Below are 72,089 nucleotides of genomic sequence, written 5' to 3' on the forward strand. Positions count from 1 at the left end.
AGCGTTTTGAATGGTTATGGAATTTTGTTTAAGGGAATCACGTAAGGTAATCGATGTAGAAGGGGCAAAATAGGGCTGTTAAATGGGATGAAGGGAGGTGGAAAGTAAGTGTATTTGAAAAAGTGTTCATGGTGGTGTTGTACACTGGGTTGTTTCTTTTTGGGTGAGGCTTGAAAATGTAGTAGTGGTTAGTCTGCATATTTATTCAAAACCAACCACTAACGGTAGAATATCAAGCTACTATTATATATTTCTCCCGCAATACTTCTCTGTCTAATTTTCATTTTATTCATCGCAACATAAATACTATTCTCATTCCATGAATAACATAAAACTGAATTAATGAGTTTTCACACATACTGAGGTAAAATCAATATACAAATATTGTATAGCAACGGGGTGATAAGAGATCAGTGCACGACAACGATGAAATTAGCTCAGGAGTATTCGCTAGGAAAAGTTTAATTTTCCTGAATAGCAGAGAAGCCAACCCAGAATGTAAACAACTCATTTACCAAAAAATCCCCTCAGTTCAGGATTCTAAATACACAGCGACTAAATGTGGCCCTCAGATTTTTTATGTGTCATCTCTTCATGTTAGTGTCTTCTTTTGCATATTTTTTAATTAGATGAGGAAAAAAACTCGCCACCTACCGTTAGTTCTTCCGGTCAATGCTCAAGAATGATAAAAAATGTCATTAAAGGCTGACACGATTAAAATTATTCCACCATTCCCTTCCCTGAGACAAGCAGACACCGAAAAGGTTGTTCGGTTGTCCCATCTGAAGTTGAGACACCTGTCATAAATGGCGCCTGTCACCTGTCACTTATCCTTGAGAGGATATCCTCAAGATTGGCATTTGATACCACTCCACCCCTAGCCCTGGTTATTTTGAATGGTTCCAGGGTAAATTACGGAAGTAAATATGTATTTTGTGGGAGTCAATTGATGGCGTGTCCTTGAAAAGAATGTTTTACAACCCTGACTCTGCTTTAGGAAGAGCAGATTTAATTATCAGATTACAATATCGACGCTCGTTATAGTATGATAACCAGGTGGAAGAGTCGTTGCCATTGTAGCCACAGTCGTTACCACATAGCATTTCAAGTAGGAATCGGGATACCACTAAAATATATCTGCTACACCCGGGAATTGGACCCAGACCCTCTGGGTGTTAAGCAAGTACGTTAGTCACCGCATCAACCCGATCTACCGGTGCTACTTCTGTAAAATCGATCAACTCAAGTTGTATGTATAGATCTTAATCGAGTTGTATTTCTATTTCTTTAACTGGCAGCTCGTAATTTTTTAGTAAATCAACACCATGATTAATAAAAAGAAAAAAGACTATTTCATTTTTATTTAAAATACCTGCATTATATGTAGTAGCAAACATATGAAAAAGAATTCAGGAAGAAAACATCATGGTGCAAGAAAGATGGACATGAAGGCTTTTTAGAATTTTTGAAAGAATTAGTGGAAAGGTTTTATGGTCAATGGTAAAACATGCAATTTCGTGCGTGTCACTTTCGCCCCTCTCATAATGCGCCGAAGAGCGTTGACCGCGGTCATAGTTGGACGTACAATTTTGCACCACGGCATCGTGTCACCTTTTCCAGCACCCGGGCACGCACCTACAGCTATCGGATAATCAGGTGGGCCAACACTTAATCGGCGCATGCAAAATTTGCGTGGGACCCTCATTGACGTCATCGTCGGAGAGCCTTTCGGCCACCCGCGCCCCCCTCCATGCCCCCCATTAATCCAACCCAACCCCACCCCTTGCTCACCTCCCCCTTCCCCCCCTCATGTGACCCCGTAATGGATGATAAGCATCTCGGTTCCCACAGCAGACGTCTAACCGCGGGGTTGGCCCTGCGTGCTCGCCTTCCAGGCTGGCTTCTGGGCGTCGGAGGGACGGGAGCGGAATACGCGCGCGCGGCCCGAAGGAACGGTGCCCACTCCTTGTCGTTGAGGCGTTGCGTCTGGTGCCCACCGAGCATTCTTGACACCTCAGCGGACTAGCCACTCTCCATGGCTGACGTTGCTGTTCACCTTTTCATTCAATCAACTCCAGACTCTTCGATATTTCATTTATATCCGCTGTTAATTTGTTTGGTTTATGTATTTTAACAATGATACTGTGAAGGTTATGGTCTCAGTAAATTGGCACTTAATTTTGTTATTTATGCCTAGGATAAAGCTTCCGTTAATATCTAGTGAGGCCGCATTTTAATAAAAAAGTGATAATGATATTCAGATTTCGCCAATGAATCGCAGTGTAAATTAATCGAAAAGTCCATTCAGTCAAGAAAATAAATATTTTACTCTCGCAGAAATGATTGCGTGATAATGATCATAATTTTTAAAGGATACTTCTATTTATATCATAAATTCCCGTCCATTTTTCACACTTTTCCATTCGATATGTTTTTCTATATTTGTCATCTGGTCAAAGGTTTTTATGCTTGATGACCTTTTGAGCCTTGAGTATCCGTGAACAAACATCAGTAATTATGTTGAATGGTAGATAAGTAAAGAAAGTCCTGAGTAGTGAGCACTTTTTGGGGGTGAATTAGGTTTTACGTAGGAAGGGTAGAAAGGAACTCAGTGCCTGTAGCTGTTTTTTTTCTATTTGTGAGGTGGCCACATTTAATATTAGCACAAAAAAGACAACGTGGTGTAACTCCTCGTACTACCAAAATGGAAAGATGCGTGTCACTGGAATAAAGTGTGTCTACTCGCAGATTAGAACCAGGGTCATCTACGTGGGAAGCCCTTACCTCAAATCATCGGCCCATGACTTCACTTCAGAGCCAGTTTTCGTCAACTGAACGGTACATAATTGCGATATTCCATAACTGGAATTAATTTTTTTTTCAAAACAGGAAATATTTTCCCCCGGTAATACCAAAAATTCCCTATACTTACCCGAATGTTTGGTGGGTATCGTTATAGTCTCTCTTCAGTACTGGAGTTCCCATTTTCTGGTGTTATGTTGGCACGGTGCGTAGCATACCTTCGAGAATTCCCATTTTATTTTTGTGTTATAAAATACAAATAGAGGCCATGAATCATCTGCCATATGAAACTAGTTTTAAATTATACATTTAAAATTAATGAACTTATGTAGAATATCTTGGTTTTGGTTTGAAGAAATCGAGGTTAGATGATGTAACTCTTTTTGGCTGCCATTTAATTGGCCTGTAATTGTAGTCGGTAGGAGCTAAAATTGCAATCAGACCTACCGCAAAGAACAGCTTTTGCGAAGCACATGGCTATGATTATTCTGCCAGGGGCCATAATTTTATTAGTGCTACTCGAATTTAAGTTTGGCCTCAAAGCATTTATGTTTTGTGCTAAAAAGTAACTATATATTTTCCCTAGGTAATGCCTACGACTCATTTTGAGGATTTTGGTTGATTGTTTTTCGAAAAATGTATTTTTTCCATCCTTCCTTTCACTGGCCCCGAATCATCACCGCCCTGGTAACCGAGTGTTCTCTGAGGTCTGCTCACCAATACGGCCTGAGTGTCGTAATCCTATCCGCATCAGAGCACGCAAGCTTACATTGTATTGCGGCTATTCAAATACACTTAATGGAATCAGGGGTATGAATGTGTGGGTCTCAAACAACAGGTGGACTGAATATTTACTTCAAAATTGGCTGTATCTATTCTATGGGTTTCATAAATGTTGAGACTGCGAATACCTCTTCTTGCTCGCGAATAAATATTTAATTTCAAATTACTTAGAAACAATATAATTTGAAAAAACCTCATCTGAGCCAAGAATATAATAGAATGGACTGGCAAACATTTCTAGAGACGAACCTGTAACTCATTTGACGGACATGAGGATCGCATGTGAACCGCGGAAAGAGATTTTATAAGTTCTTAGCTACATACGTATTCTGCAAGTCACCATTTGACATGGGTAGTGGGGCAATAAGGAAGAACAAAATACATTAGTATGACGATATTTTCTACCTATTTACTGGAAACTACCAATAAGTTATGCAGTTGAAACAGGATTGTGTTATTCGGCGATGAGTATTGGCAGAGGTCCCTAATTTTAGGAAAACAGCCGTGAAAAGTAACGAGGCCTGAATTAAGGAAATGCGTACCGAAGTTTTAGAAGAGGCCCATTAATTGTTACACAGGACCTGAGTATGGGCACTCCGCCTCGTCTTAGGTTCCAGTCATTTGTATTGTGGACCCTTTACCAGCCTGTGCCTTGTGCCCAGTCATCGCGATGTAGTTCTAACGGTACTTCCGTTTGCTCACTTCGATATTTCATTTCTTTCCATTCCTTAACTAACTTTCTCTCAACAATTGCTTCTGGTCCCTTTTTCGACGAAGAGCTTAATTTCGATTCCGATTGTTTTTCCATTGATTCCTATTGCTTAATTTTTAGTGTCGTTTTAGATTTCGATTAATTAGTAGATGAGGAACACCTGAGTTCTGTGATTTTCTTGCTCTAATTTATCGTAGAGAAGATTATACCCAATAATAAGCTTACATATGCATATACCATTCATTGATCCGTAGAAACCTTATTAAAGTACCATCGAGATTAGATTACCTAGAGCTGATGTAACGTAATGTAACTAAAATAAATTGGAATGAATTAGATAAATAGCAGTTTGAGACACCTTCTTCAGAGAGAATAGGTGAAAGTGAAAGATTGAGTGAAAGCAGTCGGAAAGAAAATAGAGTCGCGTATTATCGCATTTATAATTAATATGCAAATCATATGAAGGCAGTTAATGAGATCAATAAAATTTAAACATTGGGCTTACGAATACACGATGAAGAATACTTATGCTGCAAGTTGCGGGAAACTTAAGTAATATTTGCCAAGAAGAAAAAAGGCATGAAGGATATTTTCATTTGATCGGAATTTTCATCCCTTCTTTCCACCATGTGCAAATACAAGATTACGACTGATTTAATCCCTTGCAGCCTCAGTAGAAGATGAATTTCCCAAGCAAGACGAGGATAAGGCACTCCGGAACACATAGAAAATTATAAATTACAGATTATTGCTTTACTAACTGGAAAATTACATTGCTGGAGATTTTTCGTTTCTGTTAATGTGGAAGGTTTTTGCCACTGAGTAACTACTAATGAAAAATAGTACTGGCAGAACGCCTTCTTAAGCGTTTCATTAAAACATATGTGGAGTTTTCCTACGGGTAAATTACTTGGGGATTACAAATAAAGAAGGTTGAAGACGATGAAAATATTGCGCTTTAGAAGAATGATCAAATTAGAGTGATGCTCGATAGATATTATTGATTTTACAGCTTGCGAAGAGTAAAGGTAAATGAATTGTGGTAAATTATTGACTAAACTTTTTTCTACTAAAATACTATCAGGATGATTAATATTACGGATGCCTTGGGAAGTAAACATAAAAATATTGGCGTTGAATTGAAAAAATGCCCAACGTTTGCAAATTGAATAAAAGGTCTCATGCTGGTGAAACTTTAATTTTTAATTCCATTGTCACGTGTATAATTAATCGTTACTTTCGGATTGATTTGAATTTTCCCTGGACCAATTGTTGAATAAATTATTTTGAGCATTTGCTAAAATCATTTATGCCTCTAAGGTTTATTGTTGGTCAGTAATCATTTGAGTCCGAATTTATTAAACTAGTGGTTTATTTTTAGCTAGGAAACCCTAAGGGATATTTTTACGCTGTTTTATATCTTAAATAGTTTGTGTCCTACGAATGTCGATGAAAGGTTTCTAAGTCCTGGTGCAAACCGTATAACATTAATGATAGTTGCATCCATGTCCCTTTTTCCACTAAACTGGAAATAAGCATTGATTTTTCTGTGGAATATGAACGAATATTCCGATTTTAAACTGTTCTTTTGGTCAAAATATTTGTTTCGTTGGCATACCTCTGACGTATTATGACGGAACACACGTGTAAAAGAGCATGGGCAACTTCAGATTTAAAGTGAAACAGATAGGCCTACTGTCCGCGTTGGCTTCTTGCGCCTTGAAAAAATATTACATTAGTTTCCGCCACCGAAATTGGTTGGGTTGGAATGGCTTTACAAATATTGCCGTTACTGTAATTTATTTTATGTTACTCGAAAATAGTCTTCACACAGAGAAGAAATATGAGAAAAATGTCATTTAACATTTGAGGGAATCACAAAATGTTTTTGAAAATTAAACTAATCTTATAAAAGTAATCACCGTTTCAATAAAGTATCCGATGTATCCACACACGCTAGCTTCACGGCACAAACTTGTTCAAGGAGGGCACTAAACCTACCACGTGGAATCTTTTAAAAGTATTCATCGTCATCATTGCATTTCGAATCTGACTAAATCCGAAACACATCAGCCGAAAAGCATAAGGATGCTCGCAATTCTATAACGCTATATCTGTAAAATAAACCCCATGAAATACATGAGCCTTGGTGGAAAAAGGCCAGTGGCAAATATGCCGGATAAGAGTAGCCCATTCTTTGGGAACACAGATTTTATCCTTCCATTTGTGCTTTCTCATGTGGGTGAGTTTTTAACCCTGACGTAAGCCAGACTGCTAATGAATGGAATGTTGAAACCAGAACTAGCGCTACTCTCATACTAAGAGATTGCAACACATCTGGTTATTCAAAAATTATTGCAAAGACAGACATAAAAAAAGCGCAAGGTCAAAACTGTTTATCAATTATTCCGCCTTATTCTTTCGTTGGCTTCTGTAATTCACAACACATGAAACCTATCAGAGGTGATTGGATATTCATATTGCTTATGCGAAGAAAAGGAGAAGCAATGAATTTAAATTGAACAAAAGAGCCTTGAATATACCATTAACAAATTGGGCATTGAGCATATATTATTTTAAATTACTTAAACTATTTCAGGAATTATTTCTGTTACAGGATATGATCTTAGTGATTTCTCTGGTTGTGTTGGTATACTTTTTTGCAAAATGAAACGGATTTAAAACTCACGTAAGGAAATCACCTAACGTTCGCTAGTTTCAGGGATCCCTACCAGTTCATCCAAGTAGTAGTAGTAGTAGTTTTGAGGGGAGGCGACCGACAGCTAAGGTCATTTGCGCCATAGGGGATGGACAGGAAAGGATGAAGGGTGGAGAGTAACCCGGCGTCGGCATTAGCCTACTCTTTACGAAAGGCGCCAAGGGGTCCGCAGTTTAACGTCCCATCCGACGGACGGCGTACTCACTCAAAGTGCCCTCCACAAAGCACCTCAAGTAGGGATCGAGATACCTCTGAAAATTATTCAACACCGCCGGGATTTGAACCCGCGCCCTCACGGTGGGAAGCCAGTACGTTAGCCCCCGCACCATCTCGATCCCCAGTTCATCCAAATATTAAGGAATATCTCCTAATCAAGATCAAATCGAATGCTAAAATGAATTCTAATTTGACTTTCAAGCGTGGGTGCGACTTGAAACGAGGTTCAGTCTCGAAGATGCTCGCTAGGACGCGATAGAAATGTCAATCTACGGTATTCTCCGCGAGAAACCTCGCTCGGAAACTACCAAAGAGGACATTACCAGCGAATAGTTGCGAAGGCCTTAAATGAACAACGAGATGCGTCTTCATCGTGGGTGGTTAATTTGTATCTCGAATCAAAAAATTCTAGGTTGGAAGAATCGAGCACGGCGCCGGAAATATCCCCTCTCCTCCCCCCAACGCACCGGAATGAGACACTCGGTCCAATTAGGCATCACTGTTGCGGCAAGCAGGCTACTGATACTCGCGCGTTGCATGCACGGGTGAAATTTCATGGATTTCATTCTCATTCCATCGGTTTATGCAAAAATGTAAGACGCGTGACGCAACGGAAGCGCGTTCGCTCATCCAGGTGGTGAGAGAAAGAATATGTGTGCAATCCATTGTTTCCATCCCCGAACTCCGTCCCAGCGAGCACGCCCCCGAAAGCGCGGGCAGTGTGTAGTCGCCCGCGCCACTAGCAAGATGGAGACGGCCGGGAGGAAAGTCTCTGCCCTCGCGTCAGGGTCTCGACACAGCCTGAAGCTCCTCCTCTGCCACGCTCGGGGCATTCGCTCCGCTTCCTATCTCCCCCTCCCGCGTCATCACAGCTATCTCGATTCTGAAAATTCGAAATTAGTTTACAAATACGGAACTTATTGTTTACCTAAAGTTATTTCCCAAGAAACTGCTGGAGAAGCGGCGAAAGTAACTCTAAACAGAGTCATCTGCTAAATTTTCGTTGGAATGCAACAATTTTAGAGTGTAAAAATCATTCGCCTTGACCGGGGTTCGGACCCGGATCCCTCGATATCCGGCCGAGTGCCTTAGCCAGTTAAGCTACCCGGACGCCCTCTTACACTTCGAGATTTTGGGGGCTTTACAGGCGAAGGTGGAAGGTCAAGGCGAATGATTTTTACACTGATATTGTTGTATTGTAATGAGGATAAACGGATGACTCCGTTAAAAGTTACTGTTGCAGCGTCTCCCGAAGATTCTTGGAATCTTTCAAAGGTGGAACACTCCTAGTGTTGAAAGTTGGCTTTAACCCCGTGGACTGTGGCGCGTCACGCACGACTAAGAATGCCTGTGACATTGTATGCCCAGTATTTCGTCACAATATCTTGTTCCTTCAAAGCCCCAAAATCTCGGAGTGTTCCAGGAAACTTCGGTAGCTTAACTGGCCAATGCAGTCGGCCAGTCATCTAAGGATCCAGGTTCGAATCTTGGCTAAGGTGAATAATTTTTACTCTCTGAAATGGTTGCACTGTAGTGTTATTTTCTTCATTTTTACGGGACAGTAATGTTTTAGAAAAAATGATAGCTGGTTCATATTTGCATGCAACCTTATATTTTTCTACGGGCGCATTTACGTACTTAAACGCACAGTAATACGCGTTTCGGGTACATGTATTTCTTCAATTGGCCCCTACCTCTTTCCGTACGCGACTTTCTTATTTAAAATTGACGTGCATCTTAAAATGTTTTGTTACTCTTTGGATATTTTGTTTCAAAGAAGCATGAAGTTAATATGTTATGTGTTTTGGTCCGAACGTGATCCGCCATGGCTAAAATCAATGACTATCACATTAAGCGTTTATTTATTAACAAGAATTAATGCTCTTTGCTTCTTTGCTGAAGTTGAATATCCAGGGGCAGGGCAATATATGGATTTATTAATTTTCCTAGTATCAGTGAGTCGTACAATAAAAACAGATTATTCTGTCTACTCCTCTTCTACCGGTATCTTAGGCAAAAATATTGTTTCCATTGCCAAAAATAAAGTTATAATATCTTTTACCTGTAGTCACAGTTCACTAAAAATAATCTCTTTTTTCAAATAATATAATTCTCTTTTCTGTTGATATAGTATAATTCACACCGAATTCTTTCTATTCCTCCGTCATAGTTTATAACATTAACAGCCCAACCCTCATTTTTTCTTCGATCATTTTAAAAACCTGCGTAACAATGGCTGATATCCACGTATCCGAAAGCGCGTTTACAGTCATTTCCCACACCGAGTGGAGAATATTCACCCAACGGTCGTCGTTATCGGTGATAGCAGTTGGTTTCCCGGAATAATTATCACTACTATCTTACGTATCTCCCCAATTGCAAAATATGGCGTCTTTCTATAGTCCTTTTTGCTGATATAATCTTCCCTTCGCCTTATGAAAACCCTTCCCTTAAGTTTCATTCCTGCCTTTCTTGATATTTTATCGTTTTTCCCCATCAGTATACATACAGACCTTTTTCCCCTGCCTGGTGCAACGCCGTTTCCGCAAGCATAGATGACTACGTCGCCCGCAAGTCGCAGGACACAGCATCTGTACTTCTCCATTTTAGCGTTCTTCTATCTTGTTGAATTCCTTCTCAAGATGTAGATAGAAAACGGTAATGAGTGATCAGGAGCAAAAGAATATTTAACTTTTAATAAAATGACATCCCTGTTAAAGGCGCAGAATAGTGGAGGGGAAGGTATCATTTTGTGCAGAAGCATCACATTCACATGTTATTGGAATGGTCGGAATAAGAAATCATGGATCGAGCACTGGTGAAGCAAACAGAATTTGAAGAATTACTAATTTTTGCATAAAAGCTAAACATAAAACACATCCCTGCTTCTGTTTGGGCAAAAATATGCCAGTTGGTCCATAAATTTCCCTAAAATCATTGGAAATGCATAGTGAACGGTTTGTGAGCCAATCGTTCTGAAAGTATCTAGGACGTACGACCGAGCGCATGCAGTGTTCGGTCCACCCCGTCCTTAATTTTCTGCTCTCTATGTCTGTAAGCTCCATTTTCTCCCTCTGGCTGCCTATCTTATCGATAAAATAGCTACCTACGAAGCATGGGAGATATGTGTGCCAATGATTGACTCTAATATGGCGTCAGTGGCAGCCGTTGTTGTTTTATTGTGTGATATGCACTTGGATGGTTTTGCAGAGCATGTTCATGCTTCCGGAAGCTGTCTCCGCGGGGCGTCAGAGTATTCAAATAAAATCTACGAGTTGGAAGATCAGTTTGGCAAATTCAAAGACCTGAGGAAAAAGCGCGGCAGTTCTTTAGCGGAGCCGTCCGCTTATGTTCACTGATGTGTAGGCATTTCAGCGAATAAATAAATAACGATGACGGGATCCCTCACATTCAGCCGAGCACTCTAGGCAATTTAACTTCTGAGCCGTCTTCTTACTCTGAATTAATTTGAACTTTAAAGGGGGAAATACTGTGGCGAATTGGTGTACAAGCGACGCAACAAAATAATATCACGTACACAGTCATCTGCGTTGCGCCGCAGTCCATGATGCTCGGAGTCAACGCTTATATCTTAACTGCCGAAGGATCGTGGTTTACTACCCGTCCGGGAACTAATCCAGTAAATTCTACATAAAAATTTTCTCAAATCAATACGACATTATTGTTACTGTTGCAGTTATTTATGGCAAAAACACTGGTTAAAATATTTCAAGTGGCTGCATTTTCCAGTGTTCGTGGAAGTTGGTACAGGTACAATTACGATGATTGTTCAATAAAGAGCGGCTATGTATTTTTTTCATATTACTTGCTGTGTGAAAATTCACTTTTATGTTACATTTTTACCTTATTGTCCTTTATGTTTGTGAAATGAGTGGGGAGCCCCAGTGGGGCGGCTATTGAGTTATGGTGTCACGTTAAAAACACTGTTGAGGAAGGAACCATCACTTTTGTGGTGGAGCCTTACTCAATAGTGTTTAATGGAGTGTAGTTCTGTACGCCATGGAAACATGATCACTTAAGCAGGATGATTGATGTAGATAGGAGGATTTTGAAATGTGGGTGTGGAGAAGAATGGAGAAGGTGAGATGGACCCAGAGGAAAACAAAGGATGAAGTGTTAGGTAGGTTGGGCGAGGAGAGGGGATTGTTGGGAGAAACCATTAGGAGGCGGGAAAATTGGATGAAGGGCGTACTGATCGGCAGTAGGCTTTGGAAGACTGTGATATAGGCAAAAATGATAGGCCAACGAGGAAGTGGCAGAAATTGTACATGGATGCTGGACGGGATAAAGGGAGGAAAAAGGTACACGGAGATGAATAGGGCTGTAGAGTAGGATTTTGGGTAGTGTTTTTTTTAGGAGAACCAAAATATTTAGTTGGTAATGGTGTCCATCCAAACCTACCTTAACCGATGGGTTACCTAATAATAATAATATCAAAGGAGGGATATCGAGGGCTGCATACAGTCCGGTGGTGCCAAGTCCGGGCTGTAGGGCGGGTGCGGCAGCGTTGCCACGCCGTGCTTGGCCAAGAAGTCCGACACGACAAGCGCGGTGTGAGACGGCGCATTGTCGTGATGCAGCCGCCAGATGTTTTTGATCGCTGGCCGGACGCGGGCGACTCGTTTTCGAAGCCTGTCGAGCACTTGGACGTAAAATGCAGCATTTACAGTTTGTCGTTCAGGTACAAATTCGTAGTGGACGACTCCCCTTTTGTCAAAAAAGACAATGAGCATCGCCTTGATCCGAGATTTGCTCATGCGAGCTTTCTTTTGACGGGGTGATGATGGGGTGTGCCACTCCGCACTTTCTCTCTTCGACTCCGGGTCGTACTCAAAGATCCATGTCTCGTCACCCGAAACAACGTTCTCTAAAAAATGTGGATCATTTTTGCAGTGATCCGCAAGTTGTGTCGCGATTTCCAAACGATTGAGTCTTTGATCATCACTGAGCACTTTCGGCACCAACTTTGCACAAATTTTTCGCATCTGTAATTGGTGCTTAATAATCTCGTGCACTATTGTTTTTGGCACATTACACTGCTCTGCTATCATCCGAACACTAAGACGACGATCAGAGTTCAGTACATCGCGAACTTTTCGCACATTTTCGTCGGTGAGTGTCGTTGATGGGCGTCCAGGCCGTGGTTCGTCGTCGACCTCTTCTCTGCCCTCCATGAACATCTTGTGCCACCGAAAGATCATGTTTCTGGACATGGCTGACTCCCCGTAAGCCTGGTTAATCATACCGACAGTTTCGGTAGACGATTTCCCAAGCTTTACCGCAAATTTGATGGAATAACGCTGCTCCAAAAACTTCGGCATCGCGTTCCGTGACGTGGGTCGAGCGTGGAGGTTCGCGTTAACAGAGCTCCTCACTACACCACAGCTCAGAGCCGACTGCCTTTTTCAGCGTCGCTTGCCAACATACCCCCCTCCAATCGCAGCCCGTCAGAGCGGTGCTGGGCGCGCCTGGAGCGGCGGGAAAAAATCAGTACACTTATTTTCCGGACGAACCCTGTATATATGTATATATATACAAAAATATATATGCATATATATACATATATATATACATATATATATATATATATATATATATATATATATATATATATATATATATATATATACACACACACACACACACACATACATACATGCATACATAAAAATCCCATCACGTCCTAGATGTGTTTGGACGAATTAGATGCTAAACTGCTGACTCCTTGGCACTATTTGTTTAGAGTTGGCTTATGCTGATTTCTCTCTTCCCTTTCTCCTTTCCCATCCATCTCTAATGGTGCAAAGGGCCTCAGCTGCCGGTCACCTACCTTAACAGCTGCTAATACTACCAATATTTACTATCTATTGAAATTGATTGCTTGCATTAGTTAATTTTTGGAAAAAGAACAGAAGACCATTGTATCTCACATTTGAAATAAAATATTGCAATTATTCTTTGCAGGTTCATCAAAGAAGAATGCATTCCTGGTATTTATGTAAATTGGTTGGAATATGGGTATTTTGTGTTTTTGTTAATACTATTATAGCAGCACCAAATGTAATACAAGAAAAAACACCTGATTTACTCGAAAGTAGTCTGGTAAGGACCAAATAAATTTTCTTTGCTGGAGCTATTTTGTATTCTTTGTTTGTAATCAAAATTTGTTGCAATAAAGGGAATATTTAGATATTAAATTTTCATTATTTTGCTTTTAGGTACGTGCAAGAAGGCAAGAACCAGCAGGTTTGTTTAATTTTAATTTTCTTTACAGAATAAAATGTCTATATGTTTCAAATATAAATTTTTAATGTAATATTCTGATTCTCATGATGAGTTCAATTTTTATTCAAGTGAGTCAATAATATCATTATGTGATGAAAATCGGTCTTCAGAGATTTATTGTCTCTAAATCTGGAAAGATATAAAAAATGGTTTGAAATATATGAATACATCAAATTGCTGAACAAATTGCTCTTATGATTCTGATTAGTTTTGAAACCATATGTCATTAATTCTTCCCCTGTTTTTGAGATTTAAAGAAAATGAATGCTCATCTCTGAGTAGTTTAAAATAGTGTTATTTTAAGTTTCATTACAAAATTCAGTAACTAAGATAACCTATAGTAATTTTACTAACATCTAAAATTTCCAGAAATCTGTGACTTTGGAACAGAAAATGATCTCAGTACCTGTGATTGGGCCAACAGAAATGGTACACTTTTGCGCTGGGAAGCCGGAGCTGGTGCTTTGTCAAATTGGTTAGGAGGTCCCTCAACTGATGCTAGTGGATCTGATGATGCAGACAAAGGTGATCTCCACTAATATATTTTTCATAAGATCATTCCATTGACTATGTTTTTGTTGTGATGGATGGGCTTGTGTAATTCTTTGACTCTTACATGGTGGAAGCAATAATAATTGCCCATAATAAGGACACTAAGGCCAGATAGGTCAAAGTGTAGGAGCCAGATGAAAGGTAGTTGGCGTTGCATCTGCTCTTCAGGAAGGAAGCTGCAAAGGAATGTTGAACTGTGTTCACCATGTATGTGGTGAACACGATTCACTATGTTTAAATTCATAAATGTTAAAATAGCAGCATTAACTCATACAGTTTCCGGAGTGTGGATAAAGTCTCAAACTATAATTTAATTATGAGAATCATGAAGTTAAATTTAAAATTCAAAACAAATAGGATGAGTAGAAGAGTTCCAAAGCTGAATCTTGAAGGTTTATCCAAAGTAAAATAGTCAGATTATCTATAAATACGTAGTAAACATCTGAATGAGAACAATTGAATGAAAACAGTCAAGAAGCTTGGTGGAATTGAAGAATGGGGTAGAAAGAGTAGCAAGGGAAAGCAGAAAATAAAAGAAGCCATGAATGAGAGATGCTTAGGAGGATGGGTAGAAGAAAAAATGGAAGAATAAACATGAAAATGGGGAGAACAATGTACAGAGAAGTAAACAGTAAACTTAGGCTATAAACCAATGGGATTTAGGGAATTTAGTGGAAAGGTATGGAAAAATTCAAGACACCAGAAAAAGTATAAGTGAAGGAGTTCAAAGAATTATCAGAATGTAGCAATGGAAAAACTGTACTTACATTGGGTCAGAAGAGATTCAGGGAAGCTGGGAAGAATATGTAAATGAGCTTAATGGTAAAGACATTAGGCCAACTGGTATAGAAATAGAAAGGGGATATAATGCAGGTGAGAATAGCCTGGATCTGGGAACGCTAGGTAGTGCAATAGACAAAGTATTAGGGAAGATGAAATCAAGCAAGGCTGTAGGAGTAGATAACATTCCCACAGAATTATTAAGGATCTCAATAAAAATTGAAGGAAGACAATTTTTGGACTTATATTCAGTATTCATGACTAAGAAAATTGGGCCAAAAGATTTTCTAAGGTATCCCATACCCAAAAAAAGTGTAAAGCAGCTGGATGTGAGGACTATTGGATGATAAATTATATTTCACATGCAGCAAAGTTAGTTCTATGAATCATAAATAGAAGGTCACAAAATGTAGGGGAAGATCAGTTTAGGTTCAAAAAGGGGATAGGAATGCTTGATTCCATTGCATTGAAGGGGGCATAAGCAGATCCTAAGAAAATAATCTACATGCGTATGTGCGCTTCATGGATTTTGAGAAGAATTTCACAATGTTGAGTGGACAAAGTTAGTGAGAATATTGAAGAATATGGGAGTGGAGTGGAGAGATTGGTGACTTATCTGTTACTTGTTACTGAATCTGTCACCATATGTAAGGGAAGCAGAGGAAGAATTGGAATGGCAGTGTTTTTAAGAGAGTTAGACAGGGTTTCCTGTTACTGCTTGTACTTTTCAACGCATACACTGAGGAACCATTTTAGGCATGTGATGCGCATATTATAGTGAGGCTTGCAGATGGTCACACATTATTGAGTGAGGCAGACTAGGAATTATAGCTATTATTGAGTGCTTTACAGGAAAATTGCAATAGGTGCAGGATTGAGATAAACATAAATAATTTTAGAAGAAATTGTTCTTTGAAATGGTAGCTTTAGTGGAAGAATTTTATTAGTAGAAAGTGAATTTGCCAGAAGAAGAGAATTGATAATGGCTACACTGAGTGTGACAAAAAGATTGGCCCAGTCTTAAATATGGAGCTTCATCGTTATAAGTTGAGACCTATTCTTTGAGGCAAGTGAATGAGCCCTGGATTGGAGGCTTTTGAGATGTGGGTGTAGTTGATAATCGAGAAAATATGTTGGACTTAGAGAGAGACAAATACCAAAGTTTTAAATGAAGAGGTTACTGGAAAAAATTAAAAGAAGGCAGAGGATGTAAATGGAGCAAATATTGAAAGGTAGTTAATTATATGATGTTCAATATTTTAAAAGCTGTGCAAGGAAGGAGAATGTTTGGGAAAGTGGGGTAGAGGATGGAAAAGAGTGGGTCTTTTAGAGAGTATGAAGGCAGACAGAAGTGATGAAGAAATGAAGGTAAAAGAAAACAAAGTTTCCACAATGCTTAGAAATTAATAGTAATTAGGGGCCATCAAAACTTACTTTCAAAATTGTTAGAATATTTTGATTAAACCTGCTATGCTCTATCTTTAACTTTATCATGTTTTAGATAAGTTCATCAGTGACATGAGATGGATGAAATGAATTGAATTTTTGAAATTATTGGTGAATAGGATTTTAATTTATGATAATTTATCATGATCCAAAAATGTTAGAATATTTTTCTGCCAATTCATTCAAATATTTATTGCTCTCAATTGCAAAATCGTTATCAATTGTGCTATTTCGCCCACTCTTTACTCTTTAATATTTAATGTAACAATTTATCAGCTCTCAAGGATTAAGATTTGTCAACATCAAGAATTTAAATACAAATGTTAACAATGTGATTTTCTGGATATTTAGTTAATTTGCTCTAACAGTAGGGTATTTCAAAGCCCTTTTGTGAGGAATACAAATTCATGTAACTGAATAATTCACTATAACATTATGTTCTTTGCAGCCAACCATACAAAAACATTTAAAAAATTGCAACAATTTCAGAGAGAAAAAATCATTCGACTTCACTTTAACGGATGACTCCATTAAAAGTTACTGTTGCGGCATCTCCCGCAATTTCTTTGGAAATTAAAATAAATATTTATAAGAACATGATAAAATCATTTGAGTGCATTGATATTATAGTCCATATCTTCCGATCTCATTTGCCACTAAGTGAACTGGGCAGTTTAAAAATGTAATTTTAACTTTAGCCAGCAAATCTCCCATGCATAGCAATTTAGTTCCATTTGGAAAATTTGAAAGTAGCACATTATGATTTTATTATAATAAATGAGTACATATCCATTTTTCCTTGGAGAGGAAGATGATTAGAATCAATATAGCCAGGTATAATAATATGACCTTGTTTCCAATATTTTCAAAGGTAATCCACATCAATTTATTATTTACAGGTGGCTATATTTATTGTGAGATGTCACAAATAGTTCCATCTCCAGAAGGAAGGGCTGCGCAAAGTGCCTTCATAGAAAGTCCCATGCAAGAAACAACAGGACCAGAAGGGAAATGTGTTTCTTTCAGGTGGGTGTGGATGAAAGTAAAAGAATATAGGGAAAAATTCTATCTTTTTTGAGTTCCAATGGGTTTTCACTAATCTTTCTCACCAATTCTAGAAGTTATATTATCTGATTTAACTTTTGGAATTGTTTCATTGTGAAAGAAGAAAAAACATTACATGATACTATGTTGTAAATTACAATTACTTTTGTCCTATGATTTATCAATATCTGGTATCAATACATTTATTTTATTTATTTATTTGAAAATAGCTAGGAATAATGCAGCAGTAATTTAAAAGTAGTAGATGTAAAAATAAATAAATAAGAATGTGCATATACAAAAAGCAACACATCTTAACAATTAATAACAAAAGAAGGTCATTATTTTCTCATCTAATTATGGAGAGATGTAAAAGAGCAAGTTCAGTAAATGTGTTGGAGGAAAGTAAAAAAGGATTAATGGTATCAGGTGTGAGTTCACTAGAACAGGAGAGGTGAAAGAAAATAGGGTGTTTAATTAGTGATAATCTGGGAGTGGGCAACAAGGAGCAATTAGTGTGTGCAGGTAGGTCATAGAGGTAGTCTGAAGTTAATGAGGGAGAGCAGTTAGGGGCAGACAATAAGAGAGTCGATAGTGTTGTTAAAGAACTTGAAATCTGATTTTACCATTTGATTGGGAAGTTTAGAGGTCGAAAGTGAAGACAAAATTACATCTTTGGATGCATTATGGACATCAGGGAACTGGTATTTTACTATTTCTGTAAAGAAATTAATTATGCTGTTGACTGTAGCCTGGAGGGTAGATATTGACATTCACCAGATAGGGGAGCAATGAGTGGGGAGCAGAAGGTCAATCATAGAAAAATATATGTGCAATGCTGTTAGATCACTTATTTCCATGAAGCAGCAGAGGAGGATCTTAACACAGGATAGAGCTTAATTTTTGATTGCCTGAATATGCCATTGAAATTAAATTTAGAGTAGTAGTAGTGGTAGTGGTAGTAGTAGTATTTAGGGGAGGTGACTGACAGCTGAGGTCAATTTGCACCATAGGGGATGGACAGGAAAGGATGAAGGGTGGAGAGAAAAGGATTTAATAGTATATTTGAAGCTAGCAGGGGATACATTTTAACAAAGTAGACATAACACTGCATTTACTTAGATTTAATTGAAGCTTCCAAGTGTTACACCATTCAGAAATATGATTTAAGGCATCCTGTAATTCATAAGAGTCTGAAGCATTATGAATTTGCTAAAATACTTTACAGTTATTGGCATAAAGAAGGGTGTGAGCTTATGGGGGAACAGTACGGGAGACATTTTCCTTAACTGCAACTAACCAGAGAGTCCAGGTTTGATTCCGGGTAATTCCTTTGGACTTACTCAGCTTTACCAGGTCTTTCTGGAAAACCAAAGATGACACAGGGGCGTTATGAAGTGGTAAATATCATAGATCATTGCACTTGGAAGGAGATGGCCGCTACTTTTAACTATCAAATGAAGAGTAGATCAGAGAGTAATATAATGCCATCCATAAATGGGTAGCCTCAAAATCAGTTCTTTTCTGTGACTCGAGAATCTTTCAGTATCTTCAAGAAATTTTGTATTCCTCTCACGCCACACAGTTGGAAACATTGCAAGGAAAAATAGAGACATTCTAAAGAATAAATATGAATTAATGGGCATTAATTCCTTTTATCATTTCTGAGCCCTAACAACTCTCTTTCATTGAGGGTCACCCACTATATTTAACTGGATGGGCAAAGAGACTCATAGTTCATAGCAAATATAAAATTCTATGAGATATCCATTATTGTACACATTTAAAATTCTCAATTGAAAAGGTGCCATACCTATACCATTAATTATACCAATTGTGCATATTTAATTTGATTTTGTGAGGATTGGGTTGGTGCGGTGGCTCAAGTACTACCCCTTCCCACCCCAAGGGCCTGGGTTCGAATCCTGATGGTGGTGGTTAATATTTTTCAGTATTATCACAATCCCAAATTGACATGCCATATGGATAGCCCTTTATGTGAATGGGTCATCTGTTGGCTGGGGCGTTAAACTGCAGGCCCCTTGGTGCCTTTTGATAAGAGTAGGCTAATGCTGATGCCGGGTTTCTCTCCACCCTTCTCTAATTCCCTAAAGCTTCCTACCCATACCCAGGTTGCTCACCTATCCTTTTTGGTACAAATGACCTCTGGTGTCTACCAATACTACCACTGCTTCAATTTTGCTAATGGAACCCCAATGGATGCCTTGGTTCATTCATTTTGTACTGTACCACTGGCTTTTAGAGAGAATTATGGTCCTTTTGAAGAACCAATGGGATAACCATTGGACTACCAGGTCCAAGGACTATGGAAATTCTCTAGAGTTCACCAAATACAAACCCTGATATCATTTGAAATTCGCATGCTTGGGATAAAAGGGGGACCCATTCCTTTCCCTCTGCCATGGGTGGTTTACAGAAAGATATTGAACTCAAAATATAATGCAGAGTATGAAGCTAAGGGTGTTCTAAAGGATTGAACCTTAGCCCTCCAGCCATTTGTGTAGTCCTTTGCACCCTGATCAACCATGTCCCTTGAAAGGATTATGGGAAATCAATACACATATTTTTCACAAAGTTGATACAAATGCACATATTTTTGGTAGTTTACTGGTTTGGTTGGTTGCTGGTTGTGGGTAGACAAAGGCTTCAATGGTCCAAAGATAATTCCCTTGCCCCTCCTGCAAAACTTTACCGAACATACAACACTAAAATAGGCCCCTCTTCAATTCAGCATCCTTCTGCCCTTCATTCTGTGCAACATACTTATTCCACTCCTAACTCTTCCTCATTTGCCTAATTATCATGTAGCATATGGATCAATTTAAGATGTTGGCGATGTACTGGATTTTATTCAATAAAGCAATCTAAATAAATGGGGCAATAAAACATCAGTTATTTAATATATAGCTAATTGAATTCCTGTTATCCAGAGTTTACGGGAACAACTTCCTCCTTGGTGGATTATACTCCACTGAGGGTTTGCATAGGACATTGTTGTGATTTTTCTAGTTGTTATTTCTTGTTCAAAAATCGCGTGTAAAGGACAAAATGGTAGTTTGTATTATAAGTTGAATAAATTAATTCCTTTACAACTCTTGTATGCTTGATGAAGGAAGACCTTTAGCTTTTCTACAGAAATAGTTTTCATAGGATATAGGTTTCATTACAGCATAGCATATTCTTTTCCATCCCTAAATTTCTTGTTGAAAGTTATTTAAATCTACACCAATGAATATTTGATTCTAAAATTGCCGACCTGGTCACCTTGTTTAATGTAAATTTGGGAGGTTCCTAACTTGTAAAACTTGGATGTATATACCTGATTAACCTGTGAAAAACCCAATGAGAAGCTATGAGTGGTAAATTAGTATACCTACTTTCTCACCAGTTCACAATGATGCATAAAATAATGTTAATTCATACCTCCTTCACTTATTCACTTTAAGGCTGCTGCTTGCTCTTCACTACTAGCTAAATTAGTATAAATCTTTGAAACATGCTCTCCTGCTTACAGTTATTCAATGGATGGTTTAAGTGCTGCAGGCCTCCGTGTACTTTTACATCCTGTTGTTGAAGAAGGTGGTGTGGAAATGTATGATAGAGTCCTATGGGGAACAAAGGACTCCACTCAGGGAAAATGGATGGAAGCTGAGGTTTTATACACCTATAACCAAGCTCACCAAGTAAGTGGGTTGAATTGTGGTATAATAATTAAGTGATCAAGTAACTGAAGTAATTATGAATGTGTATGATCTGAAAACTGATAATTCACCTCAAATAAAAAGTGAACAGCACCATACTTAGGGTAAAATATTATAGAGGGAGAGTTAAAAGTCCAGTTAAATGGAATCTGGAAAAGTTTAAGATATTTTGCATATTTTTGAGGCAGAGTCAAAATCATTAATACCTCATCTGCCCTGAGATTTATCTGATACAACTCTCCACTCAGTTTTCTTATTTTATCATACCTTCGCATAGCTTTTGGCCAATACATATGTTTGTATCTACTTATCATTATTTATTAGTATTATTAGCTGTTGAGGATGTTGGAAAATAAACTGACAGTTATAGCTCTAATAACAACTAAGCATAACTGCTTTTTTAAGCAAGCATATGCAAAATCTCTGATGGCCATCACTTCAGGTAGGAGAGGGAGTGAGAGCTTGTTCCTAATGTCCAACATTACCAAAAAATACAAAATTATCAGAAATTTTGGTAGCATGATTAGAATTAATAACAACCAAAATCTCAACAAGCACATGATAGAAGATATTGGATTATTGAATTAAGAATTATAGCACATTAATAAGTTTAAGAAAATCTAAATTGAATGTAGAACATTCCCCATTTTATTTTAAAGAATGGTCACTCAAGTAGGTTGGAGGGGTTTCAATTTCATTGAGGGGCCTGTTCAAACACCTCACTTTTAGAGGGCCTTTGTGGTTTCCAAGCTCTCTCAAACTCTGCTCTGAGAACTCAGTGGTAGATCGTGTTATTGCTAAAGACCCCACTATATCACTTGATCCTTGTATAGTAAATGGGTTTAGAATCATGAGAGCTTATTCAGTAGATGCTTGGGGCTTGTTTCTCAAATTGATGTTCCACTGAGGATATTCTCTCACACCGATATGCCATCACATGAGTTTATATGATTTTCCAGTTCTCCATGTCATACATTTAAAGCCTCAATTCTTGGCTTCAAAGATGTCTTATACTCTTTAAAGTAAACTTAATGCTCGAAAGATAAATTTCCAATATAGCAATGGTTTTCTTAAATTTGGGTATCTCAATGACATTTATTAGAGTTTTTACTTTTACTCATCCCTCCTCCTGAACGATTGCTAGGAAGCATGCAGTTAGTTAAATGATGTTGGCAAATGACTACCCATAAGGAGCTCTCCACTCTCTCTCAAATTCTCAAATTTAAATAAACTTTAGATTTTAGGTAAATGATGTGAGCAAGATTATTTTGTTCTTAAACATTATCAATAATGGCATATATAACATGTTGAATGTTAATGAGGAAGAAACAAACCTCTTTGTTTTTTCCTCATTAACTATTTATGATATGTTAGTCAATTTTTGTCAATTATCCAAAAATACACTAATTTCATTGATCATCGGGTTGTGATAGCAGGTAGTTTTTGGTAATATTCATCACCAGCATTACTTGTCAGCCTAGCTACAGAGACTGGCCCCTGGTAATAACTAGCATATAATAATATACACAGTGCCTATGAAGGTGTACCACCTTGTGTAACATCATTACTACAACATAATATAACTTGGGTATTACTTTGGCACATTTTAACACAAACCCAGTATGCAATATCTTTTCAGCAAATGAAAGAATGAAGGGTTCCTCATGTACCAACATTTTAATGACATAGAGTTTGCACAATTTTCCAGCAATACTTATCCATCTATATTCACAATTTTCAAACAAATACCTTGTCATCTGTTTTTACTGAATAGAATACATTATTTTATTCTGAGTGAATTAATGCACTAACCAACTTCTTGATAATGAGGGTTGAGCCGTTTAAAATGTTATGAGTTTAAACTAAACTTGTAATTGAGTTTGCATTTCATTATGGGTCCTTTATTCCAGTTTGTTTCACCAAAATAAGAACAAGATATATTATTGACCATCAGTTCATAACTCATAGCTTCTTTTCATTGTTGTATCAATGGAATTATGTTTTTTCCTACTTTTCAAAATGTCAGAAACAATTAGAAATTAAGTCATTATCTTCAATATGAATTACAGTAGAAATAAGGTTGAATTTAAAACTTCAGTTATGTTTATTTTATGATTTCAGGTAGTGTTTGAATCTATTGCTAAGGAACAAACAGAATCATTTAGAAAATACAGAGGATTTGTAGCCGTGGACAATGTTGCTTTGAAACCAGGGCTGGACTGCCGAGGTCACTGTACCTTTGAAGGAGGATTTTGTGGCTGGACAAATGATGAAGATGATGACTTTAACTGGGCCTTGGTAAGTTTTTGGAGTACTTTTCAATTATTTTAGCATCAGGTAGCCACAATTCACTTGCGAGTATATTTTTGTGCGCTTTTTCATTATTAATACTGGTAGTTTATCATTTACGTTTTGGATGGAAACAAACTGTCATTTTCTGTCAAATTGCCTAGATTTCTTAGCTTTGTTAACAACACAGGACTTAACTAAACACACCCTGATAAACCAAACTACAATAAACTGTCCTTTAGTTCTGTATGCTTTCCATCTCCATTCATTCCATCCAAAAGGCCTATTCCTTTACTCGTGCTGCCTTCCCTGCCCGACCTTCTTCCCTCTATCAAAGTTTTCTACATTTCCACCCCAATTAAAATGATCTGCATTCACCTTTCTGATCAACTTTGGATTTATCCTAGCAATTCTTTCTCTTCTCCAACCATACCTTGTACTTTTTTGTCTGCTTTCCTTTCTTTCTAGTTAACCTTTTCCATCCTAATCCACATCTCAAAAGCCTCCAGTTGCACCTATCACCTTGCTTCAAATGATCATGTTTCCTCATTGAGCAAAACAGTGTTCCACATCAAAGTTTTTACTGATCTTTTTTTATATTCTTACCCAATGTCCCTGTCATTAACTCCATCCTCCTTAAGGAAGCCTTTTTGCAATTCTTCTTCTTACATCCATGCTATTTTAACCATCATGGTCAAAAACACCTTCAAGCTAGATCTGATTCAAACTGATCCACTTGCTTTCATTCTTACTCTCCTATTTTAATAACTGTGTGTGTGGGTGGGTGGGTATGTCTAATTGATCTTTATATTTTAATGGAAAATAATTGAACAAATATTGCTTTTAATATGATTGAGTTAACTTCCTGAAGTCCTTTGGTTCACACCTTAGTTTAACTGCTACAATTCCAGGAATTCAAGCTCTGGTTAAAGAGGGCTAATTAATTAGGGAGAGATATGGCTCACAGGGCCCATTTGTGAATAGTTTCAATGTCTTGTTTGATCTGTAGTTATTATCAATAAAAAACTGTCCAAATGCAGTGTGTAGACTCCATGAACTTAAAATATATGCATAGGGAGTTTTCTTTAATAGCTTTAGAGGAGTAGATATTTCAGTAGCTACATATAATTTACCAATTGAGATAATACCTCCTAATTTTCATTGTGGCGATAAAATAGTCAACCTAATGACTGTCACATTCCACAGAGTTCTGAATACATTTGCAATCCTATTTATAAATGATTTATATATAGTAGATATTTATTGGCATGCAATAAGAAGACCATAAAACAAAGATCACCAATGTGAAAATTGATCTGCCAGGAGAGAAAATTTAATCCAACTCATGATTAGCACAATAGCAGATGGGAAAATATCCTGCTATATATAATAATCCTGCAATATAAAATGCTCTGTTCATCACATGGGAGGATCATATCGATCTCAATGCCAAATTATTTCTTTTCTGATAACTCTGATCCCTAAGAAATTATTCAAAGTAGGAACCAAAAACCACTAGGTTCTAAAAAATAATTCAGAAATAATTTAATCAATGCACCTTTGTCTAAATAGTCCCTAACTCTTGTTGAATTAAAGAGTTAAAGGTAATGAAGTTGGACATGTAGTGAAACCATTATAAATTTATGTAGTAATGGCCACTTTGTCCACTCTTAACAATATGGAACTCTTTAAATCACAACTACCTATCATTCTTTAAAAATGTTTATCAATAAATCTACCACTGCAAAAAGATTGATGTACTTTCCCCATCCTAGAAAGAAGCATGTTTGCTACCACTAAATCAATTAGCCAGTTGAGTCATATTAAAAGCACTAAATTCTTAGAAAATAGTGCATAATAATATCTCAAACCTCAACCCTATGCAAGGAAATTGATTCAGCCTTGAAATTATTTTTTTGTGAAGGCTGCAGTTTACATAAGTAGTCACCATGTGAAACTTCTTAAGGTAGTGAGGTTTTCCTATTCATATCTGATGTATTTGAATGAGTTTCACAATTCTTCTGATAGATGAAAACATATACTTATCACATTTTAGATGGTGATTTAATATTTATATAACATGGTGAACCTAATATTAGGCAATTTCACCCTAGAGTGCTCGCTCTGTGGTGCCAAACTATGGTTCCATACAATGCATCCCCCTGATATTTAGAGGTGCACAGGATGAAGAGCTTTGAAACTCCTACCTCTCCAAGTGGTAGCTCTGATGGGTTGCTGGTTCCTTTTTGTGATGAGAGTGTTTTCCCTCCATGTGTGCCTGTTGGCACAGCCCCTTCATCATGTAGGGTGGTTCCTCTAGGTGGTGCAGTTGGTAATCCATCTCCCACATTTGATCCACCAGTATCTCCTTGCAGCATTAGGAATGTATTATGACCCATTTCAATGTTTGACATAGGTTTCTTCTCTAATGAGAGATTTCATGAAGCAGCAAAGGTTGGTTTTGACTCACTGATATCAATTTGCTACAGATTTTGCATTTCTCAGTGAACTCATCTATGTCACTGGACTTGCCAAACCAGTAAAATAGTACCATTTTAATTAAAGAAAACCAAGCCATCTTCAACATGAAGGTTCCCCCCTACGTTAATGCAATATCAAGGTTTCAAAAGCAAATTTATTTTTTGCCAATCATCCCTCCTTGCAGTAGAAGCCTGTTAGACCTAGCTCATCATCATTGAGTATCTCTCTCCTCTTGTCCCCTTTTTCACAGAGACATTGATGTAAACCAATAATATGGACAGTTTTTGTCAACTGATGACCATCGCTTTTCTTACTTTCAAGTAAGATCTCAACAGAAAACCTGCAATATGCTATGTCCTTACCTGACACATGATACACATTCAATGAGTTAAAAGGAGATTGAGTCTCAGATCTGTAATCATGAGAACTTCTAACTAATCTAATCGTCGTGCATGACTACAAATGCCTGTGACATCGTATGCACGGTATTTCGTTGCAACATCTTGTTCCTTTAAAGCCCCCAAAATTTCATAGTTTAATAGGATGCCGCGATAGCTTAACTGGCTAAAGTACTCGACCGGACATTGAGGAATCAGGGTTTGAATCCCGGTCAAGGCGAATGATTTTTGCCCTCTGAAATTCTTGCATTTTAATGTTAATGGTTTTTAATTTATCTGCATGTTCATTGTAAATCAATATATAAATTTATGGAACTTTGCTGTTGCAAAATGGGTTTTAGCTTTTCCTTATCAGTCTATGAATAGCCAGTTTTATCCAAAGTCACTTACAAACCAGGATGGGAATGGTTGCTGGTTACTGGTTGTTGCACACCCTATCCTAAACTGCCCTCTTGAACAGACAACATCCCGGCCTTGATAGAGATGCATCATATTAATTTGTTATGTTCTTACAGGTAGTACAATCAAACATTGCTATGATTGGTATGGATGCTCCACTATTTTTTAATTTATTGAAGGACCTTGAGGGACATGGTAGCCATTGCCAAATTATGTCAGATTTTAGTAATTCCCATAGGGGTTATTGCAGCAATTTTTGCAATGCAGTTTCAAACTGAATTAAATATTCCAAGGTGCTCCATAATTCCCTTTTGTTTGTTGGGCATTTCAAATTTATTAGTTTAACTTATAGTCTATCTGGGTCAGTTTTTGTCCTCTGCTTTGAAAATACATAGTCCCATTCTAAAATTCAATCACAATTTACTGTAACTTCACAAAGTTAAATTTAATGGTTAAATCTCTGGTCCCTTCAGCAAATGAAATGAAACCATTTTCAGTTTATGCTTACGTTCTTCCCATTTATCAATTGGATTCAACAATTCCATTCCATTATTGTTATCATTTGACTCTATGGAGCATATGCACAGCTTGAGGGTGTAAGGGATGTAGTATGATGCTATGGTACTTGCTTCCAACCCCAAGGGCCTGAGTTTAAATGCTGGCGGTGGGTGGATTTTTCAGTGATATCTCAATCCCTATTTGAGGTGCTTTGTGGAAAGCACTTTAAGTGAGTACGCCATCCTTTGGATGGGCTGGGAAACTGCAGGACCCTTGGTACCTTTCATTAAGAGTAGGCTAATGCCAATGCTGGATTTCTCTCCACCCTTCATCCATCTCTGAATATCCTACCCATACCAAAATACCCACCTATCCCTTCTGGTGCAAATGACCTCTGTTTGTTGGTCACATCCCCTAATAACTACTACTACTGGAGGAATTAATAGGATACTGATGATAAACCTGTGTCCTAAACATTCACCAAACAGAAAATTCTAACCCTACGTACCACAACATTTTTTTCAGAAAGTCACACTGACTACATTTTTATCAAATGCAGAGCATTCATCTTGGCTATGGTTTGATGCAATTTACTGCACTTGAATTTATTTCATGCTTCTGAGGACTAATTCCTACTTTTCTTTTGATAAGCTCCAATGCTAGTACCTTCCTGCCAACATTTACTACTTTTACTTCTGAGGGTTTCGTAATCACTTGAGCTTTTTCCTTTGAATTCTAAGGCAGCTCTTTTTGGTATCGGCTTAGCCTGCCTTTAGCTCCGTTATGTTTATGTTAGGTATACAGTAGTAAATTGGCATAGTTAAAATAGTTAATAATTGACATTAATATAGTTACAGTTAATGTACCTAATTGGCATAGTTAATTCTTACATTAATTAAAAAGTTAGAGCAAAACTATTTTATCAAATCATCTAGTGGTCTTTAAGAAGCTAAAAATATTACTAGGACTCCAAAATAAGCTGACATAAATTTCTTAGTGAGCTGAAAAATAGCCATCACCAATAATAAATATGTGTTTGCTAACAATTCACATTCTTTAAGATAAAGGTTCAAATTTAATAATACTTTCAAATGATTTAAGAGCCTAATATTTTAATTGTCCTCATATATTGATACAAAGTATATTTTTCTAAATAACTTGGACTTTAGATAGATATGATGATTTTACGCCCTGTGAATCTCAAAGAAAATTAAATAATCTGGATCCTAGATCTTGTGTGTGAATTAAATTAGGTAAGCAATAGAACTCTAGTCAAAATTCTCCAGCTTTTTTTGCTTAAGTAACAAATTGTATATTTTGCAATACCAACCCTCCCAGATAAACTTTTTGTTGAAGTACCAACTTTTATCAATATAGAATTTAAGGATGGAGTTGACCAAATCTGAGTTAATGAAGGGCAGTTACGATGTTTGATACATTATATTCCTTTCAACTTTCCCATGTTGACATGTTTTTCTCCCGAGGTTTTCTCCCAAGGCTTTATTTGGGCATAGAAGCACGACTGCTTGTTTTACTTTTTTTCCAAAACCTATATTAACAATTTAATCACTATAAAATAGGATTTGTGACTCAAAAAAGGCTACCCTTACACTTTTACATTCTGCAAAATTTAAATGCACTTTCAACACAAAAACCTGTTTCATTTGTATTCCTAATTCTGGGAAGCCAGATTATTTCATGAAATGCTAAGTCAGAACACCTTTAATGAGTAGTTATTATTATTATTATAAATAATCTGCTGGCTAGGTTTTTAATGGATACTGGTCCTATGTAATACAGTACTTCTAATGTACTTTACACAAAATATCCTTAAAACTAATTGCACAATGACTCATTCATTTGTTCTGCATACTTTCTATCACCCTTAATTTCATCCAAAATGGCTATTCTTTTCCTCCCCCTACCTTACTTACCTAGCACTCTCCCCTCTGTTACTGAGCGAAGCATACCATTGCCTCTCAGTTTCCACTGTGCCCTCTTGTCCGGTCTGTGTCAATTTTTTCACAACTGTCGTCAACTTTCCCCTACCATGCCAAGAAAATCATCGATGATTTTCCTTTGCATCCATTTTATTATTTCTTTTCTCCTCCATCCTCACATCTCAAAGGCTTCCAATCTACCAGATTCTCTAAACATATAAAACTACTCTCATTAAATTTTTCACTAGTTGTTTCTTTACATATTGACTCAAGGTTTCTGTCACAAGCTCTAGCCTCTCAATGAGGATTTCTGTCCAATGCATCTGTTTTTTTAAATGTCCTTATATCATTCTGCCCACCTCCATCCAAAGCACTTCCCAAGTAGGTGAACTTTGATGAGTGATATTTGATCAAAAAAATTTGTCTAGATTAGTTATACCCATATGGTCAAATGCATACACATATTATACAATGCCAATATAAGTAACCAAAATTACAAAATGAATGTTTTCATGCTTTCATATCTCAAATCATAAAGTAATGAATGTGTACAACTTTGAGTTATACAATAAAAACTTGAGAAAAGACAATGTCAAATTTTTTGATTGGATTTCAGGGAAGAGGTAGCAGAAACCCCTCCACAGGCCCAGCAACTGATAGATCAAGCTTTATGCATGGGGGAATGGAAGGTGGCTATGCATACATAGATTCATCATTTCCTCGGAAACCAGGGGATAGAGCTCGCCTCTCCAGTACAGAGTTGGAGCCTACAGGTGAATGGCTTAAATAATCACTATAATAATTATTTCAACATTTTTTAACATTCAACAACTGTGATTATATTTATTTGCATGGCTAAAGTTTTTCAACCAGGGTGCTTCAATTCTGCAAAGATGTTGCTTTACTGAGTACCATATTATTATTAATGTCAACATGTCACGTACAGGTATGAAGTACATCGGATACATTTTAGTTGTGTGTTCGAGTTGCAAAGTTAAATTCACCCAGGTTAAGGAATTAGAAACTTGAGCACATTGTATCTGATTCTGACTAACAAAACAATGGGTGAAGGATGGAATGCCCAGCAGATTTGAAAACTTAACTTGCAGTAAAATATGAACTCTATTTTCTCTCACACTCTCTCTTCTATTCTCTTGCATTAGCAAGCAACTTTGTAGTTGCCCTGGAGGGACATGTCAATGATGTATAAGCTGACTTATTTTGGCTTACATATTCTGTATCACAGGGTTTAATGATGTGATGCAATCATCTGTGAGTTTGAGCTCTTATTAACCTCATTTAATTTTTCAGGGGAGTTTAAATGGTGCTGTATTGAATTTACAAAGGGACTTAATGTTAGCAGCATGGTATTTTCTTCTATAATTTATTGATTGCATAATATCGTGAGAGAGAGAGATAGATGCAGGGTCAATCTTTTTCGCAGTTTGAGTTTTCACCCCTGTTGCTTAAGAATAAAGGAATCCAGAGTTAAAGAATCAGGGAGAGTAAGTGATGGAATCAGATTTAATTTGTAAACTATTTGAAATCGCCAAACCTGTATGAATTTCACTTCACAACTGGAAAATGGAATTATAATTAATCATAATTAAGAAAATCTAAAGTTTTTAGATCATATGCCAGATATTTGGAGGGCTTCATGTCGTTAAAATAAGGACATCAAACTTAAATAAGAGTATTTGTTGAAAATTCTTCATTATATAGGCAGCTATTTTTTGGAACACAGTTTAAAAAATTGGCTTGATCCAAACTCCACAGAAGCTACTATCATGAACTTGCAAGTGCTTAAATTTTTCATTGGTATTTTATTTTCTAAGAAGAATAATTATCAGTTTTTCTCAAGATTTTAAATATTTCTGTCAAATAAATATACCTTGATACTTTTAGATCCTGATAGCCCACTGTGTTTAAGATTCTGGACTCACTTATATGGAAATGGAATAGGAACATTGAGTATCATAATTGGAGATGAGAGGGAAGAGAAGGAGAGGGAAATTTGGAGCCTCTCTGGTGAAGCTGGCAATGCATGGTACCAGGCTGAAGTTCCTGTATCCTCACTGAACCCTTTTAAGGTGTGGTATTGAATACGTTCTTCATTAATTATATATGCAGCATATAACAAGCAAATATTAATGAGATGCTCAGCTTCAAGAATCATAAGATTAATACTTCTGATTACACCCCACTATTTCAGTCATGCTGATTTCAAAGGGAATAGTTTTTTCTCACCACTTCTAGGGTAAAGTTATGAAGAAGCCATTGTGATTTAAATTGAATAGGGGTGGTAGAGAAGGTGATACCAGTCAAAAGGAAATAATACCAGCTGACGTTTTCTGCTCATAATATGAGTGAAATGGAATTGCAATCCTGCAAATCTTAAAACTAACCCACAGTAGAAATACCCATGGAAGCATGGGTACAATAGCAAAGACGGGATCCATTTACTTGCAGTTTCATCTAGTTCAATTTCATTTCATACTTTGGAACAGAGTAGTATCAAAATAAATCAAAGACATGTTCATATTAATACAAATAATTGCCATAGAGTGATTCCTTGAAATAATTCAACTAACTTAAGAGCACAATTTCCTGTTCTACCAAAGGGTACTTTTCAAGTTCAAATCTGAAACTCATGTAGGACTTTGAAGAACCCGGCCAACATCATCCCCTCAGTACTAGCAGATACAATGTGTTTATTATCAACGGGCAGTATTATTTTCTCTGTTTTGACTGAAAAGATTTCATTACCAGATGAAATATGGTATGAGTAAGGTAGGGAATGGTAGGTAAGAAAGGTACGATGGAACCTTATCATCTTGTATAGCCCATTATGAAAAGCTAAGGGGAGAGGCATTTGCTTCATCATTCAGTGCAACTAGAGGGAAGACTTCAGAAAAATTCATTTTGGTTAACCACAGTCCTCTGATGAGTTGACCACAATCCAACAGTGATATTACTGGCATAACTTGCATTGAGGCCAGAACTCTCATGGGATTTGGAATAAAAATAATCTTTTCAACAATATACCTCCACTTGACAGTTACCTGAGGAGGTAATGACAGTGAATATGTTCTGTTGTGAAGGAGCTCAGCATTAGCCTTGTGGTGAAGAAGTGCTGGAGGGCATATTTTTATGACACCATTTAAAAAATGCAAGCTATTTAATACTAAGCAGCAGTATCAAATATTTATCAAAAGCTATGTACATCCTACTTATCTGACTCCATATTAATGAGATAACTCAATCTGTACCACAGTGACAACAGCTGGGAGGCTGAGGTAACATGGGAGTGAGCATAAAGGATTTCACTTCATACGGTAATAATAAATGCAGAATGGAATGAAAAAATTCAGCTTTGCTATTTACACTTAACGTGATATTAACTAATTAAAATTAAGCGGAATTAAAAAAAGCTGCATTTCTTTTCTTTCCGTATTGGATAAGTTCCACAAATAAAACAGTTTCGGGCGTGAATTGGAGGAAAAACTTCACACTGAAATTGAAAATAAACAACTTGGCTTTTCCATATAGAAACAAAAACCAAGTTGTTTAAGTTCCACAAATTTTATAAAATGCAAATTTAGATGGATGGTTAGGTTCTCCTGCCATCACAGCATGACTGCAAGTATTCTGTGTCCCATGTTGCCAAAACACCACTGCCAGGATTCAACCCTCATTGGATCCAGCAACCTGGGCCCCCTGATGATTCTTTTGATAGCACTGCATTAAATGTAAAAAAGTGGCACCTTAAGTGAGGTGAGAACCATTACAGGGGAAGCAGGGAGGACCAGGGAGATCCTCCCTGTTTTGGGGCTGCTTTGGGGATTGCAAATCTGTTGGTGATGGCTGACAAGTGCTCCTCATTGGAGATTAGACATCTGTTCCTCTTTCTATGTTGCTAGACTTTTTCATCCTAAGGTACTTCCCAGAAGTTTAGGCACCCAAAAAATCAAAGAGCTTTGGTTAAGCTGAGGACACTCAGAGGTGTCACCCTGAATCTAAACCCACCCAATGGCTTTACACTCTGGGCTACTGCATTTATTTCTAGAAATAGTATGTCTTTCATTTCAATACCATTAGTTTTAAAATTTCCATGTATTCTTTTATTTTGATATTTTCTAATATGGCTGGTAGTTAAATAGTAACATGCAAATTTGCAAGCTCTTTGATTCTATGACGAAAATTCTCATATATATATATATGTTTGTGTGCATGTGTGTAGAATGTGGCTTTTCCAATAATTATATGGAGATCATTTGATTATCTCGATTGAATAAGCAGTTGTAAAGATATTTGAAACATGTGCGAGAAGTCATATACCCATCCAAAACTTTTTTTCACAAACTTTCCCTACCTTTGCCATGCAGTGAATGTTACTTTTGAAAGCAGAAATATTTATTATATATTTAAATCATTAGCAAAAAATAATTTTTCAGGGAAAATATATTTTGAAAAATAGTTCATATTTTTAAGAATATTTTTAATATAAGAATTTTCTGTTTTCTTCATCTATAGATTATATTGTCAGGAGAGGTAGGCAAGAATAACTTGGGAAATATTGCAGTAGATGACCTATCTTTCACTCATGGCAGTTGCCCAAGTAAGTGATATTATTATTTAATCCAATTGTTATTTCCAAAATGGCCAAAAGTTAATTTATGGATGTATTCATTAACAAATCATTTATTATGTGTTGCTTGAATGACATTATGAAGGGAGAAAGAAAGTGATCGGAATTGAAGAAAGGTTAAAAGTGTCTAACGTCAGGTTGTGTTTTGTCAAGAAAGGCAGGGAAATGTACCATAAGAATATTTTTAATTTAAGAGTTTTTTATATACTTCATCTATAGATTATATTATCAGGAGAGTTTGGCAAGAATAACTTGCTTGCTTGCTTAATATAGCTTGTGTTCATCCAAAATCTACCTTAACTGGGAGAATATCAGTATATCAATTTGTGTTGCTTAACAAGGAGCCCATGTGATCCTGAGAAAGCTATTTATGGACAATGCAAGGACTTTATATGTACGAGGGTCATCCGGAAAGTAGTACCCGTTCGTGAAATAAAGACACAAAAGTAAATATTAACAAACATAAAAAATTTTATTTGAAAGAGGATACTTTAAACTACTTCTCAACATAATCTCCAAGCAAATTAAGGCATTTGTCATAACGTGTGACAAGTTTCTGTATTCCTGCTGCATAGTCCTTCGCCGCCAGCTCATTGAGATACGCGAGGGACCCATCTTGCACAAATTTTTGCATAATGCAGATGGTGTTTAACAATTTCATGAACAATTGTTCGAGAAACATTGGGAAAATGCTCACAGATGTCATCAATTGTGACGCGCCGATCGTTCCTCACGAATTCGTCAACTGAGCTCACCAGTTGGTCTGTAATGACCGATGGTCTCCCCGAACGCTCATCGTCGTGTGTGTTCCCCCTCCCCATGTTGAAGTTGCGACACCACCGCCGAACAGACGACTCGTCCATTACATTGTCTCCATACACCTCCTTTAATTGGCGATGAATATCACATGGGCGAACGTTTCTTGCATTGAGGAATTTAATCACTGCCCTCACTTCACAACTGGCGGCGTTCTCAATTTTTTTAAACATTGTAAACAATCACAGAAACAACACAGGCAATGCTAGCGTCACGCAACTTGGCTCAGAGAAGGCAGACAAGCCACTGAAGCTATCTGACCTCGTCCAGCGGCTACTCGCGTCGTCAGCACTTCATGCGGCACGAACGGGTACTACTTTCCGGATGACCCTCGTAGTTCATAAATTTTTTTCATGTGTCTGCGTAGTTCCTTTAATGTCAATATATATCTTCCACAGAAGAAGGTGATTTGATTATGCTACGAAAAATTTTGGAATAGTTGTTTTATGTTACTATATATATATATATATATATATATATATATATATATATATATATATATATATATATATATATATATATATATATAAACAAATATATATATACATATATACACACACACCCATATATAGTAACATGAAACAACCATTCCAAAACTTCTTGGTAGCATATATATATATATATATATATATATATGTGTGTGTGTGTGTGTGTGTGTGTGTGTGTGTGTGTGTGTGTGTGTGTGTGTGTGTGTGTGTGTGTGTGTGTGTGTGTGTGTGTGTGTGTGTGTGTGTGTGTGTGTGTGTGTGTGTGTGTGTGTGTGTGTGTGTGTGTGTGTGTGTGTGTGTGTGTGTGTGTGTGTGTGTGTGTGTGTGTGTGTGTGTGTGTGTGTGTGTGTGTGTGTGTGTGTGTGTGTGTGTGTGTGTGTGTGTGTGTGTGTGTGTGTGTGTGTGTGTGTGATATAGAAGCACTCATGAGAGCAATATAACGGCACAATAGGACACAAAATAAAACAGGTAGCACGGACCACATAGAGTACACTCACATTGAAGATTGTTTGATCTTTTGGCCTTCTAAGAGGCCTTCTTCAAATAATACTCTTTTTATCATGAGTTGAAGCCGGCTGGAATTTATCATATGCGGGATTGGCATTTATGTGCCTGGAAGGGTTACTTTGTCATTTCCAGAAGGTTTCAGCAGAAATTGAGGGTATCAGTGAGAATGTTGATGTGGTTGATTTTTGGTGTAGGAGAGAATGATATGCCTTTACTAAGGACGGAAATTTCATTGTCAGGTATTTGAATGGTTTAGAATGTCATGGGAATTGTTGGGAGGAGGGGGGTGTTGGGACTGTTCGGTGGTGGCTGGCGTCTGGGAAAAACTGGAGGGCCTTTGGGAGGAGGGGGGAGGTTGTAAATGCTGCGGAGGTCTGGCTTGTATTGAAAGAGTGGGGGTGATTTAGGAGGAGGTGGAGGGAAAGGGTGAAAGTGTGGAAGTTTGAGACCTTATAAGAAGGATATACAAAGATTTGACATTTTTTAAGGAGAGATTGACGTTTTTGTTGGAGGGAACATCGGGCAGATAAAACTATGGCATTGAGCTGTGGAATTAGGTAAGCAGCAGCCAAGGAGATAATTTTAACGAGGGAAAATAAGTTTGATTTGTGTTGTTCACGAATGCATTGATATTGCTTAAAGAAAAGGTGGGTGTATTTTTTTGGTAAGAAAATACGTTAAGCTAGGGGTGGATATCAGGAAGAGTAGCAGATAATGGCAGGTCTTACTTGAAGAAGGCCTCGGAGAAGGCTGAAAGCTCAATCAATCTACAATGTGAGTGTCCTCTATGTGTTATGTGCTACCTGTTTTATTTTGTGTTCTATTGTGCCGTGTGTTTCTTTTTGTGTTATCCAAACAATATTTTGGGACAAATATAGTCTCATAATGAATATGACAAAGGTTATTTGATTCAGCCTTTGAATGCAATGAAATGTACAATTATTTCACTTTGGTACAGCTTGAGGTAAGGGAAGCTGTCTCTGAATGTTGGAACATTCACAGTCCTCTATAGTATTCTCAATCATTCTATATTCAGATTTAAATTCTAATGAATGGTGGCAAAAGTATTAAATGAGTGTACAGATTCAGCTTTATTACATTGCCTTGCTCGTTTATTTGACAGCTACACCTCAAGTGGCCGCACCAATACTTGGTGACTGCTCCTTTGAAGTGGATGAATGTGGTTGGAGCAATGTGGGCTCAAGAGAGCGGTATGATGATCTGGATTGGGAACGTATCTCTGGCCAGGGAGTTAGAGCACCATCACAGGATCACACTCAAGGCAATGAAAAAGGTAATTTGATGTTAAAATTGATTGATTGCATTGATTCAGTTCTTATTTTGTAGCTAATTTACTTTGGACAGTAATGGCATAAGAAATGCCATAAATATTTATGGTTAATGGCAAATGTTCCTGAATTTATTCACCAAATTCTTGTTATTGCAAGTATTATGTGAATGGATATTTATGCAGATACTTATACTTATATATATATGTGTGTGTGTGTGTGTGTGTGTGTGTGTGTGTTTGTGTGTGTGTGTGTGTTTGTGTGTGTGTGTGTGTGCATGAACACACACAAATATATATCCATATTGCAAATTTTCTTGCACAAAATTACTGGTATCTAGCAGCACCTCACCATATAACCTTTCAGTAGCTGTTAGGGTATGGTGTAGATGTAGTCATATTGCCAAAATTAGGTGACAGTATACTTAACATTGATGTGACTAACACTTCGGAGATTATAACAAACACAGGCAACACCTAGGGCAATAGCAACCACAAAGCCATTTTAATAAAAATTAAAAATAAATATGTGATAGTGACAAAGGAAAAGTAGAGAGTATATCTATCCGGTAAGGGAAATTTCATTGGCTCGAATAGAAAATAGAACTCCAACTGCAGCCTTTCAGGTTTGAAACTCACAGCAATGACCCTGTACTCATTTGGGAAAGTTTTTAAATATTATACACGTATGAAATGGGATGGAAAAGTGTATTCTAAATAGATGAAGAAATGATAATAAGGAACTCTGATAACTGAAACTATGAGCTAAGAAAAGTTCATCCAAATTTTAGAATCATTTAATAAACTAGTGATAACATTCTTATGAAGAAATTTTATGGTGAATATGAATGTCAAGCAAAATTGACAAAGATTTCACACAGAGTGGTAAACCTTCTACAAAGTCCATGTTGTGTCGTACCACTTAAGATTAATGAGGCATGCTAAAGTTATACCTTCTTCATTAAATATGAAAGAAGTTCACACATTAAATAGGGTACTGTGAACCTTGTATCTTGCTCTCATTAAAAATGTATCAAACTGTTTCTGTTTAAGTTAGTTTTTTTGCTATTTAAATATGATTGTTCCTACTGAGAAAAAAGTTTTATTCAATTAAATTATTAAATACTATGTTGTTATTATTAAGAATAAAATTTTGTCCCTTAAATATCAGATGAGTTTCAAAATAATGTTTAACATATTTCAAAAATTTAAAGTGATTATTTCTGTATTTATCCTAATGTTATTTATTCAATAAATGCAGGATTTTTCATGGCTCTTGCAAAAAATAATGTTCAGAGACCTGGTAGTCGAGCATGGATTATGTCAAGAGAGTTTAAAGGAGGCTTGGGACCACAATGCATATCCTTCTGGTGAGAAACTTTGAAAATGCACAACTATTAATGAGCCGTTGTGCATGGTTATTTTTCAGACCTCTTTTTCCAAAAAGCTTGCTCTTACATGAAATGCTCATGCACAATGGTGGATATAATAATGTTAACATTAATTGAAATATTATTACAAAGGTATTAATACTGACATGCAATTTTTTTAATATTATAGAACAATAAAATCAAAATATTTGAAACAGTTTTACTAATTCCAAATCATCTCATTTTGCACTTTTATTTCAAGAAATATCCAAGCCTTTTATATCATAGTTGGTGAATAGCATGTTGAATTAACACGAAGATGTTAGAATATTAATAAGTCATTGAGGAATATGAAATATTTTTTGATTAATTTTTTCATATCCGTAGGAGTGGTAAAATGGGAAAAAAATTAAAAATATGAAGTATGATATGTGAGACGATGGCTAGGAAAACATATGATCTGTTATTGCTTTTTGTTTTCGTAAATTACCTTACTTACTTCCTATTGTAAAATTTAAATGTTTTTGTCCTTCTTATGTAACTTAATAACACACTTATACCTTATATCCACAGGTATATTCTTAATGAGCCTTTCATTGACAATACTGGGCCCAGTTTAGGAGTATTAGGTATTCATGTGAAAACTCAGGATAAAATGGGAAATGTGAATGTGACATCAATATGGAAGTTATACAATCATCAAGGACCAGAATGGAGGTCTGGCCAAGCCATGATTCAAGAGACAATGGATTATTCTGTATGTAGAACCTGTCATAAATGAGAATATTCCCTATGTCAAGCAAAAATTTCAAATTTTTTTATTGTTAATATTTCCTTAATTATCCTTAAATTAAAGTTTTATGCATGGTACCCAGGAATGCTTATATAAGCATTATTTTTGCTTTTATGTCCTAATATTAACATATTAAAATTCTCCTCATTCAGATCATTATTGAAGGGACATGGGGTTCCAGTAGAGCAAATGGCTTCATTGGTTTTGATGACATCACATTCTATGGTGGTGCTTGTTCAAGTAAGTCCTGCTAAATATATACTCCACATATTCATAAATATTGTGAGCTCTAAAGAATATTTTTCTTTTAATATTTTTTATTAAATGCTGCACTTACAATATCATGCAGCATGTTTCCCTTAAATCTTAGTCAGTTGATTGTCATGTCTACAGTTATAAAATGCACTTTGAAATCGAGGTAGGTGTTTGGCAATTAAATAATCAGCCTTGTTTGCACTTACTAACAAAAATCGGCTCTTTTCATGATATTATATATCAATGATCCCTGTGACACCGTTGAAATATATAATGCCAATATTATGGAATTTTCATTTTGAGTACACACTTACTTGGACCTGACTACTGTATTGGCTGATATACCACAAGAAAATAAAGAATAGGATATCACCCAGTTAGATATTACTTCAACCAAAACATCAATATGTTCATATCATTCTAGCAAAACCAGCAGCTGCCACTGTGCGAACTGGTGATTGCCGTTTTGAGAGAGACATTTGTGCATGGCAAAATGAAACTCTTGAAAAAAGCTCACCATCATGGAGACTTGCCACAGTTTCAAGAAGACCTGCCAATCTTCCTGACAAAACATTTGGAGCTCCTGGTAAACTACTTGTACAACTTATTCAAGCCATTTATTGCATCACCATATGTAGTAGTGTTAACTCTGTAAATGGTGGAGGAGGAGAGAGCATTGCCTCCATGAGATCACTATAGACAAGTTATCTCTTTTGCATAGCAAAACAGGATGGCTGTTGTCTTTTTACTTGAATGTCCATGTTATGGATGAAAAATATCTTTACTAATTGGAGTATGGTTGGACTGTCTCGTTTAATTATTTTTTTCTTCAGAAATATTTGTAATGGGAAATTGATTTGTATCTAGTTATCATAGCAGAAGCATGTTTTGGTAAGAGGTGTTTCAGTAGCTTAACATAATCAGTGGTATTATTACAAAGAATACAAAAATAATAGATTTGACACCTCATAATGATGTACCAAAGAATAACTACCAAACAAGTTATAAATCAAACCCCAAAAGTGTTAAGCAAATTCTTCATCACTTGTTTCAGAGTATTCGCTTGCATTTATCCCCAGTCCTATCATTCCTGGTTTTCTTCTACTAACGAATAGCATAAATTCCTTGGTCTGAAGACTATTTCATCAATTTTTCTCACAAGATAAATGTAATCCTGGGTGAAGTTTGCATTTGATAATGAAAAAGCATAATATTGAATTAAATAATATATACAGAATAAAATGATGGGTATCAACTATGAAATTTAAAAAAATGTCCTGATGACAGAGAGTACCGTATTTTTTCCCATCGATAATGAGCACCTTATGTGTAATGTGCACCCAGAACTTAGTAGTTATCATGAATTTGTTTAGCTACCGCGCGCCCAGGGTTCCAGGGCGCGTCCAGGGTTCATAGTTATCTTGAATGTGTATAGATGCCGCGCATCTGTATGTACATACATATGTGCGCGTAAAAATTATGCGGAGTGTGTGTAAAAATATATATCGTATTGGATGTCGGTGTATAAAAATATGTCTATGCTTGGATTTTTTCAAATTTCACTACATATCGCGCATCTTCATTTTTTTGATCATCTGAGCATTTTTTTAGAGATAACGCACGCGTTATGGATGGGAAAATACAGTATTTATGTGCAGTCATTATGAGATATTTTTTGAAAAACGATTTTTGTCACTTTTACCTACCTGTTTTTACTTAAGACTTTCATTGAATTTTATACAAAATAATAGCCGACTTGTTAGAGTGACACGTCTCCACCTGAAATGAATTCGTAGTCACTTTACATGGTGAGACACATTTTCGGTGGCACAACACCGCCTGGCAGAGTCTGTCCACTCTACCTGAGTGAACGGTTTGTAAACGCTCTGGGCAGTGAGACTAATTTTTGTTTGTTTGGCACCACTGACTGAGGGACTTCACAGACAGTGAGCAGCTCATTACTAACTACCCCCTCTACACCTAAATGTTACTTAATCATTGGTTTACCGGGGCCCATCTATTAATCCATTGGGCCCATTGGATTCCCTGATGAGCTGAGGACACAACAGTACGCCAAGACAGAGGGAGCAAATTTATTGCAGAAATGCACATTTTCATTTGTTGTTTTTAACTCTCTCATTGCTGTGAACGCACCTAGTATGTTCGCAGAGTAGACTGCTGTGATCTTTTCACTCTCCCTGTGGTGCACTATCATACTTTGAAATTTTATAAAAAATATTTTCGTCAAAATAAATTAATAAAAATTTTCCATTAAATAAACAGTGACTAGATTATTTTTATTATTTCAATGTTTTTATCAATTAGATTATTTCATTATTTTGGGAGTAATAAAGTTTTGGAAATACAATACCCTCCATTTTTGCTGCATGTGAGAAGTAGGATTCGGGAAATTGAACTGTAGTGAAAGGATTAAGGTTCTTTAGCTTCTGTGTGCTCATAGAATATACTAATGCAGCTGAAAGTTATGAAGTTAGCTAGGCCATTACTGTTTGCATCTAACATTTCATTTAAATCTAAAAGTATCATCTATTAATCCCAAGGTTAATGGTACAGCAATTCAATTGACTAGCTGTACCATTAACCTTGGGGTTAACTATGCATGTAAAAGTGCAATGTCAAGTGAATGTTTAAAAAAGATATCTAATCAATTTGTGATCTCATTACTATTGTTACTCCGTGGTAAATTCTCTTTTTAAATATTGAGTTCAGTTTTCCAATAAAATATATTATAATTTTTTTAGGTTTACAGAAATATACTTTTTTGCCATATTTCTGAAGTTGGTGCATCCATGATATACGAGGGTCATCTGGAAAGTAGTACCCGTTCGTGAAATAAAGACACAAAAGTAAATATTAACAAACATAAAAAATTTTATTTGAAAGAGGATACTTTAAACTACTTCTCAACATAATCTCCAAGCAAATTAAGGCATTTGTCATAACGTGTGACAAGTTTCTGTATTCCTGCTGCATAGTCCTTCGCCGCCAGCTCATTGAGATACGCGAGGGACCCATCTTGCACAAATTTTTGCATAATGCAGATGGTGTTTAACAATTTCATGAACAATTGTTCGAGAAACATTGGGAAAATGCTCACAGATGTCATCAATTGTGACGCGCCGATCGTTCCTCACGAATTCGTCAACTGAGCTCACCAGTTGGTCTGTAATGACAGACGGTCTCCCCGAACGCTCATCGTCGTGTGTGTTCCCCCTCCCCATGTTGAAGTTGCGACACCACCGCCGAACAGACGACTCGTCCATTACATTGTCTCCATACACCTCCTTTAATTGGCGATGAATATCACATGGGCGAACGTTTCTTGCATTGAGGAATTTAATCACTGCCCTCACTTCACAACTGGCGGCGTTCTCAATTTTTTTAAACATTGTAAACAATCACAGAAACAACACAGGCAATGCTAGCGTCACGCAACTTGGCTCAGAGAAGGCAGACAAGCCACTGAAGCTATCTGACCTCGTCCAGCGGCTACTCGCGTCGTCAGCACTTCATGCGGCACGAACGGGTACTACTTTCCGGATGACCCTCGTATGTTGGCTACTTATTTAACATATAAATAATTTAAACTGAAATTTTGAAAACACCAAAAGACTAATCAAATCTAAAATTAAATTCTTGATTTTTTTCTTTCAGAGGGATACATATATTTTGATCTCTTCAACCAAAATGCTGGCAGCAACATGGTTCGTCTCATATCTCCTCAAATAGTAGCCACTGAGGATCCACACCTATGCTTCTCCTTCTGGTTTGCAGCATTTGGCATTGGTGAAGCAGCAGAGTTGAGAATAGTTCGTCAGGATAATAGTACCAATTCTAATTCCGAAGGAGAGGAATCTGAAAAGGTCAGCAGAGTGTACTTCTTCCAAAAATATAAATGACAAGCTTGCAAACAGTGGAAAAATTAATAATAAAATCATAAATTGCTACAAAGCTGCATCTAGAAGAAAATCATTATTGTTGTCCCTTCCTTATATAGCAAAGCCCAAGGATATACCTACTCTGACAAAAACAGGTTGAGACCCAAACTTGATTCATCACCTTAAGTTTGAATATTTGAAAACATAGGACTCTAATTGGGACCTGAAGAGACTTTAGAGTGCAAAGATTCTCACTTCTTCTAACAAAAGTAGAGTTATTAACGAGTACTTCTCTTGTTCCCCTTCAGTAACATGTAATTATGGAAATAATTATTTACATCTGAGAGAAAGTTTCAATTGAATCAGTTCATTATGAATGCCATTTTTGTCAATATTTATAACATTATGCTCGTTCATACAAGGTAAATTTTCAGCTGATATTAGTGAATATGCACTGATTAAATATTTCAATACTTTTTTTGAATCATATTTCAATTTTTCACCTATAATTCTGTGATAATCTATTTTTAAGATTTGGCTGCTGATGGCTAAAGATATGGATACTTCACGGCCAATGTGGACACCTGCCCAAGTAGAAGTTGACTCCAGCACCGATTTTCATCTCATGCTGGAGGGCCAAGCAACAAATGGAGGTTTTGCAATTGATGATGTGGCATTTACACCTGGCTCATGTTCAAGTACGCATAGTTTTTAAATTGTTTATACTTTTTAAAATTGCACTACACACAAAATTTCTTCTTTTGCAATACTTGTATTATTTCATTCCAAGTACTTCAATTATGAAATAGTTCTCCTAATATTGTTCTGAAGGTCAAATAAAACAGTTGCTCATTGATGATGCACATGATGTTTGCTTGCCACCCATTTTTACTTTGTACTCCACACAAAAACTTTCTTATCAATTGTCTGAGCACCAACTGCCTTGCTGCATAAGACACGGCTACTGAAGCCATGGAAACTTAGACTTGATTATGTGTAAATTATTTCATCACAATATTGCCTTATATGTAAATATATGTTTTTTTAGAGATGGCAAAATCCATTTTTTAATAGGCGAATATCACATAGCATCACATTATTCAATTGATTTCAAATTATTTTTATCACAAAACAGGGTGTACAGGCATGCTTGATTGGCAACACGTTCACTCCATCTTCAAAATTTACTTTAGGAGATAATGATATCATATTCATTCACTTCAATATGTTTTGAAAACTTGACTTTAGGAAAACCTCTGGACAGTTGCTCCTGCCAGTTCTAAGTGTGTGTTGTGATTCAACTTTTGTGTGCAAAAGGATCATCAGCTACCCAAATTCATCAGAAGTTCTGCCTAGTTTATAGACCTGCAGTAATAAGTGATAGAAATGGTGTAAAGACTTTAAAAATGGCTGCACAAATGTGAGAGAGGTGTGGTTGGCCCAGACTGATGAAATTGTTCAACAAGTGGAAGAACTGTGATCTGATCAATGATTGGTGATTAGTAACCTGGCTGATAAATTTCCTCTTTTTGGATACACTACTAACAACATGGTAGTAATGGGAAAGCTATAGTACTGCAAATTTGCTAGTTGGGTAGCAAAAATGACCACCACAATCAGCAAAGAAGGCTGAGTGGATGAACAATTTAGAGCACTCTCAACAAGATTGATCACCCACCCTATAATTGCAACCTTATAACTAGTCTTTCTTCTTCTGGCTCTTGAAACAGTGGCTTGGTGAACAATGGATGATGAGGAATTCAAGACCGATGTTGCCAAATGGTTCAATTTTCAGGAAACAAACTACCAAGGGTCTATCCCAAAAAATTATCGCTACCTTTGTCCCCTTTTTGGACTCAAAAGGCATTATCCAAAAAGAGTTTTTCACAAGGACAGACATGATCATTAAGTTTCTTGTGAAGGCCCCTGAAATGCAGGAGAAAATTTTGCAATGCATCAGGGAAACCTCTGCCAGCTGGATACTGTGCCATGAGAATGCACCATTCTGCACCTCCTTCTTCATGACAGAATGCCTAGTTGGCAAGGTGGTAATGCTGCCTTGCCACCCACACATGGCAAAGTGGACTTCTTCTTGTTACTAAGAATAAAAAGGAGCTTAAAAGGCAAACATTTGGAATGCTGGTCTTTTGGCATTCAAAGAGGCAGCGACAAGGTGCCTAAACAACGTACCCATTCATGCCTTTGAGTAAGCGTAACTCGACTGGCAGAGATACTGGCAGAGGCTCTGACAGAAGCACTGGCATTGGTGTGTCTATTCACAAGGATAATATTTTTGAACATTTTAGTCATTTTTATTCTGAGCTGCAATCATTTTTTTCTGATTTATTTATCTTATTTTCAAAACATCATATATTCTGAGGTATTGAAGAATGTGGTGCAGCATTGCATAGTGTCCTTAGAAGTGAACCGTGATTATGTAGAAGAGTATAATAGATTTGTAGGAAACCAAAACCATCAACAAAAACTTCTGAATAATATATTATTTCATAACCAAATGGACTTTACTATTTGAACATGACTCGTTAAGTCCATTTTTGTCACCAAAAATGAAATCTTGCATAAAATTAAAAGCTACGAGAGATAGCTTCAGAAAAAATGTATTCATGGTAGTTCACATACATTTTAATATTTCAATAAGTATTGTTATAAGATTTTTTCAAAACAAATTTCCAGTCATATTTGAGTGCTTTTGTATATATTAGTTAAACAATACTGTTAACAATATATTGAGTTGAAATTTGAATTGAATCAAAGTTAAGTAATTCATAATTTTATGTAAATGCCATTAAAGAAATGTAACTTATGCAGTAATACTCTTCATTACAGCACGTCCAGCCAAAGCTGTAATCGTGGAGGAAGAACAACCATAATGCTCAGAGGAGTGGAAATTGAATTAAAATGTTTTGATATTTGCTAATTTATTCAAGATCTAAACTTGTAGCCATAGTAAATAATAAAATAAATAATAATTATTAGATACTGAGAATTTCATTGAGTACCACAGAATTTTTGGAACTATAAAATGTAAACCAGGTGTGTTTTTACGAGATTGTAAAAAAATCAGTGGCAGGCATGGGCAAACGAAAAAATTTTGTAAAAACGACTGGCTTGGAGAACGATTGAAATTCTTCACTGCAATGTATGCAAAAAATTATTTTTGCATCAACATATATTGTATTTACATTCCTTTTTAAAAATATTGATTTGCTTCAGTATTGGTTTAATAAATCTCAATATGATATTTATAATAAGCTGGGGACACTAAAATCTATTCACTTGTATTCCCGGAAAATGTATAAGTCATCCATTTTAGGCATTGCATTTGGCCCCTGGGATGCCTAAACGAAAAACCATGGTGATGTTTTTTATTTAAGCTCAATTATATGTTACAGTAACGATATTCGAAATTTCGTAGTCGAATGTTCAGTGAAGAAAATGGTTGGGGGAATCCAAAAATCAGTATTTCATTCATGTATGTTAAATTTTTTGGATGCTCGAGAAAAACAGAGTAATATTTTCGAAGAAATAATTTCTTTCGGGATCAGCTGAAACTTCAAGACTCGGGGACGCTCCTCTTGAAAGTCTTGTTGGTTTCCTTGCGGCCAAAGTCGGTTGACAGCAATGATTTATTAACAGCATATTTTATTTAAAAATTACTTGACATTTGTTACGCAATGTATAAGTTAGGGAAAACTTTCCTCAACTTAATTTAACACTTTCAAATGCTGAAGCCGTATACTTTTTATAGTGACCGGTACGTTTACGGTAAAGTAAGTTAACGTATGGATGTAGGTGACATGGTAGCAATAAAACTTTTTTTTAAAGAAATATCTAGTTCGAGCACTAAAGGACCATAGGAAGGTATTTCACTCGCTTTAGAAGACGTAAACCTGGGTTAATATTAGACACCCGCCCCAGTAAAATGATGTCCTAAATATAGACACGCGAAAAACTCCTGGTAATAAATTTTCAAGAATATTTAAAGATATAATGAGATATAATCAATATAATTTTTAAAGAATTGCATATTTTAAGGAAGGTGTCCGTGTACGCAGGATTGTTCGCCCAACTATTATTTTAAAAAAAATCCCCAAGAGCAGTTGCTTCATTCATACTCACCATATTCAACAAAAGTCATATGATGCTCAATGACATTCCCCCTTGAAAAAATTCGCAAAACCTTGGGTGAATATACGGAAAAAGCTCACAAAGAGTATGATTAAAAATATTTTGAAAACCTGGATTTTATTATTATTTTTTTACATTTTTTGGATGCTCGAGAAAAACGGAATAATCCATTCGGATAAATAAATCCTTTCGGGATCAGTTGGAAATGCAAGACTTGGGAACGCTGATCTTGATAGTCTTGGTGGTTTCCTTGCGGCTGAAGTCAGGGTTGGCTCCCTTCTTTACCATCTCCACGAAGTGACGACTGGCAGAGGAGTTGGCCACACAGTGGACCGGCACCTATAAAGAGAAAAGAGAGATTAACTCGGGCCGTTCGATAGTGCTTCCAGGTGGCAGGAAGGAAATACCGGGAAACTTACGCTCTTTTCGACCTTCCCGCTGGCACGGCAGTTCTGCGCACATGTAGGCAACGGCCGCATGGAGAAACACGTCTGACTACCCTGCTCGATGATCTTCGTTCGGTGATGGGTGCAGCCGGAGTTGGAGCCGGAAGTCTTGGTGGAGCGGGATTGGGACCCCTTGGAGGAGGATTTGGAGGATCGGGAAGAAGAATATCCGGCATTGTGGTCGTCTTCACTGATAACGTCATGAGGAGTGACGGTCTGCTCGAAGCATGGGGCAGAGGCAGCTCGGCGCTGCATCTCCTTGGCTCCTCCCTGGCAGGATTGGTCGGGAACGGCGTAGGATGCGGCGAACATCTTGGGCTCCGCAAGGATGCAGTTCTTCGGGGAGGTGAAGTCAGTGGCGGGTTCGCTGTCGTACGTTCCGCAAAGACCGATTACGTCGCCGCGGTAGGTGGAGCCAGCCTGCGAATCATCACACAGGTGAGCGGAATGCCGGACGAATGTAGGAAAGGAAAGTAAGTTGGACTGAGAGAACTGAAAAGCGAGCGAGTCCCGAAAATGGATTTCGTACCTCGATCCAAGCGGCTTCTCCGTTGTAAATGATGGACAATTCGTGCTGTGGAGCCTCCAAGATCACCTCTCCACTCGGGATGGCGTACCAGAAAGCGAGAATTTCGCCGTCGGAGTCGGTGACCTGGTTAATCTTTCGCTGGGATACGCTGCGCTGCTTCTGGTTGAAGTACACGGTTCCGTCAGCGTCTCCGCTCTCGGAAGAGTGTTTTGATTGGGAGGATCCGGAGGGTTTCAAATCAAAGACGTCATCTCCAAGGATTACCTTCAGTTCCTAAAGAAGGGAATGAGTGCATGAATGAGGCGGGTTTCTTTCGGAGGCAATCGAACGTTGTAACGAGAGAGTGAGAGAAGTGGGTTGGTGGTCGCACCTTCTGGTGGGAGCTGTAATCTCGGGCGAGGATGGTGACCTCGTCGGTGGGATCGGAGCTGCTGCTGGAGCTGGAGGAATCTCCTTCTTCTTCTGGTTGAGGGGTCATCATGACGTGCCAGCATTTCCCGAGGTTAATGGGGTAGGTCTTGTTGTCGAAGGTTGTGACGGACACGCGATTCAAGCCGCAAGGGGCTGAGGCCAAGAGAGGAGAGGAGAGGAATAAACAGATGCTTCAAAGTTGCCGACGAAAGAAATGAATAGAGGTTTCTTCAAAGTTTCAACTTACCGGACCACTGTCCGTGGAGGGCGGTGGTGAGGAATCGGTCGGTGGCGGGCCAGTTGGGATGCTTTACGACCAGAGGTCTCACCCATTGGTTGACGCGCACAAGGTTGAAGTCGGCTTCGAGTGTTGGGGCAGAAACGGAAACGTTGACGGCCTTCAAGTCAGGCTCAAAGTTCATCTCGAAAGAGTATTTTCCTTCTTTGTTGTGCACGTTGACGGTGTTCTCATCGAGGTACGGATAGCCGAAATATCTTGCCAAGGAGTATGCCTTATAGGTGATGTTTTTGAAGGCGGATGGAAGCTGGAAAGAGATTGAGAGCCCAATTGTTATCAGGATAGCTTGTTAGTTTGAAGGGGAATTAATTGAAGTGGACGAGAGCCAACCTTCTCAGTGTGGATGTTGACGCTGCAACTATCCAAGAACTCAGCCTGTGCTGTGAGGTTGCGGCATGCGGGCTCGAGGTAGATTCCGGACTGAGCCTGGGCCAAGCATTTTTGGGCCATTGGCAGGTGTCGGATATACTCTTTCCGTTCCTGGCTCTGTTCAGCCTTGGCCTGAGAAGAGGAAATATTTCAATTTTTACGACTTGTCTTGCTTCGATAAGGTAAAAATATAAATGAGTACGTGACGAAGCTCACCGAGATGCTGATTTGCGATGCCCCGGATCCACACTTTTCGCCGAAACTGATCTCAGCGTTGACGTATGAGGTGGGGTTGCTTCTGAGAGCCTTTGCGAAGCTCATGAGTGGGACGTTGGGCCACTTCCCTTTAGCGGCGGCGCATACCTGAGGAAATGGAGAATGATGAGTGTGAGCGAAGGAGACAAGCCACCGGAGGAGTCAATTGCGCGAGGAGGAAATTACCTCGTAAGATTTGGAGTTGCCGTATGTCGGAGACTTGTAGAAATAGAAGAGGTTCCGCGTGGTATCGTCAACCTCACTGGAGGCACAAGCTGCGGTGGCCACGTAGGCTATGTTTTTGCTGCCATCGAATTCAATGGCGATGTCGATGACGCGTGCGGTACTATCTGAAATTGCGGAAATACATTATGCCGTAAGAACGTGAGGAAGTCATGTACCCAAATCGAGAGATTCGATGAACACCGTCATACTTCGGATTCCAGAAGAGACCCTCATGAGGAATTCCTGCTGCCTCTTTCCGCTGATTGGCTTGGAGGTGGACGGGTTTGCCATTCCGCTGCTGAGCGATCCGGCTCCGCTACCGCTGTACGACGACTTCATTCCCTTTCCGCTGGATGACTTGCCCTTGGGGCTGTGACTCTCGTTGGATTGCGAATCCGATTCGTTGGAATCGTAACCGGATGAGGAGGACGAGGAGTCATCGGAGTCGTCATCTGTGGAAGGTTAGGAAATAGCTTGAGGGTTGCGACCGAAAACGAGAGGAAAGGCGCGCTGAGCGAGGGTTAATGCGTCTGAAGGAAGACGCATCGATAAAACAAGGGAAACTTACCGTAGGAGGCGGTGAGGGTGACGGATTTGCTACTGCTCCTCTGAGGGTCGAAGATGACGTTGATGTTGTTGTACTTGATGGTCCGTTCGGCCCACGGGTAGAGCAAGAAAGACATGGCGTCGTGGCGTTGAGCCTTTTCGAAGAGCCATTCCCAGTCCAAATAGGTCTGCTCCGTGGTGTACTTGACGCGGAAAGCGAATCCAGTGCTGTCCTTGCCGACGGTGGACTCGAACTGTTATTGACGAAAAGAGGGTTGTGAGAAACAGCGTGAGTAGTAATGATTTGGAGACACTTGACCTGACAGATCACCGGTCCTTACTTGCATAGGCTCGCGCACGTGGATGGTCTTGTACGAGCTTCCCTGGCTGACAGGGGTGAGGTCGAGAATGTTGTGCTTAGCCGTGTACGGGATGTTGCTATAGTGGAAGATTTGGGAGTCGCGACTGGTGGTGAGCGGCTTGAGGGTGACCGAGGCCTGGGAGTTCTCGCTGTCGTAGTCGAAAGAGGCCTTGATCGGCAAGTTGATCTGGATGTTCTTCTCAAGACCGGCGATGTAGCGAGTGTGCGTCAGAGGAGCAACGAAGCTGATCTTGGCGGTCATGCGCGTGGAGTACCTGTTGGCGAAGAAGAGTGTAATTAGTGCCCGTTCGAATCCTTCCGGCCATTCGTAGAAGATAAGCTGACACTCAATCCGAAGAATGAGACTTACACCAAATGAAGGCTGGCGGTGGAGTTGACGGTCTCGGGGCACCTGACGGATCCTCGGGAGCCACTGGCCATGTCAGGGTGAGTCTTGGCTTGGACTTCGCCCCTGAGGGAAATGTAGGTAGGTACTTTGATGGAGTAGACGAACGGTAGACCGGTTTCAGTGGGGAACGCCAAGGTCATGGCGAACTGGTTGTACAGCTTGTTGTAGTTAAAGCGGTGTCCGGAGCGAAGGCTGGAGGCGGCGGATTTCAAAACTGGTGAAAGAGGAGGTTATTTGAGACGATGACAAAAGGAAGGCGCTCTAGGGATCCGCCATTCGGAATACTTACGGGATGGGAGGCTGTTGATGGTGTCATTGTCGTAGGTGAAAAACCTGGTGGCTCCCATGTAGCGAACGAGGAGGTTTCCTTCGGGCTGTTGGTAATCGGTCTGCTCGATATTGAGCATCTCTGCGATCTTCTCCGTGGTGAATGGGCTGTGGCTGCCGCTTCCGCTGCCGGACGACGCCTTTCCGCTGCTGCCCGACTTTCCGGAGTGCTTTCCACTGCTGGACGAGTCGGAGTCTTCGAACTGGTCGCTGATGGCATCGGCGAGGTCGTTGAAACTGGAAGTCATCGCACTCAGCTGTAAAGGGGAAACGTTCGATTACGCAAAATCCTCTGAGGGATGAGGTCTCGATGGCGTAGACGTTTTGATGTTTGACTTACGGTCATGGTCTGCAATTTCCACCCGCCGATGTTGTAGCGGTTGGAGAAGAACATGCTGGATGGAGTGAGTCCGTCGGAGCTTCCAATCCAACTGAGTTCTGTTCTGTATGCCAGTCCCAATTCCTTTACCATGTAGCTCCGGAGGTATTGGTGGGAGTAGTGCATTCCGAGGGGCTTGGGATTGAGCAGGTTGACGGCAGCCTGGGCGTTCATTTTACTGAAATCCAGAGAACACGCTGTACCTGACACATCCTGGAGATCGCATAACCCGCAGCGATATGTAAACTTACAATTCGTGGTGATGAGGGCCTTGGAGAACCGAGGCGGATTGGATGGCAGATTTAACCACGGAGGTGACCTGGAGGCTAATATCCCGGTTGGTGAATTCGGCCATCCTCTGGAGCATGAAGGCGGGAGGGGCGGTCCTCATGAGGACGATGACGGCGGCGCAACGCACTTCGTGGGCTTCTCCTAGGTTTTGGTATACGTTGAAAAGTACTCGGCGAGCGACCTGAGGGAATACCTTGGCAAGCTTGTTGAGTGAGGTGACCATTAGAGTCCTCTGGAACGTAGACATGGACTCTTGGCCTTCGAGGTATGGCTCAAAGACGCTGAGGATCTTGGGGTGGCCGAGATTTCCCAGGGCTCGGATGTACACCTGGATTTTGTGGCTGTCTCCATCCTTGACGGCGGAGCGAAGCTGCTTAGCCATGTACGGAATGTACTTTTCGGTGATGGCCTTGGGGTTGATGGGAGAGAGTCGCCCGAAAGCGTGCACGGGGAAGAGGTTGTGGGCCGTGGCGTTGTTCACCTGAGCCTTGCGTGCGAGGTTGGCGAAGGAAAGAATGGCGGTGGAATTCAAGAAAGCCTGCTTGGTGACTTCGGGGCTCGTGGCCAGGGCCTATAAGATGAAATGAACGATTAGAAGCACTGGCCCCAGGGCACTCGGGAGGGTGTTGATCATGTGCATTGAAAACTCACGAAGAGAGTGTGGAGGAATTCTGCAGTTGGGGTCCTGGTGCTGGTGGCAACAGTGGCGATGATCTCTGCGGCCTCCTCATAGGTGATCTTCTTGGATTTGATCCAATCCTTGATGGTGGTGAGGCAGGGTCCGGTCGCGGCGGCGGCGGCTGCATCACGGAAAACGGTCCTGTGTTCAGAAACGGTTACCGGTTAGATTGCTGCAGCCTCGAACAAGGGACGAATTCACACACGACGGACTATATATGAATGACGCGGGAATGCACCAATGAAGCGAGTGAAAAAGCTATGCTCGCTTCTCCGGTAAACACGAGCAGGTGGGGATTGGCGATCACGGCTGCGTGACGACTCACCATGGATTTTCTCCGGAGGACTTGATGGGCGCGTAGATCTGAGAAGTTGCCTTCTGGAGCTGCTCGACACTCATTGTGCGGACGAGGCGGACGACGATGGCGAACTTGGAAAGAGTAGCCTTCTGAGGAATGCTGCTAGGAGTCTGGAGCTCGGATGCGATCTGAGAGCAGAGCTTCTTGACTGCGGAGACGGGTTCGATGTCTTTTGAGGTCGGGATTGCACTTCCTTGATACCCGACGAAGTAGGGGAGAAGCGGGATCTTAGGGGCCTTGTTCATTCCGGGTCTCGGATTATGCTCTTCGCTGGAGCTGGAGCTAGAACTGGAGCTACTGGAGCCGCTGCTGAAGCTACCTTCGTCGCTGCTGGAGCTGGAACTGTCGCTCGAACCACTGCTGCCGCTGTCAGAGCTGTTGCTCTCGGAGCTTGAGTTGCTGCTCTCGGAACTGCTGCTGCTACCGCTGCTGCTTGAGCCGCTGCTGCTGTTCTCGCTGTCGCTGTCGCTCTCACTGCTGCTGCTACCCTGTCCATTGCTCACGCTGTCGTCGCTGTCGTCCTCGCTGCTGCTGCTGCTGCTCCCGCTGCTGGCGTTCTTGTTCTTTTGGGATGCGGATCGACGAAATCGGTTAGGGATCTGGCGCTTCTGTCCGGGCCTGTCGACTTCTTCGGTGCTGTCACTGCTGCTGCTGCCGCTCTCTTGGCTGTTACTCTGACTGTCCGAACTGTCGTTATCGCTACTGGAGTTGCTCTCGCTCGATGAATCGGTGGAATTTCTGCCACTTCCTTTTCCATATCCCTTTCCGTAGCTCCTTCCAGATCCACTGCTGGATCCGGAGCCATGATCAGAAGAGAATGGGTCATTGTAGTCGTAGACCAAATCCTTGACGTTGTGAGGATTGGGCACGGATGGAGGGGATCCGGAGCTCGACCGCCTAGAAACCAGGGTTACATTCATGCGACTGGCCACCATGCCATTCTGGGCGTTGTACATGGCCGGGCTGAGGACGACCTTGTTCCAGGAAACGGAAGACTGGATGGTGTACTCTTTCAGAGATCCGGATACCACAATTCTGCTGACGGCCGAGCGCTGTAAAAGGAAGCTTTACTTAGTTAAGATTGCAAGACTCATCGGTGAGGTGACCTCCCGACAGACGCGGTTTGATACTCACGGAAAAGAAATGTCCCATCTGGTTGTCGGCTGGTTCCCAATCGGTAAGACCGGTGAAACCGTAGTGGTAAGCGACCCTCTTGTCGCAATTACTGAAGTTTTTCGTCTTTACGATGTCGTAGAATCGGCCGTCTCCGCGGAGCTCGGGCATGGGCACGAGTTCCGGAGTGACTTGCGTGGCGTACAAGGGCAGAGGAGAGATGTCGTACATGACCTCGCACTCACCGGTCACGGTGTCCTGAAGAGAAAAGAATCATTTCGTTATATGCTCGTGTCCAGGAGTTGCGTGGTTTCCCAAAGGACGACCTACTCACCTCCATGGCGCGGAAAACGCTTTCGCTGGGCCTCTTGGGTGCCTGACTTCCATGCGGCCACTTGATTTCGTTCTCACCGCGGGTGTCGACCTGCAGTTGACTCACCACACTCTTGATGAGGTTCACCTCTGGGTTGGACAGATCTTTGCTCACCACCAGCCCATCCACCTGTGAAAGCGGGAGGATTGGATGTGCGTAAGAGAGTGTCGCATATCGTCGGGAGATGGTACGGAACGACCGTTACTTACAACTCCGTTCTTGAACTTAATCTGGAACGGCTTGCTGGAGAGCGGGAGCGACCTGTAGTTGAGCTCCTTCTCCGGGATCCTAGACGCCCATCCTCCGGGAAGCGAGGCTTGCACCGGAGAGTACTGGGCATCTGAGATCTGTGGGGAAAGACGGCTTGTATTATGCCCCGGTGTCAAGGGGTGGTAATTTTCGAGACCCGTCTTTTTTCCGAGACGTGCATACTCACCCTGGCGACGACGGCACTAGAACTCTGGGGCTGGAGAGTGAGAGTCGCCCGACTCATCACGCCGACGTATTTGTCGGCCACCTGATGAAGGGCAGCAAGTGTCCTGCCCTTGATCTGGTACTTGTACTCATACCCAGGTTTCCAGGCTGCGGGGAGAGAGCACGTAGACTATTACCCCAGGACAATGCACTCGAATATTCGCAAATCTAAATTGCGCCCAAAAAAAGAAACGGTAAATTCAGATTGGAGTAAGTACTCACCATTTTCGGCCGTTGACAGCCCAACTGCAACGGAAAAAGAAATATGTGGTTTTAGCTTCTAACCAATGTAATTTAATTTCTTATTTTCATTTAAACATGAGTGACACCGTACGGTAACTTAGGTTACCAACAATTTTTCTGATCCCAGTGCACAAGTGCACCCTTAAGGGATTAGCTACAGGGACTCATCGGGTGATTCAATAGCAATGATAATTTAACTGAGTCTTTTCGTTCCATCATTTGGTTTGCATTTTTATAATTTCACTTCCTGGGTAACTAACGCGATAGCACAAATTTCTCATTCACTTTCTTTCGAACATGGAGAATTATCAATCGTTCTTATTTGAGTTAATTTACTTCACACAAACTTAAATAGGACCTGACACTCAATACAATGATCAATGCAGAATTCGTTGCACTGCAAATATGCATATCAAATTATTGCTTATCAATTTCATGATTAATGAGAGTGCAAAGTTTTTTAAACTTGACATAGTGTTGGTTTCCAGGCTATCGAGTGCGAATATTCGATACTCACCAACGAGGAAGATGATCAGAGGAGACCACATCTTGTCCCGAAGTGACGTCCAGCCTCCGTGAACATTCTTATATACCTTGCTCCAACCGAGAGACGAGCGATATCTATTCTGCATCTCAGCAAAAATTGTAATCGGCGAGTTGGCCTTTGACATTGGGAGACACGCGCCCCACTGTACACGCGCCGGATTATATTTATCATAGAATAGAAAGGCGCACGGAAAAATATGTAGGCTTGGCTGTCAGTGGGTTTAGTATTTTTATTTGTTTTAATTAAATGTTTATCTTTATGCCTACGTCAGTCAAGTTGAGATGAAATCTTGTAAAATATAGCCAGTAGTTTTGTGTTGAAAAGAATAAAATATGTCAAGTTCCGAATTTTATTTATGAATACGCACCAAGTTCATAATAGGCATGCCGTGCAACACAATTGAAGTCTACGCCACATAGTTTTCTCTAAAATAGTTTATCTTATTTCAAAAACAGTTATTTAATTTAATATCATGCGTTGACAGAATTTGTTTAAAAATAAGTAATTGTATTTGGTTTAAGAAGATACTATTTTTAAAGAATTGTCGAACTCTTTTTAGTGCTGACTATATTCCCTTGGTCATCATGTGACATTGAAGAAAATTATGTTATAGTTAAATTTGAATCATATATAAAGGAGGACCTCCTATAATTAAGGTCTAGTCATTTAAATGATCGTATTTATACATCACTTATGTATTTGATTGAGAAATTATATGGTCAATTTACGTCTCCTTTGGATTGGGTTTATTAATTCTGGCGAAGATTTTACTGTTTCGTGTTGCCCAGTAAACGACCCTTGCAATCGACGGACGCAGACCTGGACTGCTTTATGGAAAAAGAGAGATTTTTTATTATTTTGTGGGATCGCCGAATGCAATGGGGAATCTGCAAAACGACACTAGCGATCGACGGGAGGAAGACCTCTAACGCTTAACTGATAGCGCGCTGGTTGAGCATTTAGACAGCCATTTCCCCATTTCGTGTAACCTCGAAAATTCACTGCCTAGCAATTGACGGAAGCCGAGAAGTCTCAGATGCTAAGTGGATGGTATTGAGCTTTTGGACGGAATGTTGATGAAATTAGACCACTTCAAAATGACAGGTAGGATGATAAGATGATTGGTTTGATAACTAAACTTATCCTTCTTGAAGACGAAAAACTTTATCCTGCCACATATCCATGAAATTTTTAAATCCACATTATTAGGGTAACACTCAAGCGACAAATTGCATCGTTACATAAAAAGAATATCTGCTTCACACATAATTTTGCCCTTTCTTCTTAAAAGAGAATAGTTCTTGCCCAACAGCGTCCACAAAAGCATCAGGCATAAATTGAATTAAAGAAATGCCTATTTCTACGTGCCCAGTGATTGGTAAATTTTTTGTTCCGTCTAAAATGATTTTAAGGGAAACAGGTTTTCAGATTTTTTGGTTATTTATTAAATGATCTCAGCTGTCGGTCGCCTTCCCTAAAAGCTACTACTTTCAAAAGTGTGATTTCAAAGAAGTTTCAAAGAGGCACGCGCTATGTCGATCAAATAATAGGATCACAAATCAAGAGGAATCTAGCATAAAATGAGAAAGTAATTACCTGTTTCATAGATGTTGAAAATACGTCAAATAGACTGGATTAGGAAAAAATAATAAGTATGCTGATGAAATCAGGAATGTAATGGAGAGACAGGAGGATATCCCGGAACCTGTAAAGGCCTCAGACTGCTCAGATGCGAGTGGTATAAAGAGAGACCGGACGGGCAGTGTTAGGAAGGGAAGCTGTTTATTTTATCCTGGGGCCCTTGCAGGGTATGGTATGTGGACTAAATGACGAAAGAGACCTGGAATCAATGAAGGTGATAATTAAATTCGGTAGACAATTCTTAAAATCAGTTATGTTGATCGTGGCCAAGTTATAGTTTGACTATTAGCCAAGGTTTCGCTAGTATTGCTGAGTGCATTGCAAATTTTGTGCGATTTCTATGGATTGAGAGAACATATAATTATGACGAAGGTATAGCGGTGTTCCAGACAAAAAAAGCTAAGGTAAGCATTAAAGTAGCAGGGGAAAAACAGGAGTGGGTAGAGCAGTTTACGTATCTCGGAAGTGTTTTAGACTGAAATGGTCAATGTAGTAAGTATGCACGTAGAAGGATGGCACTTGGCAAAGATGCTTTCACAAGGAGGAGGGAGTTGGTGACCGGGAAGTTGAATAAAGGTGTTAGGTTATGGTTGTTAAAACTTTCATAGGGAGTATAGGTTTTTACGGCGCGGAAAACCCGTCACTGAAGCTGGATGATAGAGTGTGATTTGAAAGTTTTGATTTGTGGGTGAGGAGATGATGAAAAAGTTGTAATGGACCAAAAGTAAACAAATGAAGAAGTGTTTGTTATAATGGGCGAGGACAGGGGATTGTTGGAAGAAATCATAAAGAGGCAGGAAAATTGGATGAAAGTCGTATTGATCGCCAGTGGGGAGCATAAGGCTGTGATAGAGGGGAGAATATTAGGCTAACGAGGAAGAGAAATGTATAGCATAGGGGAGTTGGATGGGATGAAGGGAGGAAGGAAGTATACAGAGATGACGAGGGGAATGTTGTAGAACAGCGTGTTGGGATGTGTTTTGATAGGAGAAACAAAAATGTATTTGCTAGTTTGATCCAAAATCTACACTCCTTTTGGAATTTTTGTAATTTATTTTTCCTTACAAAACTGAACTTTGTCATGATCCAATGATCTTAAGGTCTCAATCTCAGAAATTACTAACATTTAATAATCAATTAAAATAAATTGAAATTATGTGGAGATATGCCCAAAAGTTTCATTTTTAACGCTAAGTCTACTTTTTCGAGTTGTCAAACTGATGATCATAATGACGGTGACTTTGAAGATTGAACATGTTTTCATCAGAGGCATGCTGTGTAATAGTGACAGCTATGAGATCACAGCTGCTGGACCCTGGTTCTCACGGCTTTCCCTGGTTGAAATTGACTCCCGGTTCGTTTACCCCCCCGCGATACCTACGCCGGGCAATATGGCGACGCGGTATATATTATGCAAGACGCACGGCCCAGGAGGGCTTGTAGGCGAGGTTGGCCGCCGTGGGAACCGTGGTCCAGGTCACTGTATGAGCCTTCTTTCGTTTATTACAGTATTCATATACACTTCGATTAGTATCTCGTTTAATAAAAATATTACACCTCTCCCTTTTTGGAGGGAATACAGCGCAGCTGTATTTTTTACATACGTATTTATCTGAGCATTAAAAATTGAAAAATGTCTCAGTAAATCGAAAATCAATTTCAGCCCTTCAAAGGCCGCAAAGCACTCGCTGGCGTTGATCGATGATAGGGGGGGATCGGAAAAGGTTGTGAGATATTCCAATTCGTAATCACTACCCCCCCCCTGCCACGGGGTTGCTTCTGTAAATACTTCTATGGTTTATGTGGCTCTTGATAGGGCTACCTCCCGGTTAAACATTTCACTTTCTTGTAATATACTCCACCATTTAATATTTCGATGATAAACGTGCGTTACCAGGAAGGTTGGGAGTCTTAACACCCATACGACCCATGACAGAAAACCTGCTGCATTGGGTATATCGACGGCCCTTAACGTTGGGATTAAAGGGATGATGGTGTAGACCCGACACCTGGAGGCGGGGGTCAACTGCACAGATAATTCACTAGTATTAATTAACACGCCCAAACATTTCAATTGATGAGTGGATGTAGCGGCGGATTTGCCCAATTTGATCTGAATTCCGACTGTATCACTTAAATAATTTATAACTGTAAAGACACAGAATTTCTTGCTGTAATATAGTGATCAGTCGTCTTAGTAGCAGATAATCTTAATTTTGAACTTTTCTTAGATGAACTGGGCACAGTCATCTGCCCATCGCTGTAAGACGGCTGGTGACATTGCATACCGTGTAAATGCATAGGTTTTGTTATCATATCAAATACCGTAAAAATTTCACTGCTTATTTCACTGCTCACTTGTAGTACGTAGAAAGCGCTTTGGAGGTCTAGTTTAGCCAACCACGCGTCACGTGGGATTGTGACGATGGCTCGGCCCTGCCCGAGTAAGGAGAATCTAGGAGTTCGCATACATTTTGTCCAGGGCGATAAATCGTAAACGAGTCTTGCGCCCCCCCATCTGATTTGGGAATGAGAAAGCACTTGTAGGCACATTTGCATTTCCAGGGTATGATAATACCGGCTGTTAACAATGCTTATGTCATATTCTCGGAGACTGGCGTTACATATGACAAAAATGGGGCGTCCCTAGGTTTAGGGAGTGATGCATCTATTTTTTATATGTGTGTGTTCACTAGCCTGAGATATTCTTGAGGGAGGATTGTTTGCACATTGGGTAGTTTGTCGGGCTCTAAATGTGTGTTGCTGAAAATGTCATCTAGGTCCTCCGGTAAGGCCGCTTCCACTTCGCGCTCGTCTTCCTGGATGTCCGCCGTGACGCTCTGGGTTGGCCTTGAGTTGGGGGGTATGCCAGCGTTGCGCCTCCGAGTCGTTGTCGTCCTCCTCGAGCTGGGTGTTCTGGTTCTCGCTTGTGCCCGAGTTGTTGTCCTTGTTATCATCATCCGATCCGCTACTGCAACCCTCCGCCGGGAGTTCCTCGGTGGGGTCGGGCTCCGCCGAGTCGCACCACCTGAGCAGAGCCTCTTCATCCATGGTGAGACGGCGCTCGCCGACGTGCAGGACGGGGCGTTCAGGAGTATGTTGGCCACCGCACCCGGGATGATCCCCCGCCCCTGCCGGGGTTTTGCCGAAAGGGCTGCGTTGGGGCTTCCTGTTGTCGGGTTGGTCTGGGTGGCCGCGGGGGTGGTTGGTAGTTAGGAGGCAGCCGCAACATTTCCGCCGGTACCGATTAGGTGAGGCAAGCGCCTGTAGCCAGCCGAATGTGGCTACTGTTAACAGCAGCCTCTCGGCAATTTCTCGGCAACCGTCCGCGGCGTAAAGACCCATAAGACTAAACGATACTTTGACATCGAGTCAGGGCTCTGAGGTTATATTCCTTGTGAAAAACTAAACGTTTTGCCTGAATTATACTGCAGTACCTGCCTTCTGGCCGATCGATTCGAATATCCAACTCGTGTATTTCTTTTAGTGTGACAAAAGCAAAGTGGCTCGAGGGATTATTGGAATCGTTTTCATATTCCTACTTTTAATATCTGTTGTGAAATCTTGAAAGGAAAAACTTACAGCTTAAGTAATTACTCTACTCCTTTGTTGATGTAAGGCTACCAGATTGAAAAATATACTATGGCGTCAGAAATTCAATGGAAATTACATTTTGAAAATGGGATGGGATATTATGACGATGTTTGCGTTTAATATCTTTTCGAATATGAATGTTTGATTTTAAGCAAATCTCCATGATATTATTTAAAATTGAAAAACGCATGCTGTAAAAATTTTCTTGAATGTTCTAAATTAAAATCTGGATTTCCTTTATTCAAGCTCCTCTTTTTATACCTGAGAATTTACAACCTCATACTGTGTATATTAATATAAGCGTTCCAGATCAGCTGTGCGAATTAGCCACCAATGTTTTCGGTGGAGATATCTCACAAGAATTAAATTAATTAAGAGACCAGTTTTTCATTAAAGGTTTCAAGTGAAGTCGAAATAAATTTCCAATCCATCATCAATCCTAAATAAGGTTTCCAATGAATTCAATGTTTTAGGCTCTCATGCTATCAAATAATTTAAAATCACTCAATGCATAAAATACGTATTTTGCACAAGGAAGACTCTTTAATACCAATTCCAGTTTTGACGCATTTTGCAGATTTTTATGCATAAAATCCAATTCATAAGTTTCATACTCTTATTACGAGGGAGGTGTGCTATGGAAAGACACTTAAGGATTCAAAATGGCAAGAAAGGTTAAAAGAAAGAGAGGGGCAAGTATCGGTTTAATGGGTGGCCGCGCGTGGAAAGGGGTGAGTTACCTTTGCCCGCAAAAGGAAATAACTGCGATTTTACCATATAATTCAATTAAGAATGAAGAAAAACACGTTGTTGAAGTTAATCTAATTGATTTATAGTAAACATATCGCAATGATACAGTCCATATACTTCTCTAGCACCTATTGCGTAAAACATGTTGGGTTTAGAGATTCCGCAAAAGTGCTAGGTGGCAGAGGAGTCGAAACTAAAACATACGAGGAAATAACACCATCATACAGTTCTCTGAAAATAAACTCTCTCTAATCATATACTTTTAACCTTTTTTTATCTAAGTAGAATATTTTTACATCGGTAGATGCAAACAGCAAAAGCATCGAGAGGAATAATCATTATATATTTTTGTATAAACATATATATATATAGTTCTACATATACATTAATGCCCTGCAAGCCACCAAAAAGGTGTGTGGCAGGGGGTGCAGCACCAGGAGGAAAGGGTAAGGGATGAGGGGGTTAGGGTTTCTCAAATGGATCGGGAAAGGCAAGGGGAACCTGAAAAAAATATATAAATATAATCGTATAACCATGCGCAGTCGCTACCTTGTAGGCTAATACTTATTATGTCGAGCCGACCCCTGGGGGATTTCGATTACAAGCATTCTGGTCTCTTATTGTTCTTGGTAAAAATGACCCTTTTAAACCTGTCTATCTTGCATTAAATCTCTCTAATCTTATATTCGTGATCCCTCCGCCTGTAATACGTTGGGGTTCGTATTATGTTCTTGATGTCATCGGAAAATGACCCATCCTTAAATGTTTTAATAAGTTTTTTCTATATTGTAAACGCCGCTGTGTAAGGGAATCCCAGCCTAAATTTTCTAGCAAAGTAGTTACGCTACTGCGTTGGTCATAGCAATTTTTGACAAATCTAGCCCCCCTCCGCTGAACTCGATCCAATTCTGAAATCAAATTTGTCTCTTAAGGACCCTAAATACTGGCAGCATACTCTAGGTGGGGCCTGACCTGGCAAGAAAACATCGTTCCTTCACTTTTTCGTCACATTTACCCAGCACTCTTTTTACAAATCCCAATTTTTTATTAGCACGACCGCATATTTCCCGTATGTGCTTTCCCCAGGACAGATCGTGAGTAATTGTTACACCCAAGTATTTAAAGGAATCTACCCTCGCGATTTCTGTTTGATTCACTTTGTAACTAAATGGGGGGGTGTTACTCTTTTCCCAAAAATGTATTACTACGTATTTTTTCAAATTTAATTCCAATTGCCATGTATCGCTCCAAGTCTGGATTGCATTTAAGTCGTTAGCTAACGCGACTCTGTCATTGCGACTTCGAATGTCCCCATAAATCACCGCATCGTCAGCAAAAAGACGGAGCCTGCTCAGACCACGGCGCTGAAGTTATTTATGTAAATAAAAAACAAGAGGGGGCCTATGACATTTCCCTGTGGTACAACCGACGTGACCTTAACAGTATCGGATGATACACTGTCCAGGACGGAGGGTTGAACAGGTTTTTTTTTAATTGTCTAATCCAGCATATAACACTCCCGTGTATTCCATAAGTTTCCAACTTCGCGAGTAACTTGCAATGAGGGACTTTATCAAAAGCTTTTTTAAAATCTAGGAATATCGCATCAACTGGAATATTACTTTCATCGGAATGTATTATATCATGAACAAAGAGTGCGAGTTGAGTTTCGCAGGATCTACCTTTACGGAACCCGTGTTGGTTATTAATCAATAAATATTGGCTATCCAGGTACCTCATTATTGAACTAACAATGATATGCTCAAAACTCTTATAGGAGATGGAGGTGAGCGATATTGGCCTATAATTACTGGGGTCCTCCCGGTCTCCATTTTTAAATATGGGTGTCACAGGAACTATCTTCCAGCCGCTTGGCACGCTTTCTTCTGCTAATGATTTCTTTAATATTATATTAAGATAAGGAGTAATTTCAGACGACAGTTCTTTATACACGCGAGCCGGTATCTCATCAGGTCCCGGAGATTTGTTGGGGTCGATATTTTTAAGGAGTAACTCTATTCCACGGGTGGAAAAGTCGATTGCATGCATTGGCTGTAGAAATGTTTTTGATAGGTTCTCTGTTATATTCTGGGAGCATTTGTTGAAAACACTGTGGAAGAATGAGTTTAATATGTTGGCTTTATCTAAACCTCTTGTAACTTTATCCCCTTTTTCGTTGTTCAATGAGTTTACGGTGGACTTTTTTCCCTGCACTTCCCTGACGTAGGACCAAAACATCTTTGGGTTATCGTTTAAATGTTCACCTAATTTTTTCCTTTTGAATTCCGCTAGCGCCTTCCGGAAAGCCTTCTTGGCAGTGGACCTAGACGCTTTGTAATTCTGTAAGGTTTCGTTGATTTTATCAGGGGAGGAATCTTTAACCGCGTTTTTCATTCTGGCATGGCACGCCCTTTGCCGTCTTAGTGATTTCCTAACTAGTACGAGCGAACGAGCGAACGAGTTGTACCAACGGGGTTCCTTATTCTCTCTTATATATTTACTAGGTATGAATCTCTGTATTGCTGAACGTGTTATCGCAAGAAAATTATTCCAGGTATCCTCGACACTCCTAGTTTTGCTTAATTCGTCAAATCTAAAGAACAGTTTAACTCACGTTTTAAGCCATCATAGTCAGCTTTATTGAATAAATAAATTTTTCTCTTAGGTTTGTTAACTTTTTCTACGCTTAGGGAAAATTTAGCGTTTACAGCCCTGTGATCACTGATTCCATCAATAACTCCTACATTTAAGACCCTTTCGGGTATATTATTAGCTAATACCTGTAGATCAAGAATGTTCTTTCCCCTTGTTGGTGAAGTGACTAATTGATGTAGGGAATTTGAGGTGAACGTCAATAAGAGGGACTCGCATAAATCCTTGTCTTTACCTCCATTTATAAAACTGTACGAATACCAATCTACTGTGGGAACATTAAAATCGCCACCGATTATTAATCTATGCTCATTATTAATTATGATATCATGGGGAGAAACTATTGAACTGGGCGTACTGTTGGTTGTTGGTCGTTAAAATGTGGACTGAGGTGTTAATCTTATTGTCCTTGAGGTGGATATTGATATCTAGAAAAGTGATGTTCAAGTCAGATACATTAGAAGTTAAAGAATCCGAGTTGACAATGTTGGCAGAGGGTATAATTTCGACTCAGTGGGTCAAGGGAGGAAAATGTCATATGTATAGCGGGCCCAGAGGTGTGGTTATAGGGTTTGTTGTTGGAGAAAGTTATCTAAAAGTTAACCATAAAAATATTGGCATCGAAGGAGGCAGACGCGTGCTCATTGTAGTGCATCTTATTTGCAAAGATATATTGTCGTTAAATTGGAAAGTATTTTTGGTGATGACGATTTGGCAAAGTTAGATGAGTAAATCTGTGGAAGGGATATGTGGGGTAGTTCGTAGGTAGAGTTAATATTTTTGGCCTTCTAAGCCTCATTCGTGGGGAATATAGGTGTAGTGAGATGTAACAACTATTGAGGCAATGAGAATTGTCGTGCAGTGAGGACTTGGCGTGAGAAGTGAGAACCCGTGAGATGGCGCATATCTGGGTTCTCAATTAATTTGAAACCCCTTGGCTAAACAAAGACCGATAAATGAATCCAATATCTGCCTAATAATACTTTCCCCCCGCTTGTCAATTTCCTATTGGATTTTTACCACTCCTTCCCTCATCCTTCCCCCGCACCTGTCCTATCCGCTTTTCCCCAAAAACTTTATGCCAATGACGACGGTCATGCCGTCAAGCGTAGAAACTACATATGACAGTGTCCTTTCCTGGTTTTTTAATATTATAAAAATCTACATCTGTGTTTTAATATATTTGAGTGGCTCTGAAGAGTCTTCCATTTCGAATTAATTAATATATATATATATATATATATATATATATATATACATATACACATACATATATATATTTTTTTAAGGTAATCTACCGGTTAAGGTAGGTTTTTGGATGGACACAACTACAAACAAACATTTTATTACTCCTAACAAAAGACAAAATCCATCATCCTACTCTATATCAGGTCCCTCTTCATCTCTGAGTACTTTCTTCCTCCCTTCATCCCGTCCAACATCCCTATCCTGTTCCTTCCCTTTCCTCTTTTGCCCAACATTCTCCCCTCTATCACAGTCTTCACCATCCTGCTGCCGGTCAATACCCCTTTCAGCCACTTTTCCTGCCTCCGTAGGATTGCTCCCAGCAAACCCCTCTCTTCGCCCACCATAACAAGTACTTCCTCGTTTGTTTTCTTCTCTGTCCAGTTACCTTCTCCATTCTTCTCCACACCGACCTTTCAAAAGCCTCCAGTCTACGTCTATCCTCCTGCTTCAATGACCAAGTTTCCGCGCCGTACAGAGTTAGGCTCCATATCAAAGTTTTTACGAGTCTTTTCTTAACATCCTTACTCAACGTCCCCGTCATCAACTCCATCCTCCTTGTGAAAGCCTCTTTGCTTAGCGCAATTCTTCTCCTTATGTCCCTACTACTTTGACCGTGTTGGTTCAAAGCAGTACCGAGATACGTAAACTGTTTTACCTGCTCTAGTTTTTGCCCTCCTATTTTAATGTTAAGCTTAGCCTTTTTCTTTCTCGAAAATCGCATAACCTTTGTTTTATTAATATTGATTTTCATCCCATATCTGTCGCACTGAATTTACAATTCACTAAGCAATGCTTGCCGCCCCTTGGCTGACGGACAAACTAAAGCTTGGTCATCAGCAAACCTAACTGATTTTACGAATTCCCCCCCAACTTCACCAAATATGATGGACAAAACAGAAATATCTTTGTACAGGTATATATATAGATATATATGTATATATATATATATATATATATATATATATATATATATATATATATATATATTTTTATATATATATATATATATACACCCATACATATATGTGATATGCATATCATGATATCATGCCTCATATATATGTGGGTCGCAGAAGTACAGGGGTAGAGAATATTTTTATAAAAAAATACGTGCACAAATTTGCATATTTGCGTCTGCTCTCCTGTTTTTCCGCACGTCAATACCGTCAAAGGATACCATACCCTGAGAGACGCTACAAAATAACGGCGAATAAAATTTCAGAGATATTAAGCACGGATAACAGGGTATAAACCATGTAATTTTTAAATAATTACATATTCATTATTATATATTAATTCATTATAAACATTCTTATTTTGCAAGGGAGGTGTTCATGTACGCAGGAATGATCGCCAAGCTATTATCAAAACCAAATTCCCAAAAAGCAGCGTCCCCATTCATACTCATCATATTCCACATAAGTCAAATGATGCTCAATGATATTCCACCTTGAAAACATACGCAAAACCTTGGGTAAATGTAAGGAAACATCTCAAAAAGAGTATGATCAAAAACGGTTTGAAAACCTGGATTTTATTATTATTTTTTTACATTTTTGGGATGCTCAAAAAAAACGGAATAATTTATTCAGGCAAATAAATCCTTTCGGATTCAGTTGGAAGTGCAAGACTCGGGAACGCTGATCTTGATAGTCTTGGTGGTTTCCTTGCGGCTGAAGTCAGGGTTGGCTCCCTTCTTTACCATCTCCACGAAGTGACGACTGGCAGAGGAGTTGGCCACACAGTGGACCGGCACCTGTAAAGAGAATGGACAGATAAAATCGGGCCGTTCGATAGGGTGCTTCCAGGTGGACGGAAGGAAAGACCGGGAAACTTACGCTCTTTTCGACCTTCCCGCTGGCACGGCAGTTCTGCGCACAGGTAGGCAACGGCCGCATGGAGAAACACGTCTGACTACCCTGCTCGATGATCTTCGTTCGGTGATGGGTGCAGCCGGAGTTGGAGCCGGAAGTCTTGGTGGAGCGGGATTGGGACCCCTTGGAGGAGGATTTGGAGGATCGGGAAGAAGAATATCCGGCATTGTGGTCGTCTTCACTGATAACGTCATGAGGAGTGACGGTCTGCTCGAAGCATGGGGCAGAGGCAGCTCGGCGCTGCATCTCCTTGGCTCCTCCCTGGCAGGATTGGTCGGGAACGGCGTAGGATGCGGCGAACATCTTGGGCTCCGCAAGGATGCAGTTCTTCGGGGAGGTGAAGTCAGTGGCGGGTTCGCTGTCGTACGTTCCGCAAAGACCGATTACGTCGCCGCGGTAGGTGGAGCCAGCCTGCGAATCATCACACAGGTGAGCGGAATGCCGGACGAATGTAGGAAAGGAAAGTAAGTTGGACTGAGAGAACTGAAAAGCGAGCGAGTCCCGAAAATGGATTTCGTACCTCGATCCAAGCGGCTTCTCCGTTGTAAATGATGGACAATTCGTGCTGTGGAGCCTCCAAGATCACCTCTCCACTCGGGATGGCGTACCAGAAAGCGAGAATTTCGCCGTCGGAGTCGGTGACCTGGTTAATCTTTCGCTGGGATACGCTGCGCTGCTTCTGGTTGAAGTACACGGTTCCGTCAGCGTCTCCGCTCTCGGAAGAGTGTTTTGATTGGGAGGATCCGGAGGGTTTCAAATCAAAGACGTCATCTCCAAGGATTACCTTCAGTTCCTAAAGAAGGGAATGAGTGCATGAATGAGGCGGGTTTCTTTCGGAGGCAATCGAACGTTGTAACGAGAGAGTGAGAGAAGTGGGTTGGTGGTCGCACCTTCTGGTGGGAGCTGTAATCTCGGGCGAGGATGGTGACCTCGTCGGTGGGATCGGAGCTGCTGCTGGAGCTGGAGGAATCTCCTTCTTCTTCTGGTTGAGGGGTCATCATGACGTGCCAGCATTTCCCGAGGTTAATGGGGTAGGTCTTGTTGTCGAAGGTTGTGACGGACACGCGATTCAAGCCGCAAGGGGCTGAGGCCAAGAGAGGAGAGGAGAGGAATAAACAGATGCTTCAAAGTTGCCGACGAAAGAAATGAATAGAGGTTTCTTCAAAGTTTCAACTTACCGGACCACTGTCCGTGGAGGGCGGTGGTGAGGAATCGGTCGGTGGCGGGCCAGTTGGGATGCTTTACGACCAGAGGTCTCACCCATTGGTTGACGCGCACAAGGTTGAAGTCGGCTTCGAGTGTTGGGGCAGAAACGGAAACGTTGACGGCCTTCAAGTCAGGCTCAAAGTTCATCTCGAAAGAGTATTTTCCTTCTTTGTTGTGCACGTTGACGGTGTTCTCATCGAGGTACGGATAGCCGAAATATCTTGCCAAGGAGTATGCCTTATAGGTGATGTTTTTGAAGGCGGATGGAAGCTGGAAAGAGATTGAGAGCCCAATTGTTATCAGGATAGCTTGTTAGTTTGAAGGGGAATTAATTGAAGTGGACGAGAGCCAACCTTCTCAGTGTGGATGTTGACGCTGCAACTATCCAAGAACTCAGCCTGTGCTGTGAGGTTGCGGCATGCGGGCTCGAGGTAGATTCCGGACTGAGCCTGGGCCAAGCATTTTTGGGCCATTGGCAGGTGTCGGATATACTCTTTCCGTTCCTGGCTCTGTTCAGCCTTGGCCTGAGAAGAGGAAATATTTCAATTTTTACGACTTGTCTTGCTTCGATAAGGTAAAAATATAAATGAGTACGTGACGAAGCTCACCGAGATGCTGATTTGCGATGCCCCGGATCCACACTTTTCGCCGAAACTGATCTCAGCGTTGACGTATGAGGTGGGGTTGCTTCTGAGAGCCTTTGCGAAGCTCATGAGTGGGACGTTGGGCCACTTCCCTTTAGCGGCGGCGCATACCTGAGGAAATGGAGAATGATGAGTGTGAGCGAAGGAGACAAGCCACCGGAGGAGTCAATTGCGCGAGGAGGAAATTACCTCGTAAGATTTGGAGTTGCCGTATGTCGGAGACTTGTAGAAATAGAAGAGGTTCCGCGTGGTATCGTCAACCTCACTGGAGGCACAAGCTGCGGTGGCCACGTAGGCTATGTTTTTGCTGCCATCGAATTCAATGGCGATGTCGATGACGCGTGCGGTACTATCTGAAATTGCGGAAATACATTATGCCGTAAGAACGTGAGGAAGTCATGTACCCAAATCGAGAGATTCGATGAACACCGTCATACTTCGGATTCCAGAAGAGACCCTCATGAGGAATTCCTGCTGCCTCTTTCCGCTGATTGGCTTGGAGGTGGACGGGTTTGCCATTCCGCTGCTGAGCGATCCGGCTCCGCTACCGCTGTACGACGACTTCATTCCCTTTCCGCTGGATGACTTGCCCTTGGGGCTGTGACTCTCGTTGGATTGCGAATCCGATTCGTTGGAATCGTAACCGGATGAGGAGGACGAGGAGTCATCGGAGTCGTCATCTGTGGAAGGTTAGGAAATAGCTTGAGGGTTGCGACCGAAAACGAGAGGAAAGGCGCGCTGAGCGAGGGTTAATGCGTCTGAAGGAAGACGCATCGATAAAACAAGGGAAACTTACCGTAGGAGGCGGTGAGGGTGACGGATTTGCTACTGCTCCTCTGAGGGTCGAAGATGACGTTGATGTTGTTGTACTTGATGGTCCGTTCGGCCCACGGGTAGAGCAAGAAAGACATGGCGTCGTGGCGTTGAGCCTTTTCGAAGAGCCATTCCCAGTCCAAATAGGTCTGCTCCGTGGTGTACTTGACGCGGAAAGCGAATCCAGTGCTGTCCTTGCCGACGGTGGACTCGAACTGTTATTGACGAAAAGAGGGTTGTGAGAAACAGCGTGAGTAGTAATGATTTGGAGACACTTGACCTGACAGATCACCGGTCCTTACTTGCATAGGCTCGCGCACGTGGATGGTCTTGTACGAGCTTCCCTGGCTGACAGGGGTGAGGTCGAGAATGTTGTGCTTAGCCGTGTACGGGATGTTGCTATAGTGGAAGATTTGGGAGTCGCGACTGGTGGTGAGCGGCTTGAGGGTGACCGAGGCCTGGGAGTTCTCGCTGTCGTAGTCGAAAGAGGCCTTGATCGGCAAGTTGATCTGGATGTTCTTCTCAAGACCGGCGATGTAGCGAGTGTGCGTCAGAGGAGCAACGAAGCTGATCTTGGCGGTCATGCGCGTGGAGTACCTGTTGGCGAAGAAGAGTGTAATTAGTGCCCGTTCGAATCCTTCCGGCCATTCGTAGAAGATAAGCTGACACTCAATCCGAAGAATGAGACTTACACCAAATGAAGGCTGGCGGTGGAGTTGACGGTCTCGGGGCACCTGACGGATCCTCGGGAGCCACTGGCCATGTCAGGGTGAGTCTTGGCTTGGACTTCGCCCCTGAGGGAAATGTAGGTAGGTACTTTGATGGAGTAGACGAACGGTAGACCGGTTTCAGTGGGGAACGCCAAGGTCATGGCGAACTGGTTGTACAGCTTGTTGTAGTTAAAGCGGTGTCCGGAGCGAAGGCTGGAGGCGGCGGATTTCAAAACTGGTGAAAGAGGAGGTTATTTGAGACGATGACAAAAGGAAGGCGCTCTAGGGATCCGCCATTCGGAATACTTACGGGATGGGAGGCTGTTGATGGTGTCATTGTCGTAGGTGAAAAACCTGGTGGCTCCCATGTAGCGAACGAGGAGGTTTCCTTCGGGCTGTTGGTAATCGGTCTGCTCGATATTGAGCATCTCTGCGATCTTCTCCGTGGTGAATGGGCTGTGGCTGCCGCTTCCGCTGCCGGACGACGCCTTTCCGCTGCTGCCCGACTTTCCGGAGTGCTTTCCACTGCTGGACGAGTCGGAGTCTTCGAACTGGTCGCTGATGGCATCGGCGAGGTCGTTGAAACTGGAAGTCATCGCACTCAGCTGTAAAGGGGAAACGTTCGATTACGCAAAATCCTCTGAGGGATGAGGTCTCGATGGCGTAGACGTTTTGATGTTTGACTTACGGTCATGGTCTGCAATTTCCACCCGCCGATGTTGTAGCGGTTGGAGAAGAACATGCTGGATGGAGTGAGTCCGTCGGAGCTTCCAATCCAACTGAGTTCTGTTCTGTATGCCAGTCCCAATTCCTTTACCATGTAGCTCCGGAGGTATTGGTGGGAGTAGTGCATTCCGAGGGGCTTGGGATTGAGCAGGTTGACGGCAGCCTGGGCGTTCATTTTACTGAAATCCAGAGAACACGCTGTACCTGACACATCCTGGAGATCGCATAACCCGCAGCGATATGTAAACTTACAATTCGTGGTGATGAGGGCCTTGGAGAACCGAGGCGGATTGGATGG

The 72,089-nt window shown here is 40.1% G+C and overlaps 3 protein-coding genes across 3 annotated transcripts in view; 1 reads left to right on the plus strand and 2 right to left on the minus strand.

Annotated features, from left to right (window-relative positions):
* The first annotated feature begins 11,324 nt into the window (after window positions 1-11,324).
* On the plus strand, window positions 11,325-45,253 carry LOC139686115 (MAM and LDL-receptor class A domain-containing protein 1-like). Its single transcript, XM_071583299.1, has 18 exons — window positions 11,325-11,373; window positions 13,303-13,355; window positions 13,472-13,499; window positions 13,908-14,063; window positions 17,216-17,342; window positions 20,896-21,064; window positions 23,204-23,380; window positions 29,704-29,860; window positions 30,993-31,177; window positions 33,621-33,705; window positions 36,670-36,840; window positions 38,096-38,204; window positions 38,778-38,961; window positions 39,150-39,237; window positions 39,677-39,838; window positions 42,928-43,136; window positions 43,684-43,849; window positions 45,030-45,253. The coding sequence occupies exons 1-18, from the start codon at window positions 11,325-11,327 to the stop codon at window positions 45,251-45,253; spliced, it is 2,499 nt and encodes an 832-aa protein (XP_071439400.1).
* A 2,145-nt stretch (window positions 45,254-47,398) lies between these two features.
* Window positions 47,399-55,958, minus strand: LOC139686040 (vitellogenin-1-like). The gene is made up of 23 exons (XM_071583136.1): window positions 55,904-55,958; window positions 55,366-55,389; window positions 55,106-55,251; window positions 54,879-55,016; window positions 54,631-54,798; window positions 54,318-54,554; window positions 53,151-54,235; window positions 52,798-52,966; window positions 52,107-52,717; window positions 51,817-52,033; window positions 51,439-51,733; window positions 51,111-51,363; window positions 50,721-51,015; window positions 50,402-50,633; window positions 50,043-50,285; window positions 49,795-49,958; window positions 49,570-49,716; window positions 49,315-49,485; window positions 48,934-49,231; window positions 48,646-48,839; window positions 48,276-48,548; window positions 47,720-48,166; window positions 47,399-47,639 (listed from the first exon to the last, which is right to left on the minus strand). Exons 1-23 carry the CDS (start codon window positions 55,932-55,934, stop codon window positions 47,496-47,498), a joined length of 5,982 nt encoding a protein of 1,993 aa, XP_071439237.1. The 5' UTR covers window positions 55,935-55,958; the 3' UTR covers window positions 47,399-47,495.
* Window positions 55,959-67,321: 11,363 nt separating this feature from the next.
* Window positions 67,322-72,089, minus strand: part of LOC139686041 (vitellogenin-1-like) — an 8,591-nt gene continuing 3,823 nt past the window's right edge. Inside the window, exons 9-23 of the mRNA XM_071583137.1 lie at window positions 72,044-72,089; window positions 71,754-71,970; window positions 71,376-71,670; window positions 71,048-71,300; window positions 70,658-70,952; window positions 70,339-70,570; window positions 69,980-70,222; window positions 69,732-69,895; window positions 69,507-69,653; window positions 69,252-69,422; window positions 68,871-69,168; window positions 68,583-68,776; window positions 68,213-68,485; window positions 67,657-68,103; window positions 67,322-67,574 (exon numbers count right to left, since the gene is read on the minus strand). The exon at window positions 72,044-72,089 is cut by the window's right edge and continues 565 nt beyond it. Coding sequence (XP_071439238.1) covers window positions 67,431-67,574; window positions 67,657-68,103; window positions 68,213-68,485; window positions 68,583-68,776; window positions 68,871-69,168; window positions 69,252-69,422; window positions 69,507-69,653; window positions 69,732-69,895; window positions 69,980-70,222; window positions 70,339-70,570; window positions 70,658-70,952; window positions 71,048-71,300; window positions 71,376-71,670; window positions 71,754-71,970; window positions 72,044-72,089 — 3,419 coding nt within the window. The 3' untranslated portion in view covers window positions 67,322-67,430. The remainder of the gene's footprint in view (window positions 67,575-67,656; window positions 68,104-68,212; window positions 68,486-68,582; window positions 68,777-68,870; window positions 69,169-69,251; window positions 69,423-69,506; window positions 69,654-69,731; window positions 69,896-69,979; window positions 70,223-70,338; window positions 70,571-70,657; window positions 70,953-71,047; window positions 71,301-71,375; window positions 71,671-71,753; window positions 71,971-72,043) is intronic.

The sequence above is a fragment of the Hetaerina americana genome, unplaced genomic scaffold (assembly GCF_022747635.1).
Source record: "Hetaerina americana unplaced genomic scaffold, ioHetAmer1.1.p SCAF_13, whole genome shotgun sequence".
In the NCBI taxonomy this organism is placed as follows: domain Eukaryota; kingdom Metazoa; phylum Arthropoda; class Insecta; order Odonata; family Calopterygidae; genus Hetaerina; species Hetaerina americana.

Bases quoted from the DNA above. Each gene is read 5' to 3' on its own strand.
- LOC139686115 (XM_071583299.1), top strand. From the start codon at position 11,325: ATGGAGAAGGTGAGATGGACCCAGAGGAAAACAAAGGATGAAGTGTTA. The intron at 29,861-30,992 runs GTGAATGGCTTA...TGATACTTTTAG, and splicing joins TACAGAGTTGGAGCCTACAG to ATCCTGATAGCCCACTGTGT. The intron at 38,205-38,777 runs GTGAGAAACTTT...TTATATCCACAG, and splicing joins CCACAATGCATATCCTTCTG to GTATATTCTTAATGAGCCTT.
- LOC139686040 (XM_071583136.1), bottom strand. From the start codon at position 55,934: ATGTGGTCTCCTCTGATCATCTTCCTCGTTG. The intron at 55,252-55,365 runs GTGAGTACTTAC...CTCTCCCCGCAG, and splicing joins GCTGTCAACGGCCGAAAATG to CCTGGAAACCTGGGTATGAG. The intron at 50,634-50,720 runs GTAAGGACCGGT...CGTCAATAACAG, and splicing joins ACGTGCGCGAGCCTATGCAA to TTCGAGTCCACCGTCGGCAA.